Source organism: Neoarius graeffei, chromosome 4 (genome assembly GCF_027579695.1).
Source record: "Neoarius graeffei isolate fNeoGra1 chromosome 4, fNeoGra1.pri, whole genome shotgun sequence".
In the NCBI taxonomy this organism is placed as follows: Eukaryota; Metazoa; Chordata; class Actinopteri; order Siluriformes; family Ariidae; genus Neoarius; species Neoarius graeffei.
This window is the reverse complement of record NC_083572.1, coordinates 42977610-43049698: the sequence shown is the minus strand read 5'-3', so window position 1 is coordinate 43049698 and position 72089 is coordinate 42977610.

Sequence of the window (72089 nt, the reverse complement as noted above, 5' to 3'; positions counted from 1 at the left end):
GATCCATCCAGACCAAAAATGGATGTTGCGCTCCCTCCAGCCAGTGCCTCCACTCCTCAAGGGGCAGTTTAACTGCTAGCAGTTCTCGATCCCCCACATCATACCGGGACTCCGCAGAACTCAGGCGGTGGGAGAAGTATGCGCAGGGGTGCAACCTTCCTTCTGAGCATTGAGAGAGGACCACGCCGACGCCGCTGTCCGAGGCGTCTACCTCGACGATGAAGGGTTGTGAAGGGTCCGGGAGGACCAGAATGGGTGCCTTGCAGAAGCGGTGTTTGAGGTCTTTGAATGCCTTTTCCGCCTGAGGAGACCAGACATACGATCCACCTGTCCCTTTGGTCAGGTCCGATATGGGCGCTGCTACAGAACTAAAGTTCCTGATAAACTTGCGGTAGAAGTTCGCAAATCCTAAGAACCGCTGAACCTCTTTGATGGACTTGGGGGTGGGCCAGTCCCGGATGGCCAGGGTCTTGGCTGGATCCATCTGGAGTTGGCCTGTCCGTACAATAAAACCCAGAAAGGAGACCTCGGGAACATGAAATTCGCATTTCTGGGCCTTAGCGAACAAATTGTTCTGTAGCAGCCTCTGGAGAACCTGGCAGACATGGTGGCAGTGCTCCTGCATGGTCTTGGAAAAGATTAGGATGTCGTCGAGGTAGACAAAAACGTACTGGTTAATCATGTCCCTCAAGACGTCATTGATTAGGGCCTGAAAAACAGCTGGTGCATTGGTGAGTCCGAAGGGCATCACCTGGTACTTGTAGTGCCCAGACGGGGTGTTAAAGGCAGTCTTCCACTCATCTCCCTGTCGGATACAGATGAGGTGGTATGCGTTCCGTAAGTCCAATTTGGTGAAGACAGTGGCGCCTTGGAGCAGATCGAACGCTGTGGACATCAGCGGAAGGGGATAGCGGTTGCATACAGTGATCTTGTTCAGACCCCTGTAATCAATACATGGCCGGAGCCCCCCATCCTTCTTGCCGACAAAGAAGAAGCCGGCACCAGTGGGTGAGGTGGAGGGTCAAATGAACCCAGAGGCCAAGGCGTCCTTGATGTACTCCTCCATGGCCTTGCATTCTGGCTGAGAGAGGGAAAACAGTCTGCCACGAGGAGGGGTAGTCCCAGGGAGCAAGTCGATGGCACAGTCGTAGGCATGGTGTGGAGGAAGAACGGCGGCCCTGCTCTTGCTGAAAACTTCCTTGAGATCCCAGTCCTCTGTGGGAACTTGAGATAACTCGGTGAGATCAGGGGGCTCGGCAGGACACACAGGAGAGCTAGAGAGCAGACAAGAGGCATAGCAAGCAGGACCCCACTCCACAACCTGGCTAGTGACCCAGTCTATATGAGGGTTGTGGCGGGTGAGCCAAGGAAGACCTAGAATAACTGGGAACTCTGGTGAAGGAATCAGGTGCAGGGATATTTCTTCCTTGTGACCTTGAGACTGGAGGAAGACTGGAGAAGTTACTTGGGTGACTCTTCCGTCACCTAAGGCTTGGCCATCCAGGGCAGACACAGACAGTGGGACTTCAAGAGGAGCAGTCGGAACATTGATACTTTGGGCAAAGTGAACATCCATAAAGTTTCCAGCTGCCCCGGAGTCTAACAAGGCTTGACAAGAGTGGACGGACTCACCCCAGGAGATGGAGACCGGGATGTAGACTCCTTGGCCAGGGAGTTCAGGAGAGAGGGTAGGCCCCATCACAACCCTCCCTTGGCTGGACGTGGTGGTCCTTTTCCCCGAAAGCTCGGGACATGATGCTCGGAAGTGGCCAGGCTTGCCACAGTAGATGCAGCACTTGTCCCTCCTTCTGCGCTCCCTCTCAGCTGCGGAGAGACGAGTACAGCCAACTTGCATGGGCTCTGGGTAGACGGGCTCCAGGTCGAGGCAGGGAGGCCAGGGAAGCTCAGGACTCAGCGGTGCTCGCTAATCCTGTTGTCAAGACGAGTAGAATGTGAGATCAGAGTTTCAAGGTCACTTGGGCATCCGATAGAGGCCAGGCCGTCTTTGATGGGGTCAGACAAACCACGGTGAAAGGCTGAAACCAGGGCTGTTTTGTTCCATCCGCTGACTGCTGCGAGCATCTGGAACGTGATGGCGTAGTCCGCGATGCTTCCTTCTTGCCGGATAGACATGAGCTTCCTGGCTGCGTCTTTACTGGTGTCTGCCTGATCAAAGACACGAAGCATCTCCTCCATAAACAACTTGAAATCAGAGCACTCGGGTCCCTGTCTGCCAAATGGCCATTGCCCAAGCTCATGCCTTACCAGCTAACAAGGTTATCACAAAGGCAATCTTGTGGCGATCTGTAGTGTAGGTGGTAGGCTGAAGCTCAAAGGTGAGTTGGCACTGGGTAAGGAACTCACCGTGCTTGCCGTCATACCTCTGTGGTGCAGGAAGGCTGGGTTCACAAGGTGAAGGAGACAGCATGGCAGGAGCAGATGGTGGAGCAGGAGCTGTGCCAGGGTTTTCCCAATTTGCTGGGGCAGTACCTCATGGCGAGCAAGGGCCTCACGTTGGCTCATAAGTGTTTGTCCATGGTAGCTCCGAAGTGTGTTAAAGAAGCCATAATTCCCTGAAGACTCATGACGGGACTCATGACGGAGTCTTTCTGTTAGGGTTTTGCTGGGATTCGAACCTGGGTCATTGGTGTGATAATCCAGCAAACCCCCACTAGGCCACCAGGGGGATGACTCAAGTACAGAGGCATGAGGCAAAAGTAGAGTATCAAAAAAAAAAAAGTTTATTTACACTATTTACAATCCAATGGAAAAAACAAAAAGAAAATCCAAAAGCTCAGAAGATAAACCAAAATAAAAATATCCAAAGGTAAAATGTCCAAAAACAAAAGGAAAGGCAAAATGCTGAATGCTCAGAAGATCAAAAAGGTACAAAGTCCAAAGAAAGCAAAAATATCAAAAACACAAGGGCACAGGCAAGATACGTGGGACAAAGTAAACTAGCACTAGACAGCATAGCATAAAGACTCCGTGACAAGGGAACAAACAGAGGGGTATTTATACACAAACTAATTAAGGAACAGGGCGGGGCAGGAAACAGGCAATCAAGACAAACACAAAACACAGTGGCGGCCTCTAGAGGCCAAAACAAACATGACAAGATAAACATAACAGCGGCCTCTAGAGGCCAAAACAGTCCCAGTCCTAACACAGGTAGCCTGCCTCTCTGTGGCCGGTGGAAAATCGTACTCACAGCCCCGTGGAGACATGACTAGACGACAAAAGAATCAGAATTCGAGCATCCACCCGCAAGGCAGGGTACGCTCTGGAGCGTGCCACTATTGTGGCAAAGACACTGGCAACATGAGTGTAGAAAGAAAAAGGCAGATGAAGCCAATTCGCAGCATATGTTTCCTCCTCACCCCCCTAACCCTCAATCTTCTGATATGTTTCCCCTTCCTCCTCCTAATCTTCAGCAGCCGCCACCGGCTGCCCCTACGGCAAATCCTTTTGTGCAGCAACGCCCCACAGGCCCATATCAACCTTAGAGCTGCCTACAGAGCTGTGACCCCGTAATGCTACATTGTTCTTTCGACTCTTATCTAGCCAATGATTTGCCTGTTGTAGAATTAGCTATAAATGGACAGGTGCTTCCTTTTCTAATTGACACTGGTGCTACGATGTCCTCTGTGGGAAAACCCTATGAGGGCCCTCTCTCTAGCAAAACCGTTCGCTCTGTGGGAATTGATGGGGTCCCCTTCTCCTCCCCTTGCACTCCTCTGTTATTGGTAACCTGTCCCGCCTACACAGCACTTCGTACACATCATTCTTTTGTGTTTATGCCACAGTGTCCCTTTAATCTACTGGGGTGGGATCTAATGAGTCTGTTACATTTATCCATTTCATTTCAGGGATCCAGAATGATTATTTGCACCCCTGACTGTCTGCCTCCCGCCTTGGCTCATCTCTCTTCATGTATGACTGTCCCAAATATCTCCGCTGTTTGTACTGCTGCTGTAAACCCTGTTATATTCTCTCCTACAGCTACTTTGAGTGCTCTCCCCTCCTCCCTCTGGGTGGAACACAAGGACGAGGTTGGCCTGGTTCACTGTGTGCCTTATGAGGCTAAGCTTAAACATGTGCTTCCTGTTGATGTTAAACAATACCCTCTCTCTGAAGCTAAGGCTCAGGGGATTGATGTCATCCTACAGTCTCTTCTCAAGCAAGGCGTGGTGAGACCATGTACCAGCTCGTACAATACACCTGTCAATCCAGTACCTAAATCTGATGGTACCTGGCGTTTTACGCAGGATTTACGTAAGATTAATGAACTGATTGTCCCTGTTGCACCCATTGTACCTGATGTTTCCTCTGTAATGTCACAGGTTCCTGCTCATCATTGCTGTTTTTCCGTTATTGATCTCTGTTCTGCCTTTTTCAGTGTTCCTGTTGAAGAGCAGACACAGCCTTTGTTTGCCTTCACGCACAGGGGAGACAGTATACTTGGACACATTTGCCTCAAGGTTTCATTGACTCTCCTGCTGTTTTCTCAGCCGTAGTTCATGACGCACTCTGTGACCTCTCCCTCCCCCAGGGCTCTGTGGTCCTGCAGTATGCAGATGATCTTCTGGTATCTGCTGAGTCACCAGAAATTTGCCAAGACGCTTCCTTACACCTGCTCCAACATCTGGCGCACAAGGGCTTTAAGGTTTCCAGGACCAAGCTGCAATATTGCATGGACACTGTTAAGTATTTGGGGTTTGAACTTTCACAAGGTTGTCGTAAGCTGTCATCTGATCGGGTGCGGGTGATACTAGACACAAAACACCCTGCAACTAAACATGCACTGATGGCTTTCCTGGGTCTTATCAATTACTGCAGACAATGGATCCCTGACTGCTCTTTATATGACAAGATTCTCCGTTCTGCAATCTCTCATCACGATCCACTGCAACACCCTTTGACCTGGACTGTTGCTATGGTGGACGCTTATCACTCCCTCAAAAGCACTTTCTGTTCCGCCCTGGCCCTGGGTTTACCTGATTACTCCAAGCCCTTCCATCTCTATGCCTGTGAACACCAAGGCACAGCCTCTGTGGTGTTGGCCCAGGAGCATGGGGAGGGGGGATGCGTCCTTGTGCGTTTTTATCTAAAACGTTAGACACTATTGCTCAAGGCTTACCTGCGTGTCTAAGGGCTGTCGCCGCATGTGCTCTGATGGTTTTAGATGTGGAAAAATTGGTTTTGTCTCACCCATTGATTTTGCACTCGTCACATCAAGTTAAACAGGTGTTGCAAAATTTACAGACCCAACATATGACTGCACAACGCCGCTCCAGATACAAAACCATTCTCTGTTCTACTAACAATCTCGAAATTTGTGCCACATCCTCTTTCGATACTGTAGGTCATGCTCTCGCACGCCTCCTTAATTGTCAGGATGACACTTTAGACATTGATCATGATTGTCTTTCTGAAATCATACATACTACAAGTATCAGGTCTGATATCTCCTCCAGCCCTCTAGGGATGGGGGAAGTACTTTTTGTTGATGGCTCTTGTTCTAAACCCTCAGATGGTGTTTTCCTCTGTGGTTACTCTGTGTGCTCACTGCTTGATATTGTGCATGAGGCATACACTCTTCCTTTCTCCTCTGCTCAGGCAGCTGAGTTGTATGCTCTCACGCGTGCCTGTATTTTGTTTCAGGGCAAGGATGTCACAATCTACACAGACTCTCGTTATGCCTTTGGTGTGGCTCATGATTTTGGGAAGATTTGGCAGTCTCGAGGCTTCCACGCCGCAGACGGGAAGCCCATTTCTCACTCTACCTTAGTACAAAATCTCATTGATTCTTGTCATCTCCCTAGGTCACTCGCCATAGTTAAAACTAAGGTGCATGCCTCGGGAAACACACCTGAAATCATGGGTAATTCTCTTGCCGATCGTATTGCAAAACTTGCTGCTGCCTCTGGTGTCATATCTCCTGGCCTAGATCCTTCGCTGTGTAATACCTCTTGCCTCGCCAGCGCACTGATTCCGGACTTAGACCTTTTTTCTTTACAGGCTTCAGCCTCTCCAAATGACTCTGCCTTTTGGCAGTTACAAGGCGCTTATGTTGCCTCTGATTGCCTATGGTACAGTCAGGATGGCCGCCTTTGTCTTCCATCTCATTGCCTTCCCTTCTTCGTATGCGAATTTCATGGTGTGACACATCACGCATGAAGGGGGGTGAAGGGGGACATGAACAAACTTTTTTGTATAGCCAATTTAAACAGCTCAGTGGACTCAATTCTCAAGAGATGCCTCATCTGTGCACAAAATAATCCCTCTTAAGCAGGCGCGGAACACGAGTGTTTACCCATACCTACATCTCCATTCCTAGAATGGCAAATCGACTTCACACACATGCCTCCCTGCGGGCCGTTTAAATATCTCCTGGTGATTGTGGACAAAATCTCTGAATGGGTAGAAGCCTTTCCCTGTTCTCAAGAAAACACAAAGGTAGTTACTCGTATTCTGGCAAAAGAAATAATACCTCGTTATGGGGTTCCAGATGCCATAGACTCAGACAAAGGTACCCCTTTTACCTCGAAAGTCACACAAAACCTCTGCAAGTATCTCTCACTAAACTGGCATTTTCACATTCCGTACCACCCTCAATCCTCTGGTATCGTAGAACGTACTAATCAAACATTGAAAGACAAACTAACTAAGGCCATGCAGGCCACAGGTTCGAAGAATTGGGTAGACTTATTGCCAGCCACTCTGGCTGAAATTCGTATGACACCAAGACCTAGCCTAGGGGGATACTCCCCCTATGAAATTATTTTTGGAAGACCTTTCCCTCTCCCCTGGAAGAAGGGAACTCCGTCTCTGGGTACCTCTGATTTGAAAACACATATGGATGAGTATTCTGCAGCCCTTATAGATAAGTTGCATAAAATTTGTACCAAGGTCAATAGTACAATATCGTCTCCACCATCAGCACCCACACACCCCTTTCACGTGGGAGACAAGGTGCTGGTGTGACTTTTTAAACGATTTGGACAATTGGGAGAACCTAGATATAGTGGGCCTGCAGAAATAGTCGCCATTACTCGTACTGCTGTTTTAACTGACCTTTTTCCACAGTGGATCCATGCCACGCGATTGAAGAGGACCCCATAACAAAGCTGTGTTACAATGACAAGTTTGCTATTAATGTTTTCTCTGTGTCCCTCTCTAGTCTCTCTCTCCTCTCTAAATTCTGTACAGGGATCCTGTAGGAGCTGAGGATCTTCCGATCACTTCCTGCAAGAAGCCGTGAACAAAGAAGGGAAGAGATCTCGCGCCCTGTCTGGGACCAATCATCCTCGCTACGACCCTGAAAATCCTCATCACAAGCTTCGTGGCCACTCTACTGCTGCTCAGAGCAGGGTTACCTGCTCGAGCTGGACCTCGAGACAACATCTTTTGGCAATTCGCTAACTGGACTGCATGAGCGCACACAAATGAAAGTTGTTATGTATGTCATCTGATGCCGTCTTCTACTATTATTACACGTCCACCTTTGCCTCTATGCTCTGAAGCTCTGTATTATGCGTGGGGCCTAAGGGGCCAACCTTTCAATTTTTGGGGCCCCTTCTGTAATTACTCTCCGCACCCCTCTGTGGCAGCAACGTTAAACCAGACTTCTTCAGTATCTAGCACGGAAACCCCTGCCATTGTTTTACAGGACTCTGTTCTCACTACTCTGCAGGTTGGTATGCCCTCTAATTTCATTTTCCCTCACTGTTTTAGAACAAATTACTCTGAAGGAAGTAGTGTGTATTTGGGACAAATTCCTAATTCTCGATGTAATCACATATATGACTAGAAATCCACCACCTCTCCATGTCTTTGCTGGGTCCCAAATTCATGCCAATGTAACCCTCCGTTAACTAATTGCACACACAACAGCATCAGATATGTCAATAATACATGTAGGGCCCATCCTGCTTGTGTTCTGCTGCACCCTAATAATTATCCTGGTGTTAAATTAGCATTAAACTGGTACTGGTACTGCGGTAATAGATCTGACCTCTTTGTTTCGTTTCCCACCAATTGGTCAGGTGTTTGTGCTCCCATACAACTCAAGAACGCGATCACTGCTCTCCATCCCCTCTCTGCTTGTCACCCGAAATGAGATGTCTATAGCACTTTCCCACCCCCGGCACATCAGCTTACTTCTAAATGGCACCATTTCTGGACGTCGCTGTTTCCTCAGTTTGGCGTATCTGATCTGTGGAGGGAAGTAGAAATAACACATTATTGCTTAGCCAGCTTTGTTAATGAAACCACTAGAGCTGTAGACGGTATTAGGACTGAATTAACTGCCCTGCGCCTAATGACTACTCAAAATCGTATGGTCCTTGATATTTTGTTGGCAGAAAAGGGGGGTGTTTGTGCTATAGTCGGAGAAAGCTGTTGCACCTTTGTCCCTGCTAATGACAGCCCAGATGGTGAAATAGGTGCAGCCGTACATCAAATGAAACAGATCACTCAACAACTGGAGCATGACGAGCATGGAGACTCAGCTGGGTGGATATGGTTCTCTAAACTGTTTGGGAAATGGACTGCAACTTTATCTATGTGTGTACCAGTGATTGTGGTTTTCCTTTTGTTTCTTCTTTTTGGACCCTGTATTTTTAGATGCTTGGTGGATAGGATATAAAATATGATGAATGTTTTTACCTATACTCCCCCGCAAAACTCCAATGTATATTATCCTCCTATTACACATAATACCGGGGTGTGATACTAGTTGTAATCTCTAGTATCAAAGAGGGGAATTGTAAGGATTTATTCTTAATAATGGTAAAGGATTTATCCTGTGACCCTCTGTTCAGTATTTTTGTTTAAAATGACCAAGAAGGTATTAATTCATTCTGTGACCTTCTGTCTCAGCTAGACACAGTATCTTTTGTTTAAAAAATCCATTACTGTCGTAAACACATATTGGTCTGTGTTATAGAGATTAAGTTGTGTGTAATATTGATATCTTTTTTGAACATTCTGTCAGAACATCTGCTGATATGAAATGTGTAAGAACATTATGCTTATGATTGATGTAATTAAGATGTGACCTGCTCAGACCAAGGTTTCACTACAGTCTCTCTCTCTGAAGCATGCATTCTTTTATCCGTCAACATTGAGCAGAACTACTGATAAGTGTTCACAGACTGACCCAGTCACAGATATCAACACCCACACACACACACACACACACTCACACACACACATAGGATGTCACACTCACTCATACACACACACACACACACACACACACACACAGACATATAAATTCTGCTGTATTCTCTTGTCTTTCGGCGAAGCTGTGATTAAAAGACAGTGAAACTAATTTCTGAGTCCCTGTCTTTTTCACAAATCGCCCCAGAATTCTGGGTGACACGAGGAGGCCTATCTACGAGATTGTGATCGCTCCGGTTGGGGGGCAAGCGGGAGAGACGGTTGATCTCTGTCCTATCACTGACTTTGGGGCTATTTCTCATTCTGTATAGACACAACTTTGGTCATTAGAATGTCTGAAATAATCGATCACCTAATAAGGCAATATTTTGATCAGGGGTTGACACAGGGAGAGATTGCATTAAGTCTTTTAATAAGGGATAATTTCAAAATTATTAATAATTAAATATGTCCGCCAATTTCTAAGTCTTCGTTGTCTGACCCACAGGGGGGCGCAGCTCTGCTAGAAATCTCAGCTGTTTTCTCGAGATCATGAAATAATTGTTTTGTTTTTTCGAAATCACGGAATAATTGTCTTGTTTTCTTGAGATCACGAAATAATTGTTTTGTTTTCTCGAGATCTCGAATTAGTTGTGTTGTTTTCTCGACATCCTGAATTAATTATGTCGTTATCTCGGGATAACAAGGTGAATAAAAAAAGATTATATGAAGGGCCTCTCGCGGCTTCCATACTAACTGAACTTGCATGTGCTTTTTTTTTTTGTTTTCTGCTCACGTCAGAGTGAAGCGGCCATTAAAGTTTTTAGGCCTCATCGCACCCCAGCTTCAAATCAGGCCTGCAACAGGGTCACATTTCTTGATGAACTAGTGAAGGTGTGTGTGTGTGGGCCCATGGGTATACATTGAGTGATTTTGATGGTTTGTACTGTATGTGATTAACAACTGTGTTTGGTTAATATCAATCATATTCAAAAGGTAATTTTTTGTTTAAGAGGTATTTGAGAGATAACTATTTTGATTTAAGGTATCTAAATGGTATTTATTTTGTATAAAAGCATAAAAAAGGTATTTTGTATTTTTTTAATAAAGGTATAAAAGAGATTTTTGAAATTTAAAGGAAGAGGTTTGAAAACTAAAGAAACCTGATATTTCATTTTGTACACCTTTTATTTATAACATTTTGAGTCTTGTCTATATTTTCTTTTATAAAGAAAGAGTTACCAAACTTTATTATTTCATTTTGTAAATAAATACCTGTAAAGGGATTATTGCATTTAATGTACCGTTGTGTGGTGGTCCTTAAATTTTGCTGAGGAAGTTTAGAAATCAAAATTGGGGTAAAACTCAAAAGAGGTAAATTAAAGGGTAATAATACATTTTAATAACAGTTCAACAACAAACTCAGGCCCTGTCCCATAGTATACACACTCAAGATAAAATACAACATAGCTCCGTGGGACCTGGGTTACACAAGTCCACTGAGCAACAGTCCAGTCCTTTCTCTCCTTAGCCCTGGTAAGATGCTTCTGACAAAGGAACAAAAATTATTAATTCTAGGCTGATTCAGACTCAGCAATCAGACTATTAGCTGAAAGTGTCCTCGTTATTGAAAAACCTTAAAGTGCTGATGACACGAACATGACTCTATGCAATTTCTTAAATAAACTATACAACATGGCAAACATGTTAGATTTCTGTTATAATTACGTGAAAAGAAGCTGTTGTTACGCGAATATCCAACTTTTAATTGCACAGCGCAAGAAAACTGGGTCCGTGGCTCGCGGCCATGTTGTGACGTCAGCGGAAGAACACGCTGCAGTTCACTGGCTGTTCTACTCAATGGAAATGGCACATGAAAACGCCGGTGAACTTTCTAGTGCTAGCTCTTCAACAACCAAATACTGGTACTTTAAGCAGTGATCATGATGGCATGATTTTATCTGATTTTAAATAAATGAGATTGATAATAATGTGAATGTTCACAACTAGTATATACAAACTCTGCAGCTTCTGATTCAGCAGCTGCGTCATACTCCGCAAAAACATCAGCAAGAACCTACAATATAAATGGAAATGCAATACACTAAGCTCAAATGACTTTTGGAAAGTATAATTTCTAAATTTTTTCTACATATTCTTGAAGTCGGTCATCGGGGTACTTGCTACCATTCCCTAACAACGCATGGCAAAGGGTAAAGTGTAGTGTTGCTACGAGTACTTGCTAAAGCCTCCGGTGGAAGATCCTCAATGTGCTGATAAGACATACAGTTCTATATAACACACAAGTGTCACGATAATCACAAAACAGATGCAAATTGTTAAAATACCTAATTTTTAAGCAATCATGTATTGATCTCTTCCGAATAGAATCTATGATAGCCGACCTACCCTTTGCCTCTCGTTGCTAGGTGGCAGTTACATGAAAGCCGTAAGCTTTCACAAGCAAATACATGACTGATATCATGCCGACTTTATGATTACATTTATGATTATCATGAATGTGTACTCTATGATGTGTACTCTATGAGCGCTCTGGAGCGAGTCACTTTCAAGATGGCTGCGCAGACCGCAGTGTTACTATTTTTAGCATCATGTCGGAGCACTCTATAGCTCTATGTACCTTTATCTTATGTCGTTTCTCAACACATGTTCTGACAGGAGGACTGTCTTTGGAGGAGTCGCCTTGTCCCAGGTGACTGCTGGATCCGGCATAGCTACTAGTAGACCCCCTCCAGAATACTGTAGGCACTGCTGATGGTAGTAACACACATTTGTGCTGAACTGAACACCCAAGAGATTCCTTTAAGCTGGGAAGGGTGTCAAAACAATCCAAATCGAAGTGTTCAGAGCACAGGACGGATGTTGGTGAGGGCTCCCACTTGTCACGAGTGCGCCTGACTTGCTTCACCCACTTCGCATGCAGCTCGGGATCTCTGGGAAACTTGAATAAACTTACCCCATCCTTGTGGGTTTTGGAGCAAAAGCCGGCAACACAATGCAAAGGCATAATAATGTCTAATCAAAATACTAATAATGATAAACTGAACACCTGCCGCATCAACAACAAACTGGTAAGTTAGGAGGAAGGTTCTTTCGCTGACGTCATATAGCTCCTCCTCCTCTTTCGTCTCCTGGGTGCTGCAGCCCCGTCAAATTTGCCCAAATAGCCGCGTTTTTTATCATAACTTGTAAAATAGGCACCTTCGTGAATTAATATATGGATCATCGGGAATTACTTTTTATGTTATAAAACATCGCCAAAGATGTCAAAAACGTGTCATCAGCACTTTAAGTATATGTAAGTCTATGTATGTTCATACATATATAACCAGTTAAAAAAATACTTTTAAACTGCTTTTAAAAAGTAGTAGAACCTTACTACAAGTAACTATAGTTAAAATATTAGTTCAGCTGTAGTTTATATAGGTCACCTTACAGTGTGATAGTTAAAACTAAAGCTACTTATGTATTCTGTTCTGGGCAAAGCTGACTTGGGTGCCATTCGCCAAATGAAATTAAATTTCCCTGAGCAAATGTTTCTCCAAATAAAACCTGCATTTTGAGTAAATTCATTTCTCCTGACAAAGAGAATAGAAAAGAGTTCACACAATTCCAACAGAAATATTTGTGATGAGGATGATAACAGAGAGGAAGCAAAAGACTGATCTTTTATTTGCTCTGTGGATATTATTGTGAGCATTGTATTTTACATTAGCATGCACATGCATGAGAAAAAAAAAATTAACTCTTTTATTAATGTAAGAGTCCCGTAATTTGTGCCAGGTGCAGAATATTTGAATGGTATTCTTGGTCAGCCACAGAAATAAATTGAAGACATTAATTTTGTGTGTGTGTGTGTGTGTGTGAGCATTTGGGAAGAGTGTTGGGAAACTTTTTTAAAAGATGAATTTCATCTGGAGGGTGGCACGGTGGTGTAGTGGTTAGCGCTGTTGCCTCACAGCAAGAAGGTCTGGGTTTGAGCCCCATAGCTGGCGAGGGCCTTTCTGTGCAGAGTTTGCATGTTGTCCGCATGGGTTTCCTCCGGGTGCTCCGGGTTCCCCCAAAGACATGCAGGTTAGGGTGACTGTGAGTGTGAATGGTTGTCTGTGTCTCTGTGTCAGCCCTGTGATGACCTGGTGACTTGTTCAGGGTGTACCCTGCCTTTTGCCCGTAGTCAGCTGGGATAGGCTCCAGCTTGCCTGCGACCCTGTAGAACAGGATAAAGTGGCTAGAGATAAGGAGATGAGATGAGTGTGCCATAGACATTTAAATGAATTTTTGAAACAATATTGGCTCATACCAATTTTATTTCATGACAAAATAAACCCTGTCAAGGTTTTGTCTTTTGAATAAGCAACAGGTCTCACAAATACGCATTCTCTGCCATTGGCACAAACCATCTCATTGTTATTTAAAAAAAAAGTGTTAACAGCTGTAGCTTTTTTTTTTACTGACTTCAGCTAAATTGCCTTCTCAGTCACACGTCCCAGAGGGCAGCATGGTGGTGCAGTGGTTAGAACTGTTGCCTCCCAGCAAGTAGGTTATGGGTTCAAGCCCAGTAGCCAGTGGGGGGCCTTTCTGTGTGGAGTTTGCATGTTCTCCCCATGCATACATGGGTTTCCTCTGGGTGCTCAGGTTTCCCCCAAAGACATGCAGTCATAGGCAATGGTTTTCAATTTATGCACATTTGAAACTTTATATGTTAAAAAAACCTCTGTAATTTTCTTTTAGTTCCAAGAAGTACTGTTAATAAGTAATAATTTAAAATAAGTTAGTGCGGATCGTGGCAAATTTCTGTTCAGCGATTTTTGTTACCACTCAGCGCATGAAGTCATTCAAGACAAACAAAACGCTTGAGTTCAGTCCACTTCTGTTTACTTGCATTGCTGTTCGGCTTGAGTGCAGACGTGCGTTCAGGGATTTCCAAAGAAAAAACATGCCTTATTGTTGTGCAGTGAACTGTAACAACGGAACCGGTTCAGGAAGAAGTTTTTACCTTTTTCCGAGAGAGAAGAGGCAGAGAGAGTGGATTGGCTTTTTCTGAAAAAGGAGAAGAGGAGGAGCGAGTGGGTTGGCTTTTTCCAAAAAAGGAGAAGAGGAGGAGCGAGTGGGTTGGCTTTTTTTCTGAAAAAGGAGAAGAAGAGGAGCGAGTGGGTTGGCTTTTTTTCTGAAAAAGGAGAAGAGGAGGAGCGAGTGGGTTGGCTTTTTTTCCGAAAAAGGAGAATAGGCGGAGCGAGTAAGTTGGCTTTTTTCCGAAAAAGAAGAGGCAGAGCAAGTGGGTTGGCTTTTTCCAAAAAAGGAGAAGAGGCAGCGCGAGTGGGCTGGCTTTTTCCGAAAAAGGAGAAGAGGCGGCAGAGCGAGTGGGTTGGCTTTTTCCGAAAAAGGAGAAGAGGCAGAGCGTGTGGGTTGGCTTTTTCCAAAAAAGGAGAAGAGGCAGAGCGAGAGGGTTGGCTTTTTTCAAAAAAGGAGAAGGGGCGGCGTGAGTGGGTTGGCTTTTTCCGGAAGAGGAGAAGAGGTGGAAAGAGTGGATTGTGCGCGTGAAACAAAATCAAGCAGTCAAAGAAGAAACAGACGAGCAACACTCAAGCAAAAAGGAGAAGATTGGAGGTAAACATTTTTACTTTTGCTTGCAGTTGCCAAGAATCCTGAGGGATCCTGTACAATCATTGTGGAAATGAGACAAAAGGATATTTCCTCGCTTAGAGTAGGCTATAAATAGTATAATGCCGCGGATGGCAGGCTAATATGGCCTACCGGCGCACTGTCAAGTAATCATTTCCTATATCCACTAGGGAGGGTGGTTTAATTATTCTTCAAAAGGGCTCTTATTTAGTATTACGATGAAAGTACAACCCCGATTCCAAAAAAGTTGGGACAAAGTACAAATTGTAAATAAAAACGGAATGCAATAATTTACGAATCTCAAAAACTGATATGGTATTCACAATAGAACATAGACAACATATCAAATGTCGAAAGTGAGACATTTTGAAATTTCATGCCAAATATGGGCTCATTTGAAATTTCATGACAGCAACACATCTAAAAAAAGTTGGGACAGGGGCAATAAGAGGCTGGAAAAGTTAAAGGTACAAAAAAGGAACAGCTGGAGGACCAAATTGCAACTCATTAGGTCAACTGGCAATAGGTCATTAACATGACTGGGTATAAAAAGAGCATCTTGGAGTGGCAGCAGCTCTCAGAAGTAAAGATGGGAAGAGGATCACCAATCCCCCTAATTCTGCGCTGACAAATAGTGGAGCAATTTCAGAAAGAAGTTCAACAGTGTAAAATTGCAAAGAGTTTGAACATATCATCATCTACAGTGCATAATATCATCAAAAGATTCAGAGAATCTGGAAGAATCTCTGTGCGTAAGGGTCAAGGCCGGAAAACCATACTGGGTGCCCGTGATCTCCGGGCCCTTAGACGGCACTGCATCAAATACAGGCATGCTTCTGTATTGGAAATCACAAAATGGGCTCAGGAATATTTCCAGAGAACATTATCTGTGAACACAATTCACCGTGCCATCCACCGTTGCCAGCTAAAACTCTATAGTTCAAAGAAGAAGCCGTATCTAAACACGATCCAGAAGCACAGACGTCTTCTCTGGGCCAAGGCTCATTTAAAATGGACTGTGGCAAAGTGGAAAACTGTTCTGTGGTCAGACGAATCAAAATCTGAAGTTCTTTATGGAAATTAAGGACGCCGTGTCATTCTGACGAAAGAGGAGAAGGACGACCCAAGTTGTTATCAGTGCTCAGTTCAGAAGCCTGCATCTCTGATGGTATGGGGTTGCATTAGTGCGTGTGGCATGGGCAGCTTACACATCTGGAAAGACAACATCAATGCTGAAAGGTATATCCAGGTTCTAGAGTAACATATGCTCCCATCCAGATGACATCTCTTTCAGAGAAGACCTTGCATTTTCCAACATGACAAAGCCAAACCACATACTGCATCAATTACAGCATCATGGCTGCGTAGAAGACGGGTCCGGACACTAAACTGGCCAGCCTGCAGTCCAGATCTTTCACCCATAGAAAACATTTGGTGCATCATAAAATGGAAGATACGACAAAAAAGACCTAAGACAGTTGAGCAACTAGAATCCTACAACCCCGATTCCAAAAAAGTTGGGACAAAGTACAAATTGTAAATAAAAACAGAATGCAATGATGTGGAAGTTTCAAAATTCCATATTTTATTCAGAATAGAACATAGATGACATATCAAATGTTTAAACTGAGAAAATGTATCATTTAAAGAGAAAAATTAGGTGATTTTAAATTTCATGACAACAACACATCTCAAAAAAGTGGGGACAAGGCCATGTTTACCACTGTGAGACATCCCCTTTTCTCTTTACAACAGTCTGTAAACGTCTGGGGACTGAGGAGACAAGTTGCTCAAGTTTAGGGATAGGAAACTTAACCCATTCTTGTCTAATGTAGGATTCTAGTTGCTCAACTGTCTTAGGTCTTTTTTGTCGTATCTTCCGTTTTATGATGCGCCAAATGTTTTCTATGGGTGAAAGATCTGGACTGCAGGCTGGCCAGTTCAGTACCCGGACCCTTCTTCTACGCAGCTATGATGCTGTAATTGATGCAGTATGTGGTTTGGCATTATCATGTTGGAAAATGCAAGGTCTTCCCTGAAAGAGACGTCGTCTGGATGGGAGCATATGTTGCTCTAGAACCTGGATATACCTTTCAGCATTGATGGTGTCTTTCCAGATGTGTAAGCTGCCCATGTCACACGCACTAATGCAACCCCATACCATCAGAGATGCAGGCTTCTGAACTGAGTGCTGATGACAACTTGGGTCGTCCTTCTCCTCTTTAGTCCGAATGACATGGCGTCCCTGATTTCCATAAAGAACTTCAAATTTTGATTTGTCTGACCACAGACAGTTTTCCACTTTGCCACAGTCCATTTTAAATGAGTCTTGGCCCAGAGAAGACATCTGCGCTTCTGGATCATGTTTGGATACGGCTTCTTCTTTGAACTATAGAGTTTTAGCTGGCAACGGCGGATGTCACGGTGAATTGTGTTCACAGATAATGTTCTCTGGAAACATTCCTGAGCCCATTTTGTGATTTCCAATACAGAAGCATGCCTGTATATGATGCAGTGCTGTCTAAGGGCCCGGAGATCGCGGGCACCCAGTATGGTTTTCCAGCCTTGACCCTTACGCACAGAGATTCTTCCAGATTCTCTGAATCTTTTGATGATATTATGCACTGTAGATGATGATATGTTCAAACTCTTTGCAATTTTACACTGTCGAACTCCTTTCTGATATTGCTCCACTATTTGTCGGCGCAGAATTAGGGGGATTAGTGATCCTCTTCCCATCTTTACTTCTGAGAACCGCTGCCACTCCAAGATGCTCTTTTTATACCCAGTCATGTTAATGACCTATTGCCAATTGACCTAATGAGTTGCAATTTGGTCCTCCAGCTGTTCCTTTTTTGTACCTTTAACTTTTCCAGCCTCTTATTGCACCTGTCCCAACTTTTTTGAGATGTGTTGCTGTCATGAAATTTCAAATGAGCCAATATTTGGCATGAAATTTCAAAATGTCTCACTTTCAACATTTGATATGTTGTCTATGTTCTATTGTGAATACCATATCAGTTTTTGAGATTTGTAAATTATTGCATTCTGTTTTTATTTACAATTCGTACTTTGTCCCAACTTTTTTGGAATAGGGGTTGTACATTAGACAAGAATGGGTTAAGTTTCCTATCCCTAAACTTGAGCAACTTGTCTCCTCAGTCCCCAGACGTTTACAGACTGTTGTAAAGAGAAAAGGGGATGTCTCACAGTGGTAAACATGGCCTTGTCCCAACTTTACTGAGATGTGGTGTTGTCATGAAATTTAAAATCACCTCATTTTTCTCTTTAAATGATACATTTTCTCAGCTTAAACATTTGATATGTCATCTATGTTCTATTCTGAATAAAATATGGAATTTTGAAACGTCCACGTCATTGCATTCCGTTTTTATTTATAATTTGTACTTTGTCCCAACTTTTTTGGAATCGGGGTTATAATAATTTATAACTACCAGGATATATTGTTTGGGCGCGAGTCTTGTTGAGGTCCGGGGTCATCGCGCTCAGAGTTGGCCGAGTCACTGTCCAATTCCGAGGCTGCACGGTCAAACCAGTGAGCCACATTCATCGATTGCTTCGCAACGGCCATAGGTTCATACATATATGGTTTCACCTCTCGATGTTCAATTTGGAGAGTTCCTACTTCAAAATCGCTATCGCTTTCAGACATTTTACACAACCTCTCACAACCAAAGTCTGTACAGGAGAGCTCGGTTTGTAGGTAAACACAGAACTGCTCCCAGTCTGTTTGCCTTGAATGACGTCACAACGACGGTACCCTGGCGGTGAAAGTGCGCATAAGTGAGATGTAAACATACCTTCAGAAATTGGGCAAAACAGTATATTTTAACAGTTTTATTCACACTGTTAACGCGAAAAAATTGGGTTTTATTTATTTATTTATTTATTTTTACTAAAAAAAATTGAGGCAATTGATTGCCTCAATTTTTTTAAGTTGATTAACTTAAAAGTCAAAATTTTCCAGAACTTAAAAGGTTGGATGACTAGCTACTTGTAACTTTTGATAACCGTTAAATTAAAGTACAGGTAGTCGTCGACTTACGACCTATGCGACTTACAACCGATCGACTTTACGACCGTCTGGTTATGACTGGCAAGTGTTTCCCAGCTGAGCGTACAACAGTTTCCGCCCCAGCTCCAGGCACATGCGCAGTCTCTCTCACATGCCCTTGCACACTCCGTCATAGAGTTTCCACCCCAGCTCCAGGCACATGCGCAGTCTCTCTCTCGCGCACTCCGTCATACAGTTTCCGTCTCAGCTCCTGGTTTATGAAATGAGCAAATGCTCCCGCCAGCCCGAGCGCTGCAACAGCTGATGATGATGTAGACGACCCACAGCCAAGCACCAGTGATGCCAGCAGTCACTAAATTTTGTATTTTGCTATGTTTTACATTTGTATTTTGGTATGTTTCAAACTAAAATGTTTTCTATTTTTCACGTGTATTTCATATTTTTTGTTTTGCACATATTAAACGAATTGTACTGTACGCAGCGTAGTATGCAGTGTTTGACTTAAACCAAATAATGAGCCACGGTAATGAAATAAGAAAATGTTGATAAAATAAGACTTTAAGATGATTACAATATCATTACACATCACAATATACTTACGTTCATTTAACATAGGCCGACTTATGACCAGATCGGTTTATGACTGGTCAGTCGTAACCAAATGCAGTCGTAAGCCAATGACTACCTGTACTCATTTAGCTCAACTCAAATATTTGCAGTTAATATGACTTACAGTGGGGCGGCACGGTGGTGTAGTGGTTAGCGCTGTCGCCTCACAGCAAGAAGGTCCTGGGTTCGAGCCCTGGGTCCGGCAAGGGCCTTTCTGTGTGGAGTTTGCATGTTCTCCCCGTGTCCGTGTGGGTTTCCTCCGGGTGCTCCGGTTTCCCCCAAAGACATGCAGGTTAGGTTAACTGGTGACTCTAAATTGACTGTAGGTGTGAATGTGAGTGTGAATGGTTGTCTGTGTCTATGTGTCAGCCCTGTGATGACCTGGCGACTTGTCCAGGGTGTACCCCGCCTTTCGCCTGTAGTCAGCTGGGATAGGCTCCAGCTTGCCTGCGACCCTGTAGAACAGGATAAAGCGGCTAGAGATAACGAGATGAGATGACTTACAGTGGGGCGGCACGGTGGTGTAGTGGTTAGCGCTGTCGCCTCACAGCAAGAAGGTCTGGGTTCAAGCCCCATGGCCGGCGAGGGCCTTTCTGTGTGGAGTTTGCATGTTGTCCATGTGGGTTTCCTCCAGGTGCTCCGGTTTCCCCCAAAGACATGCAGGTTACATTAACTGGTGACTCTAAATTGACCGTAGGTGTGAATGGTTGTATGTGTCGGCCCTGTGATGACCTGGCAACTTGTCCAGGGTGTACCCTGCCTTTTGCCCCTAGTCAGCTGGGATAGGCTCCAGCTTGCCTGCAACCCTGTAGAACAGGATAAAGCGGCTAGAGATAATGAGATGAGATGACTTAGTTTTCTGTTAAGGCAACTTTTTTTTTTTCTCCATTTATTATGACTTATAAAGTTTCCAGTTTTCAAACCACTGGAATAAGTTCACAGAACTTAAAAAAAAAGTACACAACCATACCATTTTATGTTAACCAAACTCAATGTTTATTAGTTTGTGTTGTCATTGTTTTAAGTACATATTAGTCAAATATGTTGAGTTTGTTTACTTAAAAACATATGACTCAAAGCTTACTTTTTGAGGCAATTGATTGAGTTTAACTAACTTAATATATCTAAAAGTCATGAACATCTGCTATTGAACAGTATTTTCTTGCCCGCTCCCTTTTAGCACACTGCAATGTTAAAATTAAATAGAAAAATAAATAAACATTTATTGCTTTCACTTGGAAAAAAAAAAGAATCCAGTTTTTCTGAGTAATTTATTTTTTTGGTTTGTTTTTCGGGGTAACTATTTCAGTTTTTCTGAGTATTTTTTTCTTCCTGTTTTTCTGAGTAATTATTTTTCTGTTTTTCATGCAAATTTTTTCCCCCTGTTTTTCGAGCTATTTTTTCTGAATTATCGAGATACTTTGAAATCCCACGAGAACATGCAACCTGCAAGTGACTCCCATCCATCTATGATGACTCCTGCCCCGCACGTGCTTGCTCCACTGTCAACTTTATACCATACTGGCTCAGTAAAGGTAAGGCATGTAATTACAGTTACAGTTACAGACAAGGTATGATACTCTTGTTATGTTTTAGACTTTATCCTTCTATTGTAAGCCTATTGCTCAATGTAGCAGTTAGGGATAGACGAACATGTCTATTGGCGATTTGATCTACATTACTGGCTAATTTAATGATCATGTGTGAACTGAATTTCTCACTTTCTATTTTTATTTATCTTTAGAGAGAACTGCAGGAAGTTGTTCACCTCTGGAACACTCACAGAATTCGCACATGCAGAAATGCTGTGTCTCCAGGTGGGCGTCCAGTCATGATGTACACCCTACCCCAACTTTTTGGTGCCAGAGAGTACCTGAAAGAGGTATCCCAACAAAAGATAGAAGCCTGCAGAGAGGAATGCCTTCAGAGAGGTCCGTATCCCTGTCACGATACAGTGTTTGACATTTGCTGCCTTGCCATGGCAGAAAACAGTCTTCATCCACCCACCTCTCCAGAGGAAGCCATTGAGCTTTACATGTTTTTACGTGCTTACATACGAGCTCAAATTTAATGATCACAACCTGCTCTACTGGATTAAATGACTGGATGTAAGCCTCCACATAAGGGTAGAAAATCTTATGGACCATGAATTTCTAACTGTGAACTCTTTACTAATAGACATCTGCCATTTGTGCTTTGTATATCTTTCTATTCATTATGGAAAAATTACACATCATAATAAGTGCTGGCAGTCCATAGCTGCATATGAAATATCGGATCACATGTTACATGTTGTGAAAAACTGGAAAATCTTGGGTGCATTGTAAAAAGAGCAGCCATCAAACAGGTTATAACATCTTGTCCTTAATGGTGTGTATGCGGAATTTCAAATGTAGCTCTTACAGACACAATACCTGTTAAAACTGAGCAGGGAAAATCTTTTCTCTTTTGATATTTAGTTATTGTTTATCGTAGCATTTAGGAAATATACCTTCCTGTTTTTTTGTTTCTCTCATGAAGTTACTATATGTCCATTTGCAGCCAAACAATTACATGTAACAATATTTGGTGAATATGTGTGTATCTAAAATTAGTTGGTGATTGTGAATGAATGTCATCTCTTAAACTTAACTAAACAGTTTAGATCAACTATTCTTATGTATTTGAATGAAATGTCACTCTATAGATTTATGTTGAAATGCAGTTGTCAATAAACTTTCAGCAAATGAAGCATATGATTATCTTTTATTAGGGCATGCATCTTTCCTTGAATTTACACATTTGATAACTAATATTTCACAATAGAAGCACCCCATAACAAAAGGAATATGTCTAATTGTATGATTGTGGATGGAAACATATCATGTCTCACAGAGCAGGACTCCTGAACTACATGATTCAACAGTAAAGACAGTCTGTTTGAAGACAGTACAAAACAAGACAGAGAGCTGTGATTCTATTTGTAAAAAACACACCTCAAAGTACCTTTTAATGTAACGAGCAGATTCACAAACACTGTCAGTATTAACATCTGACATGAGGTAGAGATTCAAATTCTGTTATGATTTAACAGTGAAAATATAACAGAACTATTTTTAATGCCCAAACATTATTATCCTAGACTGATAACAAAAGTGTTTTAAATCAAAGTAAATTGTTAACTGTTTCTTGGTATGATAGAAAGAAAATACCCAAAATAAAAAAAATTAATCTGTGCCCACACAGCCCCTGAGCTAGTCACATATTCTCCTTACATGCTCTGATAACAAAAAGTGTCTTAAAGCAAAGTAAGTTATTGTTTCTTGATATAATAAAACCAAAATCTTTAAATGTAATAAAAACTATTTTGCACTGATCACACAGCACCTGAGCTACTGTAATCACATTTTCTCCTTATATGCTCTATCCCACATTCACACAGTCTAAATGTACATCACTGGCACTGAAGGGGAAGAGAAAATTGGTTATGTGTTCATAAGTCACTTATGCAATGTCCATTGCATAAGTGTTGCTGGACAGTATAGACACCATTTCAGCTCGAAGCTCAGGGTAGCTGCTGTAAGTTGATGGCAGCTCCACAGTTGGGCCACAAGTATGGGCAATTGACCACCGCGCTAGCCCTTCCAAAGAGGTGAATGTGACTTGAATTTCTTTTACACAGATGACATCAGACCCAGTCAGAAATCTCATCAGCTTCCGGAGACCTATTTCATCCAATCCCCTTATGTACTGATGTAAAAATCTCAAACTTTGGTTCTCTGCTGAATTAGCTGGAGAAGCTGTTATCATCTTAATCACCTTTCGTGTTGTTGGTTTAATATCCTCATACAGCTTCTTCATATCCTGTAGACTTGGGAAAAACTTCCTGAGTATTGGTCCTGCAACCAATATTATCCAATGCATATTTTGGGTGCTGGATCATTTGCTTGTGGGCGACCTGGACAAGCACAGCTCTCAAGTTATCTGGTGTCGGTACTGTTCTTACTCCCATGCGATCCATAAGATCAAGAAGCTCTTCCTCGTCATCGCCGACAACAGCCCCTTGCAAAGCAGTGGACAAGAGATCACGCTCAGACTGACTAAGATACAACATCAGGGAGTCAAACAGTAAATCAGGTGAAACAGAGTGTTCACCAAATATGACTGCTGCTGTAAAGGCTTGTGCCAGCCGAAATGGAAAATACCCCTGGTCCTTCAGTCCCTTAGCCAGTATCCTGCCAACAGACTTCCATTCCTCCTCTTGCCATTTTGGGGATAGTGATGGCACCCTCACATCTGCGCCTTCTGCTGCACAGTCTAGGAATTCTGTCCAGAAGGCAGCATATACATCCCTTGACACACCATCAGCATCTGCCCCCATTTCATCAATGAAGCTGTATTTCACAGAGTAGGTCATTGTAGGACTCCCTATGTGTGGGTGGAGCACAGAGGACGGCAGGACAGAGATCAGGTTTGTCACTTGGCTTTATTGCCACACTTTTCAGTTTTGACAATAACCAAAACTAGCACAGACACACATACAACCGACATCTGGTTCAGGGATGAGCTCTCTCCGCTCTCGCTCTCCCTCCTCATATAGGGCGCGGTCACTGGGAAGACACACAAACACAGGTTAATTGCTCTCAGATGTAATGATTCTGCCACTTACCTTCCCTGACTCCGCCCTCCTGTCACAGACCGGTGCTTGACCACGTCCCCGCTGCCACATACCCCCACCGCCCGACTCAGGCCGGGTGGCCGTCTGGCCTGCAGCTGACCCCCCCCCCCCTTGACGGGAGAGGAAGTCCGCCACGACCATCTGCGCCCCCGGCCTGTGGACCACCTTGAAATTAAAGGGTTGGAGCGCCAGATACTAACGGGTGATCCGCGCGTTGGCATCTTTCATGCGGTGGAGCCACTGGAGGGGCGCGTGGTCCGAACAGAGGGTGAAAGGGCGCCCCAGCAGGTAGTACCGGAGGGCGAGAACCGCCCACTTGATGGCCAAACACTCTTTTCCTATTGTGCTGTAGCGCCCCTCATGCACTAACAGCATTCTGCTGATATACAGGACCGGGCAATCCTCCCCCTCCACCTCCTGGGACAAAACCGCCCCCAGCCCTCTGTCCGACGCATCGGTCTGCAACATAAAAGGGAGAGAAAAGTCAGGGGAGTGTAGAAGTGGCCCCCCACACAGTGCAGCCTTTACCTCTGAGAAAGCCCGCTGGCATTGCTCCATCCACTGGACCGGATCTGGTGCCCCCTTTTTAGTGAGATCAGTCAGTGGGCTGGTGATGTCTGAATAATTAGGTATAAACCTACGATAATAGCCAGCCAGCCCCAGGAACTGTCTCACCCCCTTTTTGGTCTTGGGCCTCGGGCAGGCCGCAATTGCTGCCGTCTTATTAATTTGGGGATGCACCTGCCCGTTGCCCAAGTGGAAGCCCAGATACCGTACTTCCACCCGCCCAATCGCACACTTCTTTGGGTTGGCTGTGAGCCCCGCTCGCCTCAGCGACCTAAGGACGGCCCTCAGATGTTCGAGGTGCTGCTGCCAGTCATTACTATAGATGATAATGTCATCTAAATACGCGGCCGCATAAGTGGCATGAGGGCGGAGGACTCTGTCCATCAGCCGCTGAAACGTAGTGGGCGCCCCAAACAGCCCAAACGGAAGGGTGACGAATTGGTGTAAACCAAATGGTGTGGAAAAGGCTGTTTTTTCTCGGGATAGTGGAGTCAAGGGGATCTGCCAATATCCCTTTGTCAAATCCAGTGTCGAATAAAAGCGAGCAGTGCCGAGTCGGTCGAGCAACTCATCAATACGAGGCATTGGGTACACGTCGAATTTAGACACCGCGTTGATTTTTCTATAGTCCACACAGAACTGGACCGACCCGTCGGCCTTGGGTACCAAGACCACCGGGCTGCTCCAGTCACTGTGGGACTCCTCGATGATGCCCATTCCGAGCATGGTCTCAAGTTCTTCCCGAACCACCTTTTTTTAGTGTTCGGGTAGCCTGTAAGGGCGGCTACGCACTACCACCCCCGGGGGCGTCTCTATGTGGTGCTCTATGAGGTTAGTGCGACCAGGCAGGGGCGAGAACACATCCGAAAACTCCACCTGCAACTGGGTGATCTCCGTGAGTTGGGTCGGGGAGAGGTGGTCTCCACAGGGGACCGGAGAGGTACGTGACGCCAATGTCCCTTTTTGAACCTCCGGCCCCAGCTCCGCCTTCTCCGGAACCACCGACACCAACACCACAGGGACCTCCTCATTCCAGAGTTTAAGCAGATTGAGGTGGTAAATCTGTAGCGCCCCACCCCTGTCCGTTCGCCTCACCTCATAGTCGACGTCCCCGACTCGCCGTGTGACCTCAAAGGGTCCTTGCCACTTGGCGATCAATTTGGAGCTCGACGTGGGCAACAGTACGAGTACTTTATCTCCCGGTGTGAACTCTCTAAGGCGCGTACCCTTGTTGTACAGGCGGGCTTGCTGTTCCTGGGCCTGCCGCAAATTCTCCTGAGTTAGGTGGGTGAGCGTGTGGAGTTTTGCACGCAGGTCCATAACGTACTGAATTTCATTCTTACTTTGTGAAGGTCCCTCCTCCCAATGTTCCCGCAGCACGTCCAGGATGCCGCGCGGCTTACGCCCATATAATAATTCGAATGGGGAGAACCCCGTGGAGGCTTGGGGGACCTCTCGCACTGAGAACAGCAAGGGTTCAAGCCACTTATCCCAATTACGTGCGTCCTCACTTACAAATTTCTTAATAATATTTTTGAGGGTGCGGTTGAACCGTTCCCCTAAACCGTCCGTTTGTGGGTGATATACGCTGGTGCGGATTGGCTTAATCCCCAATAACCCATACAGTTCACGCAGTGTTCGTGACATAAACGTAGTGCCTTGATCAGTCAGAATCTCTTTCGGGATTCCAACTCGGGAGATGATGCGGAAGAGTGCCTCTGCAATACTGCGTGCTGAGATATTGCGCAGAGGCACTGCTTCCGGGTATCGCATTGCATAGTCCACCAGAACTAATATAAAGCGGTACCCTCGTGCTGACCGATCTAATGGCCTGACGAGATCCATCCCAATTCTCTCAAACGGGGTCTCGATTAACGGTAGAGGGCGTAAAGGCGCTTTTGGAATGGCTGCTGGATTTACTAACTGGCATTCGTGACATGCCGTACACCACCTACGGACATCGCCGCGAATCCCCGGCCAATAGAATCGGGCCATTATTCGGGCTAGTGTTTTATCCTGCCCTAAGTGTCCAGCCATGGGATTAAAGTGAGCCGCCTGGAATACCAATTCCCGGCGGCTCTTTGGAATCAAAAACTGCGTGACTCGCTCTTTAGTTTGAGTGTCCTGCGTCACTCGGTATAATCTATCCTTCATAATCGCGAAGTAAGGGAAGGACAGGGTGGCGTTCGGCGGGAGCGTTTGACCATCGATTACTCTCACTTGGTCAAATGCATGCCGCAGAGTCTCGTCTCATGACTGCTCTAATGGGAAATCCGAGAGGGATTCCCCAATAGAGTGAGGAGGAGCCAGCGGCTCCTCACTCTGACGCGGAGATGACGTAGACGGCTCTGTGACAGCTGCTCCCGCCAAAGCGACACTGGGACCTCCCCCTGTCAACCGGCAGGACCCACTCTCTACTAGGCGCGTCATTAAACCCCGAAATCCCGGCCAATCAGTCCCCAAAATTAAAGAGTGGGTAAGGCGAGGATTAACCGCCGCCTTCACTATAAATTTTTCCCCTCTGAAAATAATGTGGACCGACACCAAAGGGTAGCGGTGAACATCCCCGTGCACACACAACACCTTCACCCCTTGTGCTCCCCCCAATGCCTCGTTTTGAACCAGGCTTTGGCGAATTGAGGTCTGATTACAACCAGAATCCACCAATGCCTGAAATGTAGCCCCTTGGATACTCACCGGTATGCGATACGGTCCGGCCCGATCGAGGGTGGCCTCTGGCACATCGGGGATCCAAACCACCGTGCCCACTTCCATTGCTGTGCACTGCTGTTGAAGGTGGCCCAGTTCCCCGCAGCGCCAGCAAACCGGCCCGGGCTTTCCCTCTGCACCGGTGATCTGGGCTCACTCACCTGAGGTGGGGGAGAGACAGACACAGAAGGGAGAAACGGAAGGGCACCACGGGTGCGGTGGGCCGGCTGGGGTGGTGCCGGCCCCCGCCTCCGCGGTGGGGAAATGGGGTGAGGACGGGACACAGGAGGAGGGGGAGAGAGAGAGAGAGAAGAGGAGAGGAGAGAAGAGATGATGTCATCTGCTGTCCTGCCGCCGGGACAGCCGCCAGATGATCCTCCGCCAGCTCGACTGCCTGATCCAGTGACGCCAGGCAGTGGCACTGGACCCACTCCGCAGTTCCTGCTGGTAAGCGGGCGATGAACTGTTCCAGCACCACCTGGTCGACGATTCCCTCGGCATCGCGATCGTTGGCCCTCAGCCACCGCCAGCAGGCATCCCGGAGCTGCTGGCCGAACGCGAACGGCCGGCCGACTTCCTCCAATTGCAGCGCGCGGAAGCGCTGGCGCTGTTGTTCCGGGGTGTGCCCCATGCGCTGGAGGACGCCCCGGCAGAGGTCCGCGTAGGCCAGCTGGCAGTCGGCGGGGAGCTGTAGCGCGGCCAGCTGTGCCTCTCCCGTGAGCAGGGGGAGGAGGCGCGCCACGCGTTGCTCCATCGGCCACCCTGAGGCTTCGGCGACCTGTTCAAATAACGTGAGGAATGCCTCGGGGTCGTCCTGCGGGCCCATCTTGGTGACAGTGAGGGGGGATGGGCCCGCGGCGAGAGCGCTGGTGGGCCCCGCTGACGTGAGGAGATGCCGGAACGCCTTGCGATCTTCCTGCTGGGCCAGCACCAGGGCTTCGAAGCGCTGCTCTTGTTCCTTTCGGAGTGTGACGAGCGCCTGGTGCTGGCTTTGCTGAGCCGTGGCGAGGGCGTGGACCAGGTCGGCGAATGGGGAGGATTCCATGGGGCTGCGGGGTTGGTGCTCCACTTTCCCAGGTTTCGGCACCACTGTAGGACTCCCTATGTGTGGGTGGAGCACAGAGGACGGCAGGACAGAGATCAGGTTTGTCACTTGGCTTTATTGCCACACTTTTCAGTTTTGACAATAACCAAAACTAGCACAGACACACATACAACCTGCGTCTGGTTCAGGGATGAGCTCTCTCCGCTCTCGCTCTCCCTCCTCATATAGGGCGCGGTCACTGGGAAGACACACAAACACAGGTTAATTGCTCTCAGATGTAATGATTCTGCCACTTACCTTCCCTGACTCCGCCCTCCTGTCACAGACCGGCGCTTGACCACGCCCCCGCTGCCACAGTCAACATTGCTTCATCTTTGAATTGAGCAATCAGTTCATCTAAGAGAGTCACTCTGTGAAGTTTCACAGTCAAAGTTCACTTGCTGGAGTTGGTGGTCTAACAGAAGCTGTCTCAGCATCAATAGGAGTTGAGGTGTAGGTGGGGGTGTTTATTTGTGCCTCTTCTATTGTAAAGATTGGCTCATGTATGAGTGTATCATCAAGATCACCTAAAAACGGCCCACCTGTCAAAGGACCAAAACTGACCTCTGATGTATTACACAAAGATGTAAGATCAATAACCTGAAGAGCTGCAGTAGAGACAACAGCTGATATTGTGGCAGTGCTTTGCTCATCATCTTCGACTGTGTGCATTTGATTTTCACTGTTATGTCTTTTCGGTGTCAGCTGCTCGACCTCTTCCATTGTGTGTTTATCTTGTCCAGATTCTGTTGTGTTTTCATGTTGCTCATCTGTCTGTACATCAGCTCCTTCCTCTTGGTCATCACCACTGGTCAGGGTCTTTGTGAACAAATAAAATCTTAACAACCCCAATTTGTGTGTCTCATAGTAGTCTCCCACACTAACATCCTCATCAACTTGTGCTTCTTGAAAGTTAACTATATCATGACTGAACTCTTCCCACTTTCCCATCGTTGACTTTTCATTAGGGAAGAACAGTTTTTTAGCTTGTGACAGAATCTCAGTTGGGGCGGCACGGTGGTGTAGTGGTTAGCGCTGTCGCCTCACAGCAAGAAGGTCCGGGTTCGAGCCCCGTGGCCGGCGAGGGCCTTTCTGTGTGGAGTTTGCATGTTCTCCCTGTGTCCGCGTGGGTTTCCTCCGGGTGCTCCGGTTTCCCCCACAGTCCAAAGACATGCAGGTTAGGCTAACTGGTGACTCTAAATTGACCGTAGGTGTGAATGTGAGTGTGAATGGTTGTCTGTGTCTATGTGTCAGCCCTGTGATGACCTGGCGACTTGTCCAGGGTGTACCCCGCCTTTCGCCCGTAGTCAGCTGGGATAGGCTCCAGCTTGCCTGCGACCCTGTAGAACAGGATAAAGCGGCTAGAGATAATGAGATGAGATGAGAATCTCAGTTTTAGTGGCATTCTTGTTCATATCAAGAACTCTGGTTCCTCCACCACTGCTTTTTCTGACCTGTCTGTTGTCATGTATCCACCCTAATTCTATGTTTCTGGTTGTCTTCCAGGCTCTCTTATTACGTTTTAGATGCACATTTGTTGGTTGCACTGTATTCTCCCCCTCAAAACCTTGATCGCTGTCTTTGTTGCTCATTGTGCCCATTTTCTTTTTAAGTTTTTTAAATAAGGACAGTCTTTTTGTATCATCTCCACCTCTTCTCTGTTTTTCCATACAGAAACGCCTTGTGGCAATCCTGTCACCATAGGCTGGAATGTAAGAAGCCATAGTGGCATCATCTATTTCTCCAATTACTGAGCTATCAATCTGCAATAAAAACAAAAAGTATAAATTAGACATGACAAAGCTTGAAATATATTATCTCCAAGACTAGTTACTTCTGTGCCAAATTCCAGGACAACCAATTATAAATGCCTAATGTAGATGATAACATAATGGACAGTATGAGACAGTACAAAAACAGCTTTTGAAGTTGTGACTTACATGATCCTGCTGCATTTTCTGAATACTCTCCTCAGGAACACCTCTGCTGCGAAGAAATATCCACAGACCATTATCTTGTTGGAAGCTGGGGGTTGAGGATGTAGCCATTGCTGGCACTGCAAAAATTTAGGAAAAAGGCAGAACCTATATAAAAATTTGTTGCACCAACAAATAATATGTTTAAAACTGTCAAGGCCAATTGTATCATGATATTATCATGATATATATGGAAGCACAAAATAATTTTGTTTAAAATGGATGTTTCAGGTCTTGACTGTTGACCTATAAACACTCTGTATAATCAATTGAAAGTGGACCTGTCATTAAACATTTGAATACACTCACTTAAAATACCACCAAAATTGATTTGTGTAGTGTCCTTTGGTGATGAAAGCCTTCACTGGTTATTCATAAACAATAACATTACTCTGATAGTACAGAAGACTAAACTCAGCAGCTCAGAGTGGGCTTTTATTAGTATTATTATTATTATTATTATGATTACTATTTGTAGCGCGAATAAAGTGTGGGTGGAGCACAGAGGACGGCAGGACAACGTTTAGATGCAGAGGAGGCTATTTATTAATCAACTTTTCAGTCTGATTCAGCGTAAGCCCACATACACACGCACACACACACACTCTGCTTCCGGTCCCGGGTCGCGCTCCCTCTGCTCTCTCTCTGCCTCCTTAAATAGGGAGCGGTTACTGGGAAAACACACACAAAACACAGGTTAACTACCATCAGGTGTAGCGATTCTGCCACTCACCTTCCCTGGCTCCGCCCTCCTGTCACAGACCGGCGCTTGACCACGCCCCCGCTGCCACATACCCCCACCGCCCGACTCAGGCCGGGCACCCGTCCGGCCTGCAGCCGACTCCCCCCCCCCTTGACGGGAGAGGAAGTCCGCCACGACCATCTGCGCCCCTGGCCTGTGGACCACCTTGAAGTTGAAGGGTTGGAGTGCCAGATACCAACGGGTGATCCGCGCGTTGGCATCCTTCATGCGTTGGAGCCACTGGAGGGGCGCGTGGTCTGAACAGAGGGTGAAAGGGTGCCCCAGCAGGTAGTAACGGAGGGCGAGGACCACCCACTTGATCGCCAGGCACTCCTTCTCAATTGTGCTGTAGTGCCCCTCACGCACTGACAGCTTGCGGCTGATGTATAGGACCGGGCGATCCTCCCCCTCCACCTGCTGGGACAAAACGGCCCCCAGCCCTCTGTCCGACGCATCAGTTTGTAACATAAAAGGGAGAGAGAAGTCAGGGGAGTGTAAAAGTGGCCCCCCACACAGTGCAGCCTTTACCTCAGAGAAAGCCCGCTGGCACTGCTCCGTCCACTGGACCGGATCTGGCGCCCCCTTTTTAGTGAGGTCAGTCAGCGGGCTGGTTACGTCCGAATAGTTAGGTATAAACCTACGATAGTAGCCAGCCAGCCCCAGGAACTGTCTCACCCCCTTTTTGGTCTTGGGCCTCGGGCAGGCCGCAATCGCTGCTGTCTTATTAATTTGGGGACGCACCTGCCCATTGCCCAAGTGGAAGCCCAGATACCGTACTTCCACCCGCCCAATCGCACACTTCTTCGGGTTGGCAGTGAGTCCCGCCCGCCTCAGTGACCTAAGGACGGCCCTCAGGTGTTGCAGGTGCCGCTGCCAGTCATTACTATAAATGATAATGTCATCTAAATAAGCGGCCGCATAGGTGGCGTGGGGCTGGAGGACCCGGTCCATCAGCCGCTGAAACGTAGCGGGCACCCCAAACAGCCCAAACGGAAGGGTGACGAACTGGTGTAAGCCGAACGGTGTGGAAAAGGCCGTTTTCTCCCGGGATAATGGAGTCAAGGGGATCTGTCAATATACCTTCGTCAAATCCAGTGTCGAGTAAAAGCGAGCCATGCCTAGTCGATTGAGCAGCTCATCAATACGAGGCATTGGGTACGCGTCGAATTTAGACACCGCGTTGACTTTTCTATAGTCCACACAGAACCGGACCGAGCCGTCGGCCTTGGGAACCAAGACCACTGGGCTGCTCCAGTCACTGTGGGACTCCTCGACGATGCCCATTTCGAGCATGGCCTGAAGTTCTTCCTGAACCACCTTTTTTTTGTGTTTGGGTAGCCTGTAAGGGCGGCTACGCACTACCACCCCCGGGGGCGTCTCTATGTGGTGTTCTATGAGGTTAGTGCGACCAGGCAGGGGCGAGAACACATCTGAAAACTCCGCCTGCAACTGGGCGACCTCCGTGAGTTGGGTCGGGGAGAGGTGGTCTCCACAGGGGACCGGAGAGGTACGTGCTGCCAATGTCCCTTTTTGAACCTCCGGCCCCAGCTCCGCCTTCTCTGGACCTACCAACACCAACGCCATGGGGACCTCCTCGTTCCAGAGTTTCAGCAGATTGAGGTGGTAGATCTGTAGTGCCCCCTCTCTGTCCGTTCGCCTAACCTCATAATCGACGTCCCCGACTCGCCGTGTGACCTCAAAGGGTCCTTGCCACTTGGCGATTAATTTGGAGCTCGACGTGGGCAACAAGACGAGTACCTTATCTCCCGGAGTGAACTCTCTAAGGCGCGTGCCCTTGTCGTACAGGCAGACCTGCCGTTCCTGGGCCTGCTGCAAATTCTCCTGAGTTAGGTGGGTGAGCGTGTGGAGTTTTGCGCGCAGGTCCATAACGTACTGAATTTCATTTTTGCTCTGTGAAGGTCCTTCCTCCCAATTTTCCCGCAGTACATCTAAGATGCCGCACGGCTTACACCCGTATAATAATTCAAACGGGGAGAACCCCGTGGAGGCTTGGGGGACCTCTCGCACTGCAAATAACAAGGGTTCGAGCCACTTATCCCAGTTACACGCGTCCTCACTTACGAATTTTTTGATAATATTTTTGAGGGTGCGATTGAACCGTTCAACTAAACCGTCCGTCTGTGGGTGATAAACGCTGGTGCAGATCGGCTTAATACCCAGTAGCCCATACAGTTCGCTCAGTGTTCGTGACATAAACAAGGTGCCTTGGTCAGTTAGAATCTCTTTTGGGATTCCAACCCGGGAGATGACGTGGAAGAGGGCCTCTGCAATACTGCGTGCTGAGATATTGCGAAGAGGCACCCCTTCCGGGTATCGCGTTGCATAGTCCACCAGAACCAATATAAAGCGGTACCCTCGTGTTGACCGATCTAATGGCCCGACGAGACCCATCCCAATTCTTTCGAACGGGGTCTCGATTAATGGTAGGGGGCGCAAGGGTGCTTTTGGAATGGCCGCTGGGTTTACTAACTGGCATTCGCGGCATGCCGTACACCACTTACGGACGTCGCCGCGAATCCCCAGCCAATAGAATCGGGCCATTATCCGGGCTAGTGTCTTATCCTGCCCGAGGTGTCCAGCCATGGGATTAAAGTGAGCCGCCTGGAATACCAATTCCCGGCGGCTCTTTGGAATTAATAACTGGGTGACTCGCTCTTTCGTCTGAGTGTCCTGCGTCACTCGGTATAATCTATCCTTCAAAATGGAAAAATAGGGGAAGGACGGGGTGGCATTCAGCTGGAGTGTTTGACCATCGATTACTCTCACTTGGTCAAACGCGTGTCGCAGAGTCTCGTCTCGCAATTGTTCCAGTGGGAAATCCGCGAGGGATTCCCCAATAGAAAGAGGAGGAGCCGGCGGCTCCTCACTCTGTCACGGAGATAACGTAGACGGCTCTGCGACCGCAGCTCCAGCCAAAGCAACACCGGGACCCTCCCCTGTCAACTGGCAGGACCCACTCTTTACTAGGCGTGCCATTAAACCCTGAAATCCCGGCCAATCAGTCCCCAAAATTAAAGACTGGGTAAGGCGAGGATTAACCGCCGCCTTCACTATGGATTTTGCCCCTCTGAAATATATGTGGACCGACACCAACGGGTATCTGTGAACATCCCCGTGCACACACAACACCTTCACCCCCTGTGCTCCCCCCAATGCCTCATCTTGCACCAGGCTTTGGCGGATCGAGGTCTGATTGCAACCCGAATCCACCAACGCCTGATATTTAGCCCCTTGTACACTTACCGGTATGCGATATGCTCCAGCCCGATCAAGGGCAGCTTCCGGCGCATCGGGGATCCGCACCACCGCCCCCACCTCCATAGCTGTGCACTGTTGCTGCAGGTGGCCCGGTTCCCCGCAGCGCCAGCAAACCGGCCCGGGCCTTCCCTCTGCAACTGTGTTCTGGGGCTCACTCACCTGAGGGGGGGGAGAGACAGACACAGAAGGGAGAAATGGGAGGGCACCACGGGTGCGGCGGGCCGGCTGGGGTGGAGCCGGCCCCCGCCTCCGTGGTGGGGGAATGGGGTGAGGATGGGACACAGAAGGGAGGGGAGAAAGAGAGAGAGAAGAGGGGAGAAGAGGCAGCATCGTTGGCTGTCCTGCCACCGGAACAGCTGCCAAATGATCCTCCGCCAGTCCTACGGCCTGATCCAGCGATGCCGGGCGGTGGCACTGGACCCGCTCTGCGGTTCCGGCTGGTAAGCGGGCGATGAATTGCTCCAGCACCACCTGATCGATGATTCCCTTGGCGTCACGATCGTCTGCCCTCAGCCACTGCCAGCAGGCGTCCCGGAGTTGCTGGCCGAACGCGAATGGCTGGCCGACTTCCTCCATCCGCAGCACGCGGAAGCGCTGGCGCTGTTCTTCGGGCGTGCGCCCCACGCGCTGGAGGACAGCCCGGCGAAGGTCGGCGTAGGCCAGCCGGTGGTCAGCGGGAAGCTGTAGTGCGGCCAGCTGCGCCTCTCCCGTGAGGAGGGGGAGGAGGCGCGCCGCGAGCTGCTCCATCGGCCAGCCCGAGGCTTCGGCGACTTGCTCGAATAAGGTGATAAATGCCTCGGGGTCGTCCTGCGGGCCCATCTTGGTCATGGTGAGGGGAGATGGGCCCGCGGCCGGGGCGCTGGTGGATCCCGCCGACACGAGGAGATGCCGGAACGCCTCTCGATCTTCCTGCTGGGCCAGCACCAGGGCTTCAAAGTGCCGCTCCTGCTCCTTTCGGAGCGTGACGAGTGCCTGGTGCTGGCTCTGCTGGGCCGTGGCGAGGGCGTGGACCAAGTCCGCGAACGGGGAGGATTCCATGGGGCTGCAAAGCTGGTGCTCCACCTTATCCCAGGTTTTGGCACCACTGTAGTGCGAATAAAGTGTGGGTGGAGCACAGAGGACGGCAGGACAACGTTTAGATGCAGAGGAGGCTATTTATTAATCAACTTTTCAGTCTGATTCAGCGTAAGCCCACATACACACGCACACACACACTCTGCTTCCGGTCCCGGGTCGCACTCCCTCTGCTCTCTCTCTGCCTCCTTAAATAGGGAGCAGTTACTGGGAAAACACATACAAAACACAGGTTAACTACCGTCAGGTGTAGCGATTCTGCCACTCACCTTCCCTGGCTCCGCCCTCCTGTCACAGACCGGCACTTGACCACGCCCCCACTGCCACACTATTCAAATAGTCAGTAAAATCCAGATTGGGGCTTTGCAACATAGGGCATGAGTAACTTGTACTTTACTAGTAAGCAGGTGCAAAAACGTTTTAAATTTTAAATTGTTTTATTCAACATATGGGCCTATTCAAATAATTATGTGCATGGACGTTTCATGCAGGATCCTTCCTCAGTGTGTTTCAGGTATGCGGAGCGCAGGTGGCCAAGTGGTTAGAGCGCTTGACCGCTAAGCGAACGGTCCCTGGTTCGAGCCTCGGCTCGACGGGGATCTGGGGCTCACTCCCTGTCCACCCAGCAGTGAATGGGGACCTGGTGGAAACACTGGGGAAGTTAAAGGCGGCGAGGAAAGGAACTGGCCACCCTACCTCACTATGCCGATGGCCCAGGACAAGTGCGCTCTCTAACAGGCACTCCCCCAATGTACGAATCGTATATGGGACTCCCCTTTGCTTTCAGGTATGCATGCATGTATTAAGGAAATAGCAAAGGAGAGGGAGCCCATGAGCAAGCCACAGCAACCTCAGCAACTCAAAACACTCGTCATGGTCCGTCAATGGTCAATATAGTGACTAGTCTACTGGCAACGTTCTGTTTGTTTACATTTTTACGTGCCCCATGTTAAACAACTTCTATGTTAGTATTCTCATGTTATGTCTCTACAGTGTTAGTGTATACTAATAGCATTTAACCTAACATTATAACGAATGGCTCGTCCTATTTGTGCCAAGCCAATATAATGAAAGAAAGGCGATTCATTTTTGATGAGCAACAATGTCCAGCACGATGGAAACAAAACTGTTAGCTTACCTGACATCTTAAATCATGCCAATAGACACCGTTTGAACTACGGGGGTACCCGGGGGATCCGAGATCCCCTGAAACAGACATGAGATCCCTTGAAAACATGATTTGGGAAATGTTGGGGGGTCTCTAGCCTGACCGATTCGTTCATGTTTGTGGTGCCATTTGTTTGTTGACGCGTGTTGAAATGGAAGATTGGTTGTTGACATGATTTCCAGTGATGCTTTGGTGCTGCTGTGGATCAGATGTGTTGAGTAGCCTGACTGTTTTTTTTGTTCTTGCGTGTGGTATCATTGTTGACGCGAGGTTGTTTTTTGAACATGCCAATGCGGACACGACTTCCCCTGATGAGTTATGACTTCAGACGCGATGCATGTGTAGAGGTGTGGAGTCCGCGTGATATGTGCGTAAGATAGGCTTCTCATGCGTTTGGAGAGCCGCGCTCTGAGACAAGCGCAAGCACCCCCCCCCAAGGGAAAAAAAGGGACCCCCCGAAAATATCGGCATAGTTCGAACACTGCCGATAGACATGTTCGTCTATCCCTAACTGCTACATTGAGCAATAGGCTTACAATAGAAGGATAAAGTCTAAAACATAACAAGAGTATCATACCTTGTCTGTAACTGTAACTGTAATTACATGCCTTACCTTTACTGAACCAGTATGGTATAAAGTTGACAGTGGAGCATGCACATGCGGGGCAGGAGTCATCATAGATGGACGGGAGTCACTTGCAGGTTGCATGTTCTCATGGGATTTCAAAGTATCTCGATAATTCAGAAAAAATAGCTCGAAAAACAGGGGGAAAAAATTTGCACGAAAAACAGAAAAAAGTTACTACGAAAAACAGGGGGAAAAATTAGCAGGAAAAACAGAAAAATAATTACTCAGAAAAACAGGAAGAAAAAAAATACTCAGAAAAACTGAAATAATCTCATTCTCTCTAGCCGCTTTATCCTTCTACAGGGTCGCAGGCAAGCTGGAGCCTATCCCAGCTGACTATGGGCGAAAGCCAGGGTACACCCTGGACAAGTCACCAGGTCATCACAGGGCTGACACATAGACACAGACAACCATTCACACTCACGGTCAATTTAGAGCCACCAGTTAACCTAACCTGCATGTCTTTGGACTGTGGGGGAAACCAGAGCACCCAGAGGAAACCCACGCAGACAACATGCAAACTCCGCACAGAAAGGCCCTCGCCAGCCCCGGGGCTCGAACCCAGGACCTTCTTGCTGTGAGGCGACAGCGCTAACCACTACACCACCGTGCCGCCCTGAAATAACTACCCCGAAAAACAAACAAAAAAATAAATTACTCAGAAAAATTGGATTATTTTTTTTTCCAAGTGAAAGCAATACGCTTCTGTACCATTTATAAATTAAAATAAATAGAACAAAAAAAATTAAAATATTCTTAAATAAATTGTAGAGCTGCAAGAAGTAGATTAACTGCTTATTTGCAAACTAATTTTATTCATAAATTTGAGAGATTTTTAAGAAGAAAAACTCAAAATTCTCTGATTCTAGCCTTCCAAACGTGTTCCTGGTCACTTAAGGCCCTAGGAAATAGATATTTATCATGAATTTCTGATATTGACCAGACAACTAATCAGATAGTCAGGAAAATAATCAGAGTAACTAAAAACAATAATAAATGATAGTAAATAATACCAAAATGAAATTATCTTTCGTTACAGCTATACAAGAAAAAAACACTGTGTGCTTTTGGCCTCCTGGCTAATTCCTGAGTAAGGCAACAGGGCAGCAATTTGGATGAAATTACAAAATTCTATAGACTGTTTAAGAACATTTTCACTTAAAACTCTAAAAGGTAAATGTTTTACATTAACCAGTATCAAATGCACAGTGAAATTTGGGTCATCTTGCGCAGCCCGTAATGGTTGAGAAAAACATTAAAACATACAAAACATTAGCGTTACTTTTGCATTATATTAATGAGAACAAAGGCATATTGTGTAGTTTGGGCCTATTGGCTGAATGCCTGCAGAGTAGTGCAGTAACTTTTTGAGGCATTATTTAGACAAAAGGAGATAACTTTGAACTAGCCTTTTATAATGCTTTAACCTGCAGCCTTCTTTCAGATGAGTTTCTACATCAAGTCATTGTGGAGGGTCTGCAACCTGGGTGACAGTTCACCACTTTCTAGACCAAGTAAAATCTTTTGAGTGAATTCAAAAGTGTTGGTCAGTGCTTTGGGATAGCTGAGGCGTAGGGCATAGATCAGTCCAAAGATTACCAGGAAGGCATCACCAAGTCTGGGGAGGTTGACCATGGCATCATTTTCAATGATGACAGAGATTCTCACAGGGTGGTAGTGAACTGGACTTGTGTCATGGTCACTGATGACAGTAAGGAGGCCCACTGCAACACCATCAAGCTCTGGCTCATCAGACTCATCCTGAATGAATGAAAAAGAGATACTAATCACAAACTAACACATGGAACAGAACAGATGACATAGTTTATCTTTCTTTAACCAAGTCCCATTGAAATCCAATACCTCTTTTACAAGGGAGACCTGGGTTTCATTGTAAGAGGTGAAAAACATAAGATCCATGTTCTGCACACATGAATCAGCCAAATTACCAGAGAATCTAAGTGGTGTGTGAGAGACTGAAACCAAGCTAAAGGACATTTACAGGAAAATGTTTTACTGAACATCTTATCACTTTGAACAAAATGCCAATACAGTTCCTTTTGTAGTGAGGAGAAAGAAAACAGACCATACATGAAAACTGTATGGGCAGACTAAACAAAGGTAAGTCCTAAAACATGTTAGTATTTTGATGAACTGTTTACATAATACACAGTAGAATCTGTTAGTGACTTAAGGAGACTCACTGTGCAGGTTCTGAAAAATCCAGAAACGTCTTCGCGCAGATACAGTACATAGGAAGGGCGTGGAGAACAGTAGTGCGCTTGGTGTGGATGTCATGGATTTCCTATTCAGATAAAAACAGAATTATATATACTGAAGAGTTTACTGAACAAAGCTGATTTTAAATAATCCAATCAGAACATATGTCCACAAATAACCTGTTCACATCTTTAATGCAATCAGACAAATGGCAAACACAAAGTGGACTAATTGCAAAATTCACAAAGCTCATTTGAATCATTGAACCTGTTCAGTGTTCCACTGGTATAACCTATGAAATGTGCAGTAATCTATTTACCTGTTCATCTTGGATTTTTAAAATTTCAGCCAGAGCATCTGCTATCTTCCCAGTTTTTGATGCCTTCTGTCTGAATAAGGTCATCAGTTGAGGAAGAGGGCGGTCAAGCTCAGCATAGAATGTGTTGGGCAGGTTCTGATTCGTAATCCGCTGGAACTCTGCATACAACTACATTGAAATAACAGCAGGAGGAGAATACAGCAACAACACTTTAAAAAAAAAGTTCAATTTGAAGAATCTAGCACACATTTATGAAGCAGAAAATAGCAGCCAAATGAGTAAGAATCACAATTTTCACTTTAAAAGACAGACCTGATCCATATTACCTCAGACTCTATTTTCAGAGCAGGCCAGAGGTCCATGAGCTCGTTCATTGGTGGGCAGGACATCACTATGGTCTGTCGACGTAGGGAAAATGTGGTATCCATCATCTTTCTAATGAGGGGCAGGTTCTTCTCAGTCTTCTTGACTTCAACAATTGTCTGCCTCAACTGCTCAAGGCTTGGAGGATCCTTTCCTTGGGGAAAGTTGGGTAGGAAGTTGACTTCTGCCCATTTGGGTCTTTTAATGTTGGAATGTGAAGGTTAATTTTCAGGATTAATTCTACTTCTTTTTCCAGCATTAACAGTGACCTCCTGACATCCAGCCTGTCTCATCTTGTTCCTGTAATTGCCCATCTTAAACTTGATGCTGTTTTTCCATCCATTCTAGCCAGTCTCAGATCCTGCTTTCTTTAAGCAGGGATGTTTGGCTACAAGAGCCTCAGCAGCCATTGCGATCTCTATCACTTAGGTAAGCCTTAAAACCATATATAGTAGATGCAAGCTTTTCTATAATGTCATGTTTTAGGTCTCTTGTCAACTTAAGGTGCGTGGTGTTCTCATATCCTGCATTTCCATCTCTAAGTTTCAGTTCAACATCAAATGCAAATGTGGGAACTGGAAAAGGACCTGGAGGCCACCTGCTGAGACGCTCTGGAGATGACACATCTGAAAGTAGAGCAGTCGATGCAATAGAGCTGGAGTCTTGTGAAAGTGAGATGTGCACAACAGCTTTTTGTGGCAATTCCTCAATGTCTGCAAGGGAAGTAAGTTTCCCATCAAAGTCTGGATCTTCATAAAGCAAATCGAAGTCCAGGTCGAGTTCCAGCTGTTCTTTTATAATGTTGATCAGTGCATCAACAGAGGCTGGTCGTGAGCTGAGTTTTAATTTTCTAGCCTGGTCTGGCTCAACAACATGAAGAATCATTGGTTGTGGGCATGCAGCTGCCATTGTGCTAATAAAAAAAAACAAAATCAGGTTGTTAGAGTACCATATACAGCTTATAAATTGTTTAATTCCACAGAGAGTGAATAAAGATGCAGTAACTGATAAATAAAAGAACCATTCATTATTACCTGAACTCAGTTCTGTCTCACTTGAATGAATCGCTTGGGGGTCAGCAGCAGCGAGCCGTCTATCTTGTATGCCGAGAGAGGGACTATATCGTTCAGACCAGACTGCAGGTGGATTGACAGGCTTGTGTCTGCAGTTGACAGCTCATAGGACCATATATGTTCTACATACCAGGAGTCATAATCGCAACACAGAAAAGATACATTTTGATTCACAAGGAAGATCTGTTCTATTTTGCTAAATTTAGACAGTCCACTGCTGACTCCTACAGACAGAAACATTCTACAGACATAGTCTGTGCCATCAATGGTCACATCTGATGTCTTGTAGATTGTGTCACTAGTTGTTTGTTCTCTAATGTGTACTTGAGCAACCTCTGGTAGAGCTGAAACCAGAACAGAGTCAACCCTGGATGCCTGAGTTTTTGGCTTGAAAAATGATGGTGCAGCAAGATGATATGCCATCATGTGTTGGTGTCTGACTGGCATTGTCTTCAAAATATTTTTGAAGTTTTGAGTGTCATGCACCACTCTTTTGAAAAAGCGGTGCTTGGCCACAAACTGCATGGTCCAAATGTGCAGCAGGGGCCCAAAGCACTTGACTAGAGCAGGATAATGTGCCACATAATGATGTTTAGGACAGAGCCTAACCTCAGGGAAAACCTCTAGCAGTGCCTGTCTATGATCACTGATTTTGCACACAAAATAGTCTAAGGTTTCATCAGTAAATGATGGGCACAATGCTAACTCTACCACCTCTTTCAGCTCCATCAAAACTGCCCATGCCTTATCATCCTCTGGTACTACACTGCCAACAAGCAATGGAAGAAGTCGGAGCAGAGTGGCATTCTCATGTCCATTACCTCCAGTCGTTCCTCGAGAAAGAAACGTTTTGGGAAGTGGCTGAGGTCTATCCACTTTATCAGTGTGCTGATATGGGAATGATGTAATCTTGTTCAAATACTCCAAAGTGAAGTACTTCAGCCGGATCATCTCTTTAACACAAAGAGAAAGCTCCATGGGACCGATACCTTCCAGAAGATCATGGAGTATATCAGGAGGAAACCCCGTGATTGTATGGAAGTAATTCAGGGACTCACACAAGACACGGCCACTTTTAACACCAAAGTGGCTGCTCAAAGTGTCACTTTCTTGAACAGTTTGCACATGTAGGTCATGGCTGGCTTTGGTTCTCTGAGGAAACTTTCTCTCTCTGACTTCAGTTATTTGAAACTGTTCAATTGAGCCCATACAGAATCTGCAAACATGGCCTGCTCTAAATGACTCTACAAAGCCACCTAATCCATGAGCAGCCAAACTGTCAGCAGAAACACAAGACAGTGCCTCTGACATTCTAACCAACTCTTTCGATGAAGACACCGTCTTTTTCCAGAGTATGAACATCACGCAGCAATGGAGCAATTACAGCTGCATATCCATACTTACGGAGGTCTGTCACTTTTACCAGTATTGCTAGATGTATAGCATGTAATGCTGATCTGTATTTTGGTGGCACATTAGCGAGGACCCAATATATAGTGCAAAGTTTGTGAATTTTGTGTGATGTGCCAAGTGGATTGGCAATTTCAAGATCATCAGTATATAGCTGGAGTGGTAGGATGAGCTCCCCTGTTGACAGTAACTCATTTTCAAGGAAATGAGAGCCATTGGAGCATGATACATATTGACCAAATGCAGTATTTGTTTCAGTAATCTTGTTAAGAATGTCTGTGTTTTTAAACAACTCTTGAATCATTGAAAGGATAGGAACATACAAGCTGGTACGTCCAGGTTGCTCCAACTGATACTCCACTGGCATTACACAAGGATAGTTGTGCTCAATAAAGATTTTTCTGCACTTGGATGAACTCAACTCAGCACCTTTAGAGGTTGATGTAGACAGAACATTGCAGTCCATGACAGCGGCAACAACTTCACTCAGTGTAGGTTCTGCAATACTGCGACCATGTCTTTGCAGTATGTCATTAACTGCATCTTTGATCAATGGCTCAGATAAAGAGAAGATCTGATTCAAGTGGTCTACTATTTCCTGAGTAGCTGTGTTTGAGACATGGAGGATACCCTGCATCTTTAGGAATAAGGAAGATAAGTTTTTTTTTTTAAGTTGATTTCTTAGACTGCCAGTGTCACACTGACAGTCACCATTCCCCACTTCTGTGCTCTGGCCTGGGCATTCTTCATGCAAATCACCAGTTACCTCAGAAATACTGGCTTGAAGATTATGGGGATCCTCACTGACAATATTAGTTTGAAAGTCTGATGCAAGACTTGTTTGGTGTGCTCTACTTTTATGAGAATTGAATGAGGAGTACACATTTGTGCTATGGACTCATCCCACGTGACGTCACGACAAATGCGGCTGCCATTTTGGACATGAACTACCAGTAGTCTACCACAGCCAACAACGAGGAATGACGGCGAAGCATCGAAAGGAATATAGCCATCAAAGAAAGTTTTTACTTTCAGCAAGACTTCCATCATGCCATTATATTGTTGTGCACCTGGATGTAGTAACCATCAACACACAAGGCAAGATTTATCATTTTATCGGATCCCGACAGATGCTGACTGACGGAGAAGATGGATGGTCTCTAAAATATTGGCAAAATGATGTTTATTGACATAGCAATCGTGTGTAATGGGAAGCATTTGCATATCCGAAGTGTTGTGTTTACATCAAAGATAAAATAAACTGATATGACAACGACTGCTGCTGCCAGGTTGGGGACACAAACTAGTAGAAAGGAAGTGTGCCAACAGTGCCAACACACTTCCTTTGTGGTCGATTCTGCTTTAAGGTAAGATGCATTTAATTATTTGTCTGCTGTGGGTTTGGAATCGGTAGCCTGACCGATTCGTTCATGTTTGTGGTGCCATTTGTTTGTTGACGCGTGTTGAAATGGAAGATTGGTTGTTGACATGATTTCCAGTGATGCTTTGGTGCTGCTGTGGATCAGATGTGTTGAGTAGCCTGACTGTTTTTTTTTTCTTGCGTGTGGTATCATTGTTGACGCGAGGTTGTTTTTTGAACATGCCAATGCGGACACGATTTCCCCTGATGAGTTATGACTTCAGACGCGATGCGTGTGTGGAGGTGTGGAGTCCGCGTGATATGTGCGTAAGATAGGCTTCTCATGTGTTTGGAGATCCGCACTCTGAGACAAGCGCAAGCGCAAGCACATACACACACCCCCAAGGGAAAAAAAGGGACCCCCCGAAAATATCGGCATAGTTCGAACACTGGGTTGGAGAAAGTAATGGCAAATAGTGAGTGCACAAACCATAGAAGGTAAACTGTACACAGCGCCAGGGCAGTGTGATGGTATGTCTACTTTTAGATTGTGTTAGCTTATCAATGAACACACTCGTCACTCGACGAGTTTCACGTCTTTACGACGGATACTTAAATGTGTGTTAGGTATTATTGTTGCAGTCTAAGCAGTCATTGTAGCAGCTAGATGAGCGAGAACCGAAAGGGTCTGCCATAAACCGTTATTTCTTCATGTCCAAAATGGCGGTCGCGTTTACGAAGGTCACGTGAGGGGGAAGGGTCTATAGCTACAATCCTTATATGGGCACATCACTGTTTCATGATTTTTCAAATGCTTTCTGAGATGACTGAAAACGGCTGATTCAGAAAAGGGTTGCTGAAATGTGCATAAAGGGCATTTAAATAACACAGGCCCCTGACTCTGCTCTGTACAACTGCTAGGTTGTGCTGTATGATATCTTGACAAATGAGTACTCGGTGCATTAAGTGTCTGAAATGTACAAATGCAATCAGTGTAGAGGCATAGAAGAGGGCTGATTCTGGAATAGTGGCTGTGCTGCAGCTTGTAGTGTCTAAATAACTGTATTCTGGAGGTGAAAGAAGCTGCACACAACTTACACTTCCAGATCATTTTGGAACCAGCAACCTAAAAGGCAAAGAAAAAAATGGCAAAGTTTAGACCACCATCTAAAACTTTTAAAACAGAACTGCTTATACTTACTACTTAATATAACAAGTTAATTACTGTTAGCTTACCAAAACATGATCATGGACTACAGCTAACACTGCTTTAAAATGACATGTTTTCCTCAAAACAATTTGTTTTATATAATGTCTATAGATGGAACATAGCATAAGTAAACTTAGTTTTTAACTCTAACTATCGCATACGAGGTGTCTGTTAGTGCTGCTACTAACAACTAATTTTCTAACACCACCTTTAAGCGGGGAATGAACGTGTGATTGCTAGAGTCATCTGTCGTCAAATTCTTCAGTGAGTCTGGAGTGTGTAACGTTAGTGGTCACGCTAAGTGGCTGACTGCTGCCGCATAGGTAGTAACTTTCTGCAGGCCTTCTGTTGCTTCCCGCCACCCGCGATCGCGCGCAAACTTTTCTTCTTCTGTTTTTTTTTCCAAAGAGCGGTAAGGAATCAGTGTAGTATGCGCATTAGCACCGCCTTCTGCTTCAGAGGGTGAATCAGAGATTAACTCGGAATAAAAAATTATCCCTGCAGCTGCTTCACACTTAACTAAAAATAAAAAAATATATAGGCTACATTAAACTGATGACAATAAAAATACAAAAAATAAATAAAATAAATACATTTTGTCTTCCACTAATGTCTAATGCATTTCAGACCATTTGCCCCAATCAAATTGTTACAGTTTTAATAGGCTATGATTGCAATTTATTTGTTATAATCGATTTTACTTATTTGGTGAAGCACTTTGAGATTTTATTGTATTTTAGCATGTGCTATATAAATTAAGTTTTTTAAATCATCCCTATGACCTGGCGACTTGTCCAGGGTGTACCCCGCCTTTCGCCCGTAGTCAGCTGGGATAGGCTCCAGCTTGCCTGCGACCCTGTAGAACAGGATAAGCGGCTAGAGATAATGAGAATGAGAAACCATCCCTATTTGAAACAATAGAAATAACAGGACTTTATCATTCTTAGCATGTAATTACTTACCGTAATTCTATTAAGTTGTACTTAAGTTATGTTTTTAAGTTATGCTTACTTATACACAAAATAGTTCCATTTAGTTAAAATTACTCAAAAAAGGAAGAACATGTTATACCAACTTGATATAAGTTAGTAGAACTTTTTCTAAAACTTTGAGTATACACTACTTAATCTATTTAATTACTTTGAATGTTCGGGTTTACAGTGCAATTTTAGGGTGCAAATTAAAAGATTGAATTCGCTTTTTGGGTCGTTCTTCTAGAAAATAAAGTTGATATTCTACGTTTCATCTCTGACCATTGCCTATGACCTTTAAGTTAACTGGCTACTCTAAATTGTCTATAGGTGTGAATGGTTGTTTCCCAAGCCCAGAAATGGGAGCGTTGCGGCAGGAAGGGCATCCGGTGTAAAACTATGCTCCAATGTGGCTCAATAGGGTCCACATGGCAGCAACCCCACACACATAAGTGGGACAAGCTGGAAGAAGTGAGTGAGTCAGAATTTCCAGAAATTTTGAGAACAACTTGTGACTGAGTGTATTATATTTGTAACAGTATTATTGAAAACAACACTGGGACTTTCCTGCACACAGAATTTTTTTTTGGGCCTTTCCTGCACATATAGTTGTCTTCTGTACGTGTCTACCCGATACATTTATGACCTACTGTAGTAAAAAATAAAGTTTAATTTAACTAAGTTCAGTTAACTATTACAGGGTTTTTTTAATGTTTTTTTTTTTTTTATGATTGCTAAAGCATGATTTTGTAAACCTGACTTATTTTCCTCAAAACTCAACACAATTCACAGAAGTTCAAGTTCACTTTATTGTCAATAATGCCATATGTGCAGGACATACCCACACACAAAGTACAAAACACCCCATATAGCCTACAAGAAAAAAAAGCACTGTTAGCACACACTTCATTTATATTACCAAATTTTTGCCCAAGCAATGACACACTGTTGTGCTCAATGAAAAGCACTTTCATCTTTGGTGGGCTTGTCATCATAATTCTGTATGCAGAGAATTCTGCAGAGAGAAATTGTTCAAGTTTACATAAATATGTCCAGAAATACAAATACTAATGAAACTAATTTTTTTCCACAAGAAATGAAACCAGCCAATCAAACAAATGTACAGCATATCCTACATTACAGTTGTAGGACAAAAACATATGCTCGATGAAATACAGTGAACAGGGGGAAAAAAGGGGGAATATACAGAACCCCCCCCCCCCCCCAAAAAAAAAAAAGAAAAGGAAAGACCAGGAAAGAAAAATATTTAGGGGCTGCTTTTTGACACCTGGCTGGGTCTGACCACAGCACCTCATTAACATCAAATACAATATGGTTAGACAGCAAAGCATGCCAGGGGTGTCATATCCAGCCCTGGACAGCACCCATATCAGCACCCTGCCCCTTCCAATGCTTGCAGAAGAGCCCTGCACATTTAGGGCGGATGGTCATACACTTTCCATGCTGAAAAGACCTCTTCAGCTGGATTAAGAAATGGAGAGTAGGGTGGAACAAAAAAAAAGATACTGAACAAGAAATTGTGGGTAAACAAACCAGTTTTGGAACAGGGCTGCATGATGGAAGCTGACAGTTTCCCAGACTATCACATATCTGTGCTGTTCTGCATCATCCATATACTTTGCAGGTATCACAATGTTGGGCAGTCTGTCCAAAAATAATATGAGAATACAGTCTGTGTTGTATGGACCAAGGTTGACATGGCAATTGAGGACACCATTATTTGTGATTGTGGCACACATTGTCACCTTGTTGGCCAGGAACATTGACAATGACTCTGTGATCAGTGATATGTCTTCCCCTTCTCCTGGTCTTTGTGAGGATGAAACCAGCCTCATTAATGAAAATAAACTTGTATGGGATCACATTAGCATCCCTTTCCAATACTTTCTGAAAACAAATAAAATAATCAGCCGATATGGTTGAAAAATGGGAAAAATGTAGTGTGCTGTAGTCAATCTTGTACTTAACTTGTACTTATATTCACGTCTCAGATCTTTGAGTCATTCAGAATTTCTCTCAAAAAGCACCCTGTAAAGCTGCTTCATGTGCACTTGGTTACAGTGGAGTAAATGGGCCAAGGTGGGCAGGCTGACTTGCCTGATGCTGTTGTAAATTGCATTGTCTCTTATGATGCAGCTTTGAATCTCTCAGAGTGTATAACAGCTTCCTGAGTTGGGGCAGTGAGGAACTGGGAACAGGCATGACAGATCAAAGCACGCTTTATTGTAAAATTCACTTTTCAGTGAGTCTAACACACATGCACATACACAAACATGTTGGAGAAAACAACTCTCTCTCTAGTTACTGGCCATCTGCAAGACAAAAAGAATCACACATTAATAGACAGCCAGTAATTACACACAGGTGTAACTCATTACATGTTACCTGCTGGTTCAACCTGACACCTCACCATTCACAGCCAACATTTGACCACACCCTCACTGCCACATAACCCCACCAGTTGACTCAGGCCGTGGAGCCGTCTGGCCTGCAGTGGAGTCCCCCCACTAGCAGGAGAGGTAATCTGCCACTACCATCTGTGCCCCCAGCCTGTGGACCACCTCAAATTTAAGGGGCTAAAGAGCCAAATACCAATGAGTGATCGCGCGTTGGCATCCTTCATGCAGTGGAGCCACTGGAGCAGGGCATGGACAGAACAGATGGTGAACAGGTGTCCTAGCAGAGAGTGAGGACCACCCACTTGATGGCCAAACATTCCTTCTCTATAGTGCTGGACTTAGACTCTTATGTCAAGAGCTTCTGATTGATATACAGCACTGGATGCTCCTCTCATTCCACCACCTGGGAAAAAACTGCCCCCATCCCTCTGTCCAATGCATCAGTCTGCAAAACAAAGGGAAGTGAAAAGTCAGGAAAATGCAACAGCGGACCCCCACACAAAATCACTTTAACTTGAGCAAAAGCACATTAGCATGTCTCCGTTCGCTGGACCGGATCTGGTACCCCCTTTTTAGTGAGGTCAGTCAGTGGGATGATGTCTGAAAAATTTGGCATGAACCACCTATAATAGCCAGCCAGCCCTAGGAACTGCCTCACCCCCTTTTTGGTCTTGGTCTCAGGCAGGCCAGAATCACTGCAGTCTGTTGTAAATGTTACTGCCAATTTTGACTATAAATTATAATGTCATCTAAATAGACAATGGTATATGCACTGTGGGGGCGGAGGATTCTGTCCATGAGATGTTGAAACATTGCCAGGGCCCCAAACGTCCCAAACAGAAGTGTGACAAATTGGTAAACCAAAGGGAGTGGAAAAGGCAGTTTTTTTTCATGGGTTAATGTTAATCCCCTTTGTTAATCCAGTGTCGAATAAAAGCAAGCTGTGCCTAACCACTAAAGCAGTTCCTCAATGCAAGGCATTGGATATGAGTCAAATTTAGATATCACATTGACTTTTCTATTGTCCACAAAGAACTGGGCCGTCCTGTTGGTCTTGGGAACCAAGACAATTGAGGCTGCTCCAGTTGCTGTATGACTCCCCAATTACCGCCATGTCAAGGATTGTCTTGATTTCATCCCAAACTGCATTTTTCTTGTGTTTGGGAAACCGATACAAGTGGCTGCACACCACAACCCCTGGGGGAGTCTCTATGTGGTGCTCTCTGAGGTTACTGTGACCACTTATCCCAGTTTCTAGCAACCATAAGATGAGCAACCATAAGAATCATGTTTTTCAGTGTTTGATTACAGTTTTTTTTCAATTGATCATACACTATTGTTGCACTCTGGCACACAATTTTTAAAATCCCAAACACAGTGGTCTTTTGCCTGAGAAATAGTCTGTAACCATGACACACATTTACTTCACTTAACTCTCATTACCAACTGTTTAAACACTTTTCCTAAAACACTTCACACATTTCTCAGGTCCTGCAAACAAATTTCTTCATAATCTCCCATGCCTTTTTTCCCCAAGCACTAACATATATTTTGCACACACACACTAAACTGAGACCTCAACAGGATAAGTAACCACCATCGGCTGATGTCCCAGAGCTGTTGCACGAAAGCAAATGGGCAGCCAACTTCGCCATAGGCCAGTGTGTGGAAACGCTGGCGATGTTCTTCTGGGCAATGGCTGACCTGTTGCAATATAGCCTGCTTCAGGTCCAGGTACTCCAACGTGCTGGTGGCTGGGTGCTGCCGAGCCATGCATTGTGCTTCCCCCAACGGGAGCAGCATTAGGCGAGCCACCCACTGTGAGGTTGGCCAAGAGTTCATCTCAGTGACATGCTTGAACAGCTCAAGGAAGGATTCTGGTTCACCCTGTAGCCCCATCTTGACCAGCTGAACAGGAACATTGGCCACAGGAGTGACCATTGGAATACCCATTGACTGAACCAAGCTCCACATCACCTGCTGGGCCTTCTTGGCCTCAAACAGGGCCTGGAGACACTGCCCATGCTTGAAAGACAGTGTGATAAGTTCTTGGTGCTGGCACTGGAGATCATTGGTGAAGTCTTAGAGGAGCTCCCCCACTGGTTTGGATGCCATGGTGGCATTTGTTCATCAAGTCCTGGGTTTCGGCTCCAGTGTAACACCATCCTAAGTTGGGGCAGTGAGGAACTGGGAACAGATACGACAGATCAAGGTGTGCTTTATTTTACAGTTTTTTTCAATTGCTTACACACAAAACCTTTATATATTACACTATTTCTAAACTCTGTCACTCAAACTTCACAACTCCACCTCAAATCATCAAAACCATAAACTAATTCTCAGCCTTGACACAGTTTTCAATTTAGCTATTCACTTTCTGCAAATCAATACACACAATTCTCTATGTAACACACGAAAATCTAACAGGAAGTAACTTGATTTCCTATTTCAAACACAACCAATCAAAATGCCACACTTATTCATCAGTGCCTCAGACTATGTCCTCATATGTGCAAACAATAATTGCTTTAATGAACACCAACAAATCACTACCTGTCATAGGCCTATAAAGAGGGTAAAGGTCAAGTTATCAGTCTTGAACAATGGATAACAACAATGCAGAGAGAGCCAGGGGAGTCAGAGGAAGGCACAGAGGATGACAAGGAGTTCGGGTTCGTGAAGGACACTTTGGAAGAGGAGCAGGAAGAGGAAGAGTACGAGAATGAGTTGAAGGAGGAAGGGACGAAGAACCAAGAAGAATAGTCTCTGATGAGATTGGGGCTACTCTGATTGATCACTTGATCAATCATGGGTTGACCATGAGAGAGGCTGGACTCAGAGTCCAGCCTAACTTGAGTCGATTTACAGTGGCAGCCATAATTCAAACTTTTCAAAATGAGAACAGGTATGCAACAATCAACAGTACTGTAATGTACATGTAATAGCCATTCCTGCATAGCTGTAAAATACATGTATACTATTGTAGCTCCAAGCATCCATTTAACTGCACTACACTGTATGAATGGTCACAGGGCAGTACAACCTTGACTTTATACAGCACTCTTACAGTACTACTGTATTTCTGAATTTTCTAGAGTGGAAAGACAACAGCATCATGGAGGACGAGGTTGTATATTTTCACAAGAGCAGGAGACCGCAATTGTGAATATGGTTTTGGCAAATAATGCCATTAGAATCTGTGAGATTCAAAATCATATTTTGGAAGACATCACCATATTCAACAATATTGATGCTGTTAGTCTATCTACGATACATCGGGTCCTCCAGAGGAATCAGTTATGGATGAAGCAGCTGTACAGGGTCCCATTTGAAAGGAACTGTGACAGAGTCAAGAACCTGTGGCATGACTATGTGGAGGTATGTACATAGCACTTCCAGTACATCAGACTTTCACCTGCTGAGACAGACTATTGTATTGTGCGTATCCTAATCTATTCTTTTGTCCAGTACAGAGAATTTTGGAGATGGATGCCCACCCCATCCTCCATGAATACATTTATGTGGATGAGGTGGGATTCAATCTCACAAAGTCAAGATGGAGGGGGAGAAACATCATTGGACAGAGGGCAATTGTCAATGTCCCAGGCCAACATGGAGGAAATGTCACCATGTGTGCTGCCATAATGCAGAATGGTGTCCTGCACCACCATGCAACACTTGGCCCCTATAACACTGGTCATATCCTAACATTGCTGGACAATATTCATGGTATTCTTGCTCCAAAGGAAGAGAATCCAGAACAGGCAAGATTTATGGTTATATGGGATAATGTCAGTTTTCATCGCTCCCAGCTGGTCCAAAATTGGTTTGTCAACCATCCCCATTTTTCTGTTGTCAACCTGCCTCCATATTCACCATTTCTTAACCCGATCGAATAATTCTTCTCAACATGGCATTGGAAAATGTATGATCATCGTCCCTATGCCCGCCTTACATTTCTTCAGGCAATGGAGGAAGCATGTGGTGACACTGATGCTGCTTCTATCCAAGGTTGGATACGCCACACAAGACGATTCTTTCCTCGATGTTTGGCAAGAGAAAATATAGCATGTGATGTTGATGAAATATTGTGGCCAGACCCAGCCCGGAGGAGAGACTGATCCTAAATACACACCCAACTTGCTCTCCCCATCAACAAACACACAAACACACACACTTTTTCATACATGTCTATTTTTTGGTTGCTGTATCACCATATGTGGTGGTTGGTGTACTTTGCTTTCTTTTTTTCTTATATGCTGTACAATACTGCATTCACAACAGCAACCAATTTATTCTGAAAATGTAATATTTTTGGTTCCAATATTGCTTGTGTTGACTTCTATTTGCATAATACTGTATTTTCATTCTTGTATGGCAATATATATAAAAAAACATAAAAACAAAAGAGCTTTAGATTTAGAGCAACAGTGTGTAAATGATATACACACATATGTGATACTATGGGAAATGTGTTTATGATGTGAGACAAATGCTTGCTTTTGAGGTGTGTTTAGAATATTCTGAATACTGTGTTTCATTTCACAGGAGATAGTGCGCTTTTTGCATTTCGTGTGAGCAATAGTTGGATTTGTGTGTAAAGTTTTGAGAAAAAGACACAGAGCTTTGAAAATGTGTGTAAGCAGTTGAAAATAACTGTAATATTCACTTTTCAATGAGTCTAACACACACACACATGTTGGGGAACAACACGATTTTTCCTCTCTCTCGTTACTGGCCATCTGCAAGACACACAGAGACACACATTAAATAGACATCTAGTAATTAGACACAGGTGTAACTTGTCACATGTTACCTGCTTGTTCAACCTGAGTCCTCACTGTTTACAGCCAATGCTCGACTACACCCTTGCTGCCACACAGTCTTATTGCATTATTTGCCAATTCCAAGTTGATTATTGCTGCTTCCTGTGCCACTGAACATTTGACTCCTTCCACCATAATGTCGTTGTCTCAAAAAATATAGTAATTGGTCAGTGTAACCTAAAGAAGTTTCTTTCCACAGTAAATTGTACATCATTCTTGTATAGTTATAGAATGCATAACATGGCAGCCAATCATGAAGTAAATAGGTGTCACACAACAACTGATGTATACAGTATGATTTGTGGAATCATGCAGAGTGAATGGAATGTTGATTATGTGCTTGTGCTCAATCCTAAATGTTTGGATGACAGAGGCAACAGTAAATCAGCTCAAGTTGGTCTGCATCTACTGTCCAGTCTCTCTCAATCAACCCATGGTTAACTAACATTGCCTGGATTTCATCAGAAAGCTGTGCTCTTCTTTGTCTTCATCCCCCTCACTACTGCGGCTGCTTCCATTGTTGTTGTAAAAATGTATACACCCGTGGTCTTTATAGTGCTTGTGTCTGATTGATGACTTGACAATTAAAGTCAAACAAAACCCAAAAAAATTGCCATTTGCCAGTCACGGCCAGTGCACTGATGTGTGCCCCCCCCCCCCCCCCCCCCCACGTTTAAATTAAAAATAAACAAAACCCCAAAATAATTGCCATTTGCCAGTCATGGCCAGTGCACTGATGTGTGCCCCCCTCTCACATGTTTAAATTAAAAATAAAATGCTATAACAAGGGCGGCATGGTGGTGTAGTGGTTAGCGCTGTCACCTCACAGCAAGAAGGTTCTGGGTTCGAGCCCCATGGCCGGCGAGGGCCTTTCTGTGCGGAGTTTGCATGTTGTGCACGTGGGTTTCCTCTGAGTGCTCCCGTTTCCCCCACAGTCCAAAGACATGCAGGTTAGGTTAACCGGTAACTCTAAATTGACTGTAGGTGTGAATGGTTGTCTGTGTCTATGTGTCAGCCCTGTGATGACTTGTCCAGGGTGTACCCTGCCTTTTGCCCGTAGTCAGCTGGGATAGGCTCCAGCTTGCCTGTGACCCTGTAGAACAGGATAAAGCGGCTGCAGATAATGAGATGAGATGTTATAACAACAATTTATCCATTTTAAAAGTTATCATATCTCTCAAAAATAGGCTTAATTTGATGCAACCATTTGCACTGAAACCGGATATCCATTTGTGATGTAACCAGTACACTAGTATGCTGTTTATCTTCATAACACAGAGCCACTGAATAAAGGCTTCTAATTCTAAAAAAAAATCCCCAGGCACCACTGCTCTCTCTCTCTCTCTCTGTCTCTCTCTCTCTTTCTCTGTGTTTTCACTGCTTCAGATGGGTAGAATGTAGGAAAGACCTTCACTGTGCTGTAATGTATATGTGACAAATAAAGCCTTCTAATTCTAAAAATCTAGTCAGAAATTTTCTGTAGCCATGTTATTTATTTATTTATTTGTTTGTTTGTTTATTTTTAATTTTTTTTTTACTGGCAACAAAATATACGAATCAACAGACTTCACTTTTATGAAATTTATATCTCACTCAGCTAGATAATGCATACACAGTACTGACACAAATACTAGTAAACAATGGCATTGTCATAGCAATGTGATTCTTGCCATCTAAAAAGATCACTTTTCTCATTGAATGAAAACAAACAAAAGCATGTCACATAAATATACCCGGAATATATATATATATATATATATATATATATATATATATATATATTTTTTTTTTTTTTTTTTTTGGGACACACACACACTCTGAGTAGCCTGCAATGGAGTTTATAGACAGCAAGAGGCTCCCAAAAGCTGGGAGCTGGGTATGAGTCTGATCAGTGTTTACTCTCTGTGTCTCTCTCTCTCTCTCTCTCTCTCTGTGTGTGTGTGTGTGTGTGTGTGTGTGTGTGTGTGTGTGTGTGTGTGTGTGTGTGTGTGTGTGTGTGTGTGTGTGTGTGTGTGTGTGTGTGTGTGTTCGTGTTCTAAGCCTCGGGCAGTCTTGTGGCATATAAGTGATGTCATAATCTTAGATTCTCTCACTTAATTTGTACTCTGAGTGGGATGTTTGAACCTCGGAGAGAGTAAGATGTCAGCACCCAGGGACATTGTTTTTCTTTTACGTTTTTTTTTTCAAATGCTTACACGCATTTCTGAAAACAGTGGCTTTGCTTAGCAAATGCTTTAACACATTTCTCAAAACTGTACACACATTTTGTAAAACTTATTATATTGTAAGCAAAAGGCACCAAAAGCTTTAAAATCACAACATCCTTCAAAATGGTACACTTGCATCAAAATTGCTGACACAGTCATTAAATGAATATCCACAACAGTCCATGTTTTTCCACACTGCACTAAAAAATTGAACACACAACTGGCATATGTATGATTGTCCTTGATGCAAGACAATAAATACTTTTGCAATAGTCACAATTTTTTTTATTCATTTTGGCTTATACTTGCAAAAATGAACCCATATAACACTTTTAGTGCACCATACATTTTGAAAGAAACACAGGACTGTACATACAGTAAGTGCAGTACAGCACATAAATAACTATATTGAAGATCCATACAAGTATAAAGTTACAGTAAAACATACAAACAGGTGAGGGAACAAAAAATGAATAATATGTAAAAAGGAACTAAATGTAATCTTGCCGTTCATTTATGTCTGGCCAAAGAATTTCATCGACATCACAAACTATATTTTCTCCTGCCAAACAGCATTGGAAAAACCTCCTGGAATGCCTTAAACAGCTCTGACAATCCTCCACACTAATGTCTTCACAAGCATCCTCCATTGCTTGAAGAAGAGACACCCGCTAATGAGGACTTCTATCATACATCTTCCAACATTATGAGGAAAAGAATTCCTCACTGGGGTTCAAAAAGGGAGAATGTGGTGGAAAGTGTAAAACAGAGAAGGCTGGGTTGTCCCAGAACCCAGCATGCTTCAATGTTTGCTGCCAGATGAAAATTTACATTGCCCCATACACCTATGTAGTGTGTCACCTGTTGCTGGACATGTATACTTTGGGGAGGAATACATGTAATAAGGTCAAGCAAACTGTCCAGAAAACTGAGGAGATGGGCAGTGATATAGGGTCCAAGCACAGCACAGTGATGGAGCACCCCACACATGCAAATAACTGTACACATGGTGATATTGCCACCATGGTGACCAGAAACATCAACTGTGGCATGCTGTTCAATGATGTTCCTGCCTCGCTGCCTCCTTTTGGTGAAGTTGAAGCCAGCCTCATCCCCAAACACATTCATATGGGACATCACTGGAATCCAGCTCAAGCACTCTCTGAAATGGAACACAGCACACCACTCTTTGGATGATGCCAATTACATTACATAGCAAACCATGTAGAGCAAATGGTTTTACATAATGAGTAACCATTTTCATCAATAACATCTGTTTACCTGCCTCATTTCCTTTACCTGGTCAGAATTTCTTACAAAAGGTACTTTGTACTGTAAGGTTGTTTCATTCTTACACCATTCTTCCTAAGAAACCAGGCTACTGTAGAAAATTATTGAATATTGCAGTCTCTTGCACAGGAGTAAAGAGAGGTTGCCACCCACCCCTTGATGGTCTTCTTTCAACTCTGTAAACACATAAATTATCAAGTGTTCAACTAATTTCTTACTGTAACATTAGAATGCACACACACAGTGTCTTGCAAAAGTATTCATCCTCATTGGTGTTTGTCCTATTTTGTCGCATTACAAGCTGGAATTAAAATAGATTTTTGGGGGATTAGCACCATTTTGATTTACACAACATGCCTACCACTTTAAAGGTGCAAATTGTTTTTTATTGTGACAGAAAAAATCATTAAGATGAAAAAAAAAACAGAATTCTAGAGTGTACATAGGTATTCACCCCCCAAAATCAATACTTTGCAGAGCCACCTTTTGCTGCGATTACAGTTGCAAGTATGGAGTATGTCTCTATTAGCTTAGCACATCTTGCCACTGGGATTTTTGCCTGTTCCTCAAGGCAAAACTGCTCCAACTCTCAAGTTAGATGAGTTTCGTTGGTGTACAGCAAGCTTCTTTTTATAACTTTATTGTTTTTTGGCAATACACATACAAACACAAATACTGTATGTACACAGAACAAACAACAGACAGGGTCATCTACTACAATGTGAAATACTCTATACTCCAAGTGAAAATAGAAATGAAATGGGTTAGTACACTGAGTTGGGGGTGGTGTTTCCATCATGTCAATAGCTGTCCTTCGAGATATCCTCGCTCAGAGGGGAGTGTTCTTCCGTACATTCATAAAGTCCATTTTAAAAGTCCCACCGAGAAAGTCCATGTGATACAATCATCTTGAATCTATGTAACATCTCCATGTAACATCCCACATTACTCCCATTCTCAGCTCCCTTCACTGACTATCTGTACAGTACAGGATTCAGTTTAAAATTCTCACTATCACCTATAGAACACTACAGGGCCAGGCCCCTGCCTATTTAGCAGACTTAATTCACCCCCACATACTGGCATGCTCTGTCAGGTCTGACAATCAAAACCTTCTGTCTGTCCCACGTACTCATCTAAAAACCCATGGTGACCATGCATTTGAGACAGTTGCCCCTAAATTGTGGAATGCCCTACCTATTCATCTCAGGTTTGCTGTCTCTGTAGACTGTTTTACAGTTTTTTACAATTGTTTACACACTAAAATGAAAATTTTCAGACAGTTAACAAATCTTAACACTTAAGAAGCAAAACACCTGTGCAGAGAAGCAAAACAGTCAGCACAAATTCAGCTTCACACTTTTTGCAAAACATTACACACAGTGATTTTCAAAACTTAAAACACATTTTCATACTTCAGACACAGATAAGGACTGTGAGGTTACTTCCTTCTCATTACAAAGTCCTGGCTTGCCAATGACCACACTAATGAACAAACTGGCCAATTACATCCACCAGGTGTGGAAACACACAAGTGCTTATTTGAAAATACAGCACTCAGGTATAAATGCTAAGGCAGCAGATGAGTTCACCCACTTTATCTACGAAAATGGAAAGAGCTAGAGGAAGAAGAGTGAGAATGAGAGGAGGTCAAAGAGGAGAAGAAAGAGGAAGAGGCAGAGGTCGAGTGAGAGTAAGAGCACCAGAACAAAGAAGAAGAGGACCAAATGTAAACACAGATGTCCAGGCAACACTCATCGACCACGTTATAAACCGTGGACTCACAATGAGGGAAGCAGGACTTAGAGTCCAACCAAATTTAAGCATATATACAGTGGCATCAGTAATTAGAACATTTCGTCAACAAAACAGGTAAACTAACCGCACTGTACATTGAAACTGCTTGTTGTATTATCATCACTTTTGGTATCCTTTCCTGGAACATTTTGCAGTAAACTACATGTGTTTTTTGTCTACGTACAGTCTAATGATTTTGTCTAATGTAGGATTGTGGGTCTAGGACACCGAGGTGGAAGGGGCTGTTTATTCACTGAGGCACAAGAGATGGCCATTGTCAACATGGTTTTGGCCAACAACCGCATCAGGCTCAGAGAGATACAAGCCAATGTCATAAACAATGACACCATTTTCAATAACATTCACGAAGTGTCTCTGTCAACATTAGCTCGAATCCTAAAAAAAATCAAGTACACATGAAGCAGTTGTATAAAGTGCCATTCGACAGAAATTCTGAGAGGGTGAAACACCTGCGTAATGTGTATGTGGAGGTACGTATTTTTCAGCTTACTATGGTGTGGCATTGTACACTGTGTGTGTTTATGCATTGCACATTGCACACAACCTTTTTACATGTAAAATTACTGTGTTTTTTACTGTGTTTCAGAGAGTCTTGCAAATGGATGCAGAGGCTATCCCACATGAATTTATATACATGGATGAGGCAGGATTTAACCTCTCAAAGACGAGAAGAAGAGGGAGAAATGTAATTGGACACAGGGCAATCACCAATGTCCCTGGGCAGAGAGGGGGTAACATCACCCTCTGTGCTGCTATTACCCAAAATGGAGTCCTCCACCGCCATGCTAATCTGGGCCCCTATAGCACCAATCTAATATTGGCATTTCTTGACAGAGTCCATGAGATCACAGAATTAAACCAAGAGAACCAGATGCAGTACATTGTCGTTTGGGACAATGTTTCATTCCACAGATCTGCTCTGGTGCAAAATTGGTTCAATGACCACCCTCATTTTGCTGTCCTGTACCTTCCACCGTACTCCCCCTTCCTCAACCCCATTGAGGAGTTTTTTTCTGCTTGGCGGTGGAAGGTATGCGACCTTCGGCCCTATGACCGTGTACCCCTTATTGAGGCCATGGAGCAGGCCTGTGACCTTATTGAAGCAGCATCTGTGCAGGGATGGATCCGTCACACAAGGCGTTTCTTCCAACGGTGCCTTGCCAATGAAGACATAGCCTGTGATGTGGATGAAATATTATGGCCTGATCCAGCTAGATGAAGAGACGATTAGAGTATTGCTGTATTGTTGTTACTGTATTGTTGCTTTATTTTTTCTTCATCACTGTAAGTTTACAGGATGTACTTTTTATTTGTCTACAGATTTTTATTTTTATTTACACTATCTACACTTTACAGTAGTAAGAACTACAATTTAGTCTTTTCCTCTGTTGACTGACATGAAACTGTACATATGAATTGTACTGAACATATGGTAAAGTACGTAAAAGAAATAAATATTGTCGGCCTGCAGCAGTTTTGTGCATTGTTTGATAAGTTTATTGTACATTTTCTCTGTATATCTCATAGTAATCATGAAGAAAGTCTTGGGTTCGTCAAAATATTTTGTGATCTAAATTATCCTGATGCTCTCAAAAAATATTTCTGAAAAAGATCCATATAATGTAAAAGGGTTTTTACAGATGTATTTTGAATTTATTGTGCTAGTGTGTATAACATGTAGACAGTGTAGAATCACTGAAAGAATGTGTTAGTGACATGAGAACATTATAAGGTTTTTATCAATTTGTTTACAGTTTTGACTGAAATAGTCCATTTTGCTACCAACCTGTTATGTTCTGCTAATTGGGTGTGTTGTTTGGTTAATTTTGTGAGGTGTTTAGAAAAAAGGAGCCCTGTTTTCAAAATTGTGTGTAAACAATTGTAAAAAACTGTAAAAGGCAGCTAAAGACACATTTCTTTAAACTAGCTTTTGGTTAGCATTGTATACCTATTGCTACATTATCTGTGATTTTGTCTCATTGTGTTATTATGTTACTGTGTTTTAGCCTTTTAATTATTCTGTTATTGTGAAGAACTTTGTGACTATTTTGTCTGGAAAAAGTGCTATATAAATAAATTTTACTTACTTACTTACTTACTTACATTTCTTCCAATATCTATTACCCGTCTATGTATCATGTCTCAGGGAAAATATCTTTCCATGTTTTGAATTTATTTTACTATTTCTACCCAGTCCAAGATTGTCAGACACTCACTGCTCAGCCATTTCCTGGTTATTGCTTTTTTTGCTACTTGCTAATAATATTTGTAATAGATATCTGTCTTGTTTATTCATTCCAGCTGGTATGTTTCCTAGATATATAATGCTGAAACTAAGATCAAGCTGTAGGTTGATAGTTGATGTGATTGCTATTATTATGTCTACCCAGTATGAAGTGATATTTGGACACTCCCAGAATAGGTGGAAGTGGCCAGCAGACATATTACCACACCTTCTCCAACACTGTCCATGTTCTGGATTGTTGGTCTGTAAGCTTGTAATGTTTGGTGTACTGAAGTATCTTAAAATGTTTTTCCAAGTGAATTCCTTCCACAGATCTAAACTAGAGGTGGTGGACTGTGTCTTGCAAATATTAAGCCAGTCATCATCAGTTAACTGTATGTTAGCTTCTTTCTCCCATCTTGCTTTAATATACATTGTAGAAACCCCCCTGTCCAGTTGTAGAGCGGAATAAATCCTGGAAATCAGTTTTCCTTTAGAGTTATTTTTACATGCATTAGTAAATATCCTGGATCAGGCTCATTTGCTCCTCTCCATAGGTTTTAATTTTTTTTTCATAATGTCTCAGTTGGAGATATCTGAAGAAATCTTTTTCTCCAGATCAGGTTTCTGAAAGTCGTTGAAAGGAGTCTAATCCAATGTCAGAGGAAATATTACAGTATAAGGTGATACCCAAAGTTTGCCAGTGTTTGAATCTGCTGTCCAGTTTGGCTGGTGTGTAGTCGATATCATATGCTTCCCAGCGTAATAGTCGAACATTTCTCTCAAATTTTGAATCTCTAAGCTTTTTGTGCCAGATGTTAAGGGGGGTTACAATTCAGTTAGTCATTTTACTCAATTTTTTTGAGAGTTTTGTCTCCCAGTAAAGATGGGAGAGGTACATTTATTAATTTCTGTTCCAAATCCTTCCATTTCGCATCACACTCTGGATCACACCAACAGACCACAAAACAGTTGCACTGCCTTGTAGTAGTCTTCCAGGCAGGGTAAGGCCATTCCATCTTTATCTGATCAATGGTTTTTGTTTTCCCCAAATAAATGATGATATCACACTATTCCATTCGTTAAATTGCTTGGGAGGTACATCAACTGGCAGGGACTGAAAGAGGAATAAGAGCCTGGGTAGTATATTCATTTGAATGATTTCTATTCAGTTATACATATTCATTGGTAGTAACGACCAGCGACTTAGGTCCGTTTTGATATCTGTTGTAATGTTTTGTATAATTATTTTCATAAATAGTAGTTAAATCTTTTGCCATTTGTACTCCAAGATATTTAACTGTATTACCTGTATTCTTAAATTTACATGTCCTATAGATGTTCTCATGTGGTCCCAGGTTAAAGTTCAAAGTTTGGGTTTTGTGTAAATTTAATTTGTAACCAGAGTATGAGCCAAATTCTTTAAGAAGTAGTAATAATTTGGGCAGGCTTATTTTGGGGTTAGTAAGGGTCATAAGAATATCATCCATGTACAAACAAATTTTATGTTCTGTGCTTCCAATTCGTGTGCCAGATATATTTTCATCTCCTCTTATTGCCTGTGCCAATGGCTCAATAAATAAAGCAAAAAGTGTGGGACTAAGGGGGCATCACTGACAACAACCCCTTTTCAGAGACACTGTCTTAGATAAGGATCCATTCATTTTAATTCTGGCTGTGGGGGAGCAGTAGAGGGAGTTCAAAACTTTTATTACCTGGTCATTAAAACCAAAATGTTTAAGAACCAAATATAGATAATCCCAATGGACTGAATCAAAAGCCTTTTCGGCATCAAGACTAATAACTATGGATTCCATGTTATTATTTCTAGCACGGTCAGTGAGGTGGAGAGCCTGCCGCACATTATCCTGGGCTTGTCTATTTTTCACAAAACCTGTCTGGTCTGGGTCTATCAGGTCTGGTATGACATTTTCCATTCTTTTTGTCAATATTGATGCATATATTCTATAATCCATGTTTAGTACTGATATAGGTCTGTAAGAACTACATTCCTTCTTGTCTTTACCTGTTTTGATGATTACTGAGATAATTGCTTGTCTCCAGGAAAGTGGTGTCTCCCCACCTCCTTAGAACATAGTTAAAACATTCTTTAAGTATTAGTACAAGAGACTCCCTGAAGGTTTTAGACGATTCTGATGGATAACCATCAGCTCCTGGTATTTCGTTTGCTTTTAGTCTTGATATAGCTTTATTTATTTCTTCCTCTGTTATCTCCTGGGTCATTATTTTATTCTGTTCTGTCCCTACAGATGGTAAATCCAGGGATGTTAAGAAATCTGATATTATTTATAACCTGGCTGCCTGGGGTTGAGTGTGTAAGTTCTTATAGTAAGTTTGAAGGAGCTTTGGATGTCCTTCAATTTGTCTCATCTCATCTCATTATCTCTAGCCGCTTTATCCTGTTCTACAGGGTCGCAGGCAAGCTAGAGCCTATCCCAGCTGACTACGGGCAAAAGGTGGGGTACACCCTGGACAAGTTGCCAGGTCATCACAGGGCTGACACATAGACACAGACAACCATTCACATCTATGGTCAATTTAGAGTCACCAGTTAACCTAACCTGCATGTCTTTGGACTGTGGGGGAAACCGGAGCACCCGGAGGAAACCCACGCGGACAACATGCAAACTTCGCACAGAAAGGCCCTCGCCGGCCACGGGGCTCGAACCCGGACCTTCTTGCTGTGAGGCGACAGCGCTAACCACTACACCACTGTGCCGCCCCTTCAATTTGTAATACATTTTATTGATCTGGGGGGGTCTTTAAGTTTGTGTATAAAACTCTCTGCCAGTTGTTTACCATACATATCCTCTATGTGAGCAACTTTTTAGATTTAGGACCATTTTCATAAAAAATTTGCGAAATTAATTTAGCTTTTTTTTTCAATTGACTTTTAAATGTGTTATTTAGACTTTGTTTTTTCTCCTGAATTTGATTTAAAATGTCATTTTCATTATATTTCATATGCTAATCTCCAGAGCTTTTAGTTTTGCAGTCAAATCTTTGGTGCACAGCAATCTTCAAGTTATGCCACAGATTATCAATTGGCTTGAGGTCTGGGCTTTGACTAGGCTATTCCAAGACATCTAAATGTTTCCCTTTAAACCACTCCAGTGTAGCTTTAGCAGTATGTTTAGAGTCATTGTCCTGATGGGATGTGAACTTTCATCCCAGTCTCAAACCTCTGGCTGACTCAAGCAGAATTGCCCTGTATTTAGTGCCATACTTCCTTCAGTCTTGACCAGCTTTCCTGTCCCTGCAGATGAAAAATATCCCCACAGCATGATGTTGCCACCACCATGCTTCACTGTAGGAATAGTGCTCTCAGGGTGCTGAGTTTGTGCCATACATGGCATTTCTCATGATGGCCAATTTTAGTCTCATTTGACCAGAGAATCTTTTTCCATTTGTTTGGGGAGTCTGCCACATGCTGTTGAGCAAACTCCAAATGTGTTTTCTTAAGCAATGGCTTTTTTCTAGCCACTCTTCCATAAAGCTATAAAGTGTATGGCTTAAAGTGGTCCTATGGACAGATACTCTCATCTTCACTGTGGATCTCTACAGCTCCTTCGGTGTTATATTTGGTATCTTTGTTGCATCTCTGATTAATGCTCTCCTTGCCCAGTCTGTGAGTTTTGGTGGGCAGCCTTCTCTTGTCAGATTTATATCGGTGCCATATTCTTTCCATTTTGTTATAATGGACTTAATGGTACTCTGTGGGATTTTCAAAGTTTGGGGTATTTTTTTATTACCCAACCCTGATCTATACTTCTTCACATCTTTGTCTCTGACCTGTGTGGGGTGCTTCTTGGTTTTCATGTTGCTTGCTTAGTCGTGGTGCAGAGTCAGGGTCCTTCCAGAACAGGTTGATTAATACAGTCATCATGTGACAGATCAGGTGACACTTTGATTGCACACAGGTGGATCCTAATCAACTAATTATGTGACTTATGAAGTTAATTGTTTGGACCAGCTCTTATTTAGGGGTTATATACGAAAGAGGATGAATACCTATGCATACTCCAGAATTCTATTTTTTCATCTTAATGATTGTTTGTATCACAATAAAAAACAATTTGCAGGTGATCAGGTGATCATGTGACAGATCACTTTGATTGCACACAGGTGGATCTTACTCAACTAAGTATGTCACTCATAACAAGTTAATTGGGTGGACCAGCTCTTATTTAGGGGTTTCATATTAAAGGGGGTTAATACCTATGCACAATCCAGAATTCTGTTTTTTTTTTTTCATCTTCATGTCCCTCATGCCATCAGACTGTACAACTCCTCTCTGGGGGGGAGGAGGGGTAACAGGAGGACAGAGGACGGGAAGGAGCAGTAGCCTAGCCTAGCCTAACAATAAGCAATACCGGACAATGTGCAATATAATGTGCAATATAAAGTGCAATATCTTTCCTGCTTCCCCCCCCACACACACACACACACTTACCCTAACTCCACTTCTCCCCCCTTCCCCCTCCTCTCTTCCCCATATCTTATTCTTTTATATTTGTATTTGTAAATACTTAATTTATTTTAATTTATCTAGAAGTTTTTTCTCTATTTCTTTTCTTTGTTTATCTGCAATGATGCTGCTGGAATCTTAATTTCCCTGAGGGAACCCTCCCAAAGGGATCAATAAAGTTTTATCTAATCTAATCTAATCTAATCTAATCTAATCTAATCTAATCTAATCTAATCTAATCTAATGATTGTTTGTCTCACAATAAAAAACGATTTGCACCTTTAAAGTGGTAAGCATGTTGTGTCAATCAAATGTTGCTCATCCCCCAAAAATCCATTTTAATTCCAGCTTGTAATGCGACAAAACAGGACAAACACCAAGGGGGATGAATACTTTTGCAAGACACTGTGTGTGTGTATATATATATATATATATATATATATATATATATAGTTAGATAGTTATTTCTATAAGCCTTGCAATTTACTTGAGCACTGCATAACGAGAAAAGTCCAGCTTGCTTCTATTACAATCTAAACAAAATACAAACAGAACTGCCACTCAAATTGTGTCATATTAAATCAAATTATTATCTTTTTAGCATCTGTTTTTTTTTTTTTATTGTACTGTGTGCAGTTGTGATTACCTAGCTAATACATTATCAAACTATTGTGGCAGTGGCTCTAAAAAACCCTCTTCACAATGGCTCAGCACTCCTTACATGACCACTCCATGGGTGTTGATGGGACAGCTCCCATTCAGCTTCACTCTTTTGGAAAACAGGAGTGCTCATGGATTCAGAGCAGCGTGAAGCACACAGCTGCAGTAGATTAACTTGCACCTCTCTTCACCCTCCTTGAGCAATCAGGAGGGTATAAGAATGTGCTGCCAGTGTCTCAGATTAATAGAGCTTAGATGCTGCTACGCTGCTGATTTCCTTCATTCTTCTTCACAAAGGACTTGATAATTATGGCCCTTTATCCCAAGAGAGTAGGGATGTACAGTATGCAGAGTTATTGAAAAAAAAAACTTCTGCCAGAGGTGTCCACAATGCCCCAAACAAACTTACATCAGCCCCACTCATCCTGCTGCCCATCAGAGGAGTCCCGTTCAAGAGAGTTGGAATGGATCTCATGGGTCCCTTCCAAAATCTGCCTGGGGTCACATATACATCCTGGTCATAATGGACTATGCCACCCAGTACCCCTAGGTGATCCCACTCCAGAAGGCCACATCACAGAACATTGCCCAGGAACGTGTTCGGCCAAAAGCATCTGCTCCCCAACCAAGGTATGTATTTTGTAACACATTTAATGGTGGATGTTTGTCAGCTGTTGTAAGTGAAACAGATACAGTCCTCTGTTTGCCATTCTGAAACAGACAGACTCATGGAGAGGTTTAATCTGACTCTCAAGAGGGTGCTTCAGTGGGTGGTGGATGAGGACAGTCAAAACTGGAATCTTCCTATATTTACCCTATGTCCGTTTTGCCAACTGGGAGATGACACAAGCCTCTACTGGGTTCAACCCATTTGAGCTCCTGTTTGGGAGAAGACCCAGGGACCTGCTCAACATAGTGAAAGAGACCTGGGAAGTCACTGCCCTTTTGCTCAGTCAATGAGTATGTGTGGGATATGCAAAAATGGAACAGAAAAGTGGCTCCCATCATCTATCAGCACATGCTTAAGGCCAAGGCTGAGCAAAGCCATGTCTACAACCAGCTGGCCCAGCCCTGGGAATTCCAGCTCAGTGACTGCATGCTACTGCTACTGCCACCCACTGCCAACTACAAGTTTCTCATCCACTGGCATGGACCTGACAACATTGTGGAGCATGTGGGCCTGGTTACTTACTGCCTACAAAAGCCTGGTAAGAGAAAACCTTCTCAGCTTTATTATGTCAACCTTCTAAAACAGTGGATTGAACTGTTACCAGTCCTGTCAGTATATAATCATATGATCCAATAAGAGGTAAATTCCCCACCCCCCTCCCCAACCCTGGGGGTCATTGTGAGATGAGCACCTCTCCTGCATCCCAGAGGCCTGCTGTAAGGCTATTGAGGAGGAAATAGCTTGAATACTGAATGATTGCATCATCAAGGAGCTATCCAGCCCCTGCTCTAGCCCCATTGTTGTGGTGTCCAAACCAGACAGAAATCCCTGCATTTGCAATGACTTCTGGAAGCTGAACCAGCTTCATTCCAGGCTGAGTACAAATGCTCTTTCCTTCCCAGAGTGGACGACTTGATTGACCACCTCAGGAGGGCCCAGTTCATGTCCACCCTAGATCTGACTAAGGGGTACTGGCAGGTAGCTCTAGGCCAGGAAGCCAAGCCCAAGATGGCCTTCAGCACCATGGCCAATGGCAGTACTAGATACTCCCTTTCGGCCTCCATGGGGTTCCAGCAACTTTCCAAAGGTTGATGGATATGCAGTCCCATCATAAGTTCACTGTTGCTTACCTGGACAATGTCATCTGCTAATCTAGATGGGCCAACCATTTTAGAACATCTAAGGGTGGTACTGGGGAAATTCTGGAAAGCCAGGCTTACTGCCTACAAAAGCCTGGTAAGAGAAAACCTTATCAGCTCTGTTATGTCAACCTTCTAAAACAGTAGATTGAACTGTTACCAGTCCTGTCAGTATATAATCATATGATCCAATAAAAGGTAAATCCCCCCCCAACCGTGGGGTCATTGTGAGATGAGCACCCCTCCTGCATCCCAGAGGCTAACCCTCATAAATGCCATCTGGTGCTGACTAAACTGTATGTGCTAAAGAAGGCTAACTGGACTTGCTTGAAATTCTTGAAGACATTTCACCTCTCATTTGAAAGGCTTCTTCAGTTCTGTCTGACTAGTGGGGTGTTCCAGGTATTTGAGTCAGACAGACAGAACTGAAGAAGCCTTTCAAATGATAGGTGAAATGTCTTCAAGAATTTCAAGCAAGTCCAGTTGCCTTCTTTAGCACCTATGGTTTACGATGACCTGGATGACTGAGAACCTTCACAGACATATTTGTGCTACAGTAGCTCTTCTCTGGGATTGGACTGTATGGCTAGCCTTCATGCCCCATGTGAATCAGTGAGCCTTTGACACCCATGACCCTGTCGCCGCTTCACTGGTTGTCCTTCCTTGGACCACTTTTGATAGGTACTAACCACTGCATACCAGGAACACCCCACAAGATGTGCCATGTTGGAGATGCTCAGATCCAGTCATTTAGCCATCACAATTTGGCTCTTGTCAAAGTTGCCCAGATCCATACGCTTGCCCATTTTTCATGCTTCCAACATATGGACTTCAAGAAATGACTGTTCTCTTGCTGCTTATATATCCCACCCCTTGAAAGATGCCACTGTAATGAGATAATCAATGTTATTCACTTCACCTGTCAGATGTCATAATGTTATGGCTGGTATATAACAGTTATTCCCTGAAATCAAGTTGTATATGAGCTGATAGCTGTGCCTCGTCAGCTATAAGCCATGTACGACAAGATTGAGTGGAATAACTGTTTTATTATATCGACATTCACTGGATTTTGAGAAACAGAGCATTCTTGTTTTTCTTTTTTGTAAATCCAATAAATAAAAACTTTGTACAAAATGTCCAACAAAATCATTTCTTAGAATGTAACCAAACCAGTGAAATGACAGTAGCAATTTACGAAAAATGCTGTAATAATTCTTGAAAAATAAAAAAAGATGTGTTCTTCCCATGAAATAATTTCATTCCATATTTTGTTGCTGGGCGGCATGGTGGTGTAGTGGTTAGCGCTGTTGCCTCACAGCAAGAAGGTCCGGGTTCGAGCCCCGTGGCCGGTGAGGGCCTTTCTGTGCGGAGTTTGCATGTTCTCCCTGTGTCCGCATGGGTTTCCTCCGGGTGCTCCGGTTTCTCCCACAGTCCAAAGACATGCAGGTTAGGTTAACTGGTGACTCTAAATTGACCGTAGGTATGAGTGTGAATGGTTGTCTGTGTCTATGTGTCAGCCCTGTGATGACCTGGTGACTTGTCCAGGGTGTACCCTGCCTTTCGCCCATAGTCAGCTGGGATAGGCTCCAGCTTGCCTGCGACCCTGTAGAACAGGATAAAGTGGCTACAGATAATGAGATGAGATGAGATTTTGTTGCTCTTTTTTTGAGGAAACCCAAGCGGACACGGGGAGAACATGCAAACTCCGCACAGAAAGGCCCTCGCCGGCCCCGGGGCTCGAACCCAGGACCTTCTTGCTGTGAGGCGACAGCGCTAACCACTACACCACTGTGCCGCCCATATATATATATATGAAAAAAATTAAGAGACTACTTGTGTTTCAATAGAGAGCTGCTACCAAATTTACTTCATCAAATTTAATGCGAGCATATTGTTGTATACTTGGAGAGATGTAAACTATTTTGTTTTTCTTATGTGAGTTTAAGTGCTTAGAGAGAATTTCACAAGTGTAATTTATCTACATATGCTCGTATTTTTAAGTGCACTTGAAGATGCACTAAGCACCACCATGCTATAGTAATACAGGAATGACTAAAGGCATTCATCTGTAGTAAAGAAAGAAGAAGAAAGCACACCTTTATTCATCACACACTTGTGACATTTCCTCTCTGCATTTAACCCATCTGCAGCAGTGAACACACACATGCACAGACACGTGAGCAATGAGCACACACACATACCCAGAGCAGTGGGCAGCCATACTAACAGCGCCCGGGGAGCAGTTAGGTGCCTCGCTCAAGGGCACCTCAGCCCAAGGCCATCCCATATTAACCTAACCACATGTAATACAGAAATGAAAAACATTTAAGTCTGCTAAATAATCAGGACAACTAACATACAGTGGGGCAAAAAAGTATTTAGTCAGCCATCAATTGTGCAAGTTATCCCACTTAAAAAGATGAGAGGCCTGTAATTTTCATCATAGGTACACTTCAACTATGAGAGACAGAATGGGGGGAAAGCATCCAGGAAATCACATTGTAGGATTTTTAATGAATTAATTGGTAAATTCCTCGGTAAAATAAGTATTTGGTCACCTACAAACAAGCAAGATTTCTGGCTCTCACAGACCTGTAACTTCTTCTTTAAGAGGCTCCTCTGTCCTCCACTCGTTACCTGTATTAATGGCACCTGTTTGAACTCGTTATCAGTATAAAAGACACCTGTCCACAACCTCAAACAGTCACACTCCAAACTCCACTATGGCCAAGACCAAAGAGCTGTCAAAGGACACCAGAAACAAAATTATAGACCTGCACCAGGCTGGGAAGACTGAATCTGCAATAGGTAAGCAGCTTGGTGTGAAGAAAATCAACTGTGGGAGCAATTATTAGAAAATGGAAGACAAGACCACTGATAATCTCCCTCGATCTGGGGCTCCACGCAAGATCTCACCCCATGGGGTCAAAATGATCACAAGAACGGTGAGCAAAAATCCCAGAACCACACGGGGGGACCTAGTGAATGACCTGCAGAGAGCTGGGACCAAAGTAACAAAGGCTACCATCAGTAACGCACTACGCCACCACGGACTCAAATCCTGCAGTGCCAGACGTGTCCCCCTGCTTAAGCCAGTACATGTCCAGGCCCATCTGAAGTTTGCTAGAGAGCATTTGGATGATCCAGAAGAGGATTGGGAGAATGTCATATGGTCAGATGAAACCAAAATAGAACTTTTTGGTAAAAACTCAACTTGTCGTGTTTGGAGGAGAAAGAATGCTGAGTTGCATCCAAAGAACAACATACCTACTGTGAAGCATGGGGGTGGAAACATCATGCTTTGGGGCTGTTTTTCTGCAAAGGGGCCAGGACGACTGATCCGTGTAAAGGAAAGAATGAATGGGGCCATGTATCGTGAGATTTTGAGTGAAAACCTCCTTCCATCAGCAAGGGCATTGAAGATGAAACGTGGCTGGGTCTTTCAGCATGACAATGATCCCAAACACACTGCCCGGGCAATGAAGGAGTGGCTTCGTAAGAAGCATTTCAAGGTCCTGGAGTGGCCTAGCCAGTCTCCAGATCTCAACCCCACAGAAAATCTTTGGAGGGAGTTGAAAGTCCGTGTTGCCCAGCGACAGCCCCAAAACATCACTGCTCTAGAGGAGATCTGCATGGAGGAATGGGCCAAAATACCAGCAACAGTGTGTGAAAACCTTGTGAAGACTTACAGAAAGCGTTTGACTTCTGTCATTGCCAACAAAGTATTGAGATGAACTTTTGTTATTGACCAAATACTTATTTTCCACCATAATTTGCAAACAAATTCTTTAAAAATCAGACAATGTGATTTTCTGGATTTTTTTCTCATTTAGTATCTGATAGTTGAGGTATACCTATGATGAAAATTACAGGCCTCTCTCATCTTTTTAAGTGGGAGAACTTGCACAATTGGTGACTGACTAAATACTTTTTTGCCCCACTGTAAGTCAGTTATTCCATCAGTTATTTAGAAACCTTATGTACTTCATGTTTCCAGAATGAGAATTTTAAATGTTTCAATGTATTTCTCAACAAATACAAGGACAAATCATAGTCAAATTACATAACATGAACTTTCTT